The 72,089-nt window shown below is 34.9% G+C and overlaps 1 protein-coding gene across 1 annotated transcript; it reads right to left on the bottom strand.

The window, feature by feature from the left end:
• Positions 1-17,855: 17,855 nt before the first annotated feature.
• Positions 17,856-51,276, bottom strand: LOC145248709 (uncharacterized). The gene is made up of 2 exons (XM_080110362.1): positions 50,821-51,276; positions 17,856-17,894 (listed from the first exon to the last, which is right to left on the bottom strand). Exons 1-2 carry the CDS (start codon positions 51,274-51,276, stop codon positions 17,856-17,858), a joined length of 495 nt encoding a protein of 164 aa, XP_079966488.1.
• Between the last annotated feature and the right edge of the window lie 20,813 nt (positions 51,277-72,089).

Raw genomic sequence — 72,089 nt, 5'->3', positions numbered from 1 at the left:
CATCAGGAGATCTCAATAGTGAAGAGGTGGGATTTTTCTGCTTAATCGAGAGTATGTACGCTGAGGGGGCACAAGTGCTATGAGTTCATCAGAGGACATTCCATTAAAATACTTGTAAAATAGGCACAGGGATGACACATTGTGGTAATGGGACAGAAGTTGGAGTTTGGCCAATAGTGCGGAACCTGACACTCATTTTTAGACCCTGTCTAAGAAGGAGAGACAAGTGGTAGATGCACAAGCCCAGATGTGACACCATACTCCATGCATACTAAAAATTGAAGACTTTTAATGTTCTGGTCAAGGCATTCTTGTACAGAAGTCTTATATATCATAGCTGACTGACTGCATGCAGATTTGCCTTTTGGCAGCAGCTTGGAAGTCTGTGTGCATTTAATGCATTGCAAATATATTTAGAACAGCCGGACTTTGTTTAAAGCAAAAAAAAAAAAAAAAAAAATGATGGGTACATGGTTTTCCTAACACAGAGCCCTCCAGAGAGATAAATATTTAGTCAATACATTACCTCAATATAATTTGCACTAACAGATGCATAATTTAAAAAAAAGAAAAAATTTGTTTTTTTTACATGGGCATCGTCACTTATCAAGGCCCAGATAAGGGTTAAGAGTGTACAGTAGTCAATTGGACAATATAGTAATCGTTAGTAATGGAAATTTGGTAAATTTGTTAACTGAAGTGGAACGGCTCATCAAGAACTTGTTTACATTGGACTTGAAAACCAACAAGATTGTAGTCAGCTAGAAAGCAGGAAAGCGGAAAACAATTCCACAGGCGTGCACTTCTAAGAAAGAAACTTTGTTCATGGAATCTACGTTTAGGTTTAGGCACAGATAAAGAGTGGGGGGTAATTTTTGAAAGTGTTTTCAGCTAGACGAGTGTTTCTTGTGAAAGTTTGGTGAGGGGGGAACATAGATTGAAGCTCAGTCGAGCACTTGCCATGAAAATAACGATAAAGCAGAGACAAACTTGCAACATCTCTTCTTTGAGATAGAGGTTGCAGGGAAGAGAAGAGGACATCCCCTACGAGACTACAAAGTCTATTTTGAACTCTATCAAGGAAGGACAAGTACTTTCTAGCTGCTCCTGTCCAGATGTAGCAGCAGTACTCCATCCTTGGACGTATCTGGCTCTTATATAGATAGAGAATTGCATCAGCAGTGAGATATCTACTGAATCGATAGAAGGATCCCACCATTTTTCCAGCGGCCTTGGCAAAAGATTTGATGTATGTGTTCCATTTCAGATCAAGAGTAAAGGTCAAACCCAGAAGCTTGTCAAAACATGAGACCTCCCCAAGACAAGAGCCATTCATTTCAATTGATGCCAGATGAGGATCAGAACGTTGATCATGTAAAGATAGAAGCTTGGGTTTAGATGCATTAAAAATGACCAGCCACTCTTTTCCCCATTGTACCATGTGCTCAAGATCAGAGGAGAGAGAATCGGAGAGAACTTGGTTGTTTACGCATAGTGCTAGTTTGTTGTCAAAAATATGATCATTCATACAACCACGCTATTCTCTGACTAGATATCACACTTTCGTAGAGTTCGACAGCTATCAATGGGAATTACAGAATTGTTTATTGAGGTTCACTTCTTTAGATCTTGAAAGATGTAACTCTTCACCACGCAAGCAGACTAAAAGTTTTTCTCAAGTTGCTGTTCTTAAACTTAAATCTAATATATAAAAGGCTAATATGTCTGTCCGTCTGTCACTCTGTCTCCATATTTTCAAACTTTATCTCCCCCCCAAAGCTAAAAGTCGAAGAGCGGCGTTAGGAGCCTCAAATGATTGAATATTTTACAGGCCGTTCTTTTAGGGGTCTTTAGCGGACTAAAAGTTTTTTAAGAGGTCAAAAATGGGTCAGAATCGAAAAAGTCATTATACATTTTATGCATTCATCTTAGTTTATTTTTAATTTTTAATTTGTAATCGGTTCATATGTGTGTCATTTTGGTACAGTGGTAACGTCACCAGCTTTGAATGCTACAGTTTCGGTTTCGATTCTAGCTGATAGCATCCAAATGCTTTTTATTTTGAAATCACGACTCTGTAATAATATATATGAAATTTGGTCAAATTAAAATATCATATTTAAGCGTATTTTATGCCCCCCCTCACCACTAGTCTAATGTATAAAAGTCGATATGGCTGTCTGTCTGTCTCCATATTTTCAAAGTCTATTTCTTCGTAAACCAAAAGGTTGCAGAATGGCGCTAGGGGCTTCAAATGATTGGTGTTTTTGTAGACCATTCTTTTATGGGGTTTTAGCTTGTTAAAATAGTTTTTAAGGGGGTCAAAAATTAGAAAAAAAATCGTTATAAATTTTGTACATTCATCTTAGTTTATTTGTAATTTTTAATTAAGCGTGCGTGTCACGTTGGTATAGTGCTAACATCACCAGCTTTGAATGCTACAGTTTTGCTTTCGATTCTAGCTGATGGTACCTAAATACTTTTTTTTTTTTTTAACTTTTGAAATCACGATTCTATCATGATATATACAAAATCTGGACAAATTAAGACTTTATATTTAAGCATACTTTACGATCAGGCAAAGCCTCCCTCCCCCCCACGCTACTATACTTTATTAGCCCTCAGACTAGAATCACAGTGTAACTTCCGTTCTTTCCAAAGTAGTGATGGGACGATACTAATTCTTTTTCCCGATTTCAATACAATGGCTAAAATTCTAAAATCGCTTACAAAGCTAGAATTTATTTGGGAGGGGGTTAAATGTAGGTATAATTTTCTTCTTAATTTCATAAACTTCCGAATGTTTTCCCTTTATGAACTGAATTCGAGATTTTTTATAAAGTCTCTTATGAGATTTTCATCTATATTTTTCAATTGTTCCATTTTTGCCTATTTATTCAATCGTGCCATTTTTATCTGTGCCATTTTTATCTGTGCATTTTTATCTGTGCTATTTTTACCAAGCAACATTTTTATCTGCGCTATTTTTACCAAGCAACATTTTTATCTGTGCTATTTTTACCAAGTAACATTTTTATCTGTGCCATTTTTACCAAGCAACATTTTTATCTGTGCTATTTTTACCAAGCAACATTTTTATCTGTGCCATTTTTACCAAGCAACATTTTTATCTGTGCCATTTTTACCAAGCAACATTTTTATCTGTGCTATTTTTACCAAGCAACATTTTTATCTGTGCCATTTTTACCAAGCAATATTTTTATCTGTGCTATTTTTACCAAGCAACATTTTTATCTGTGCCATTTTTACCAAGCAACATTTTTCTGGTGCTATTGTTTTCTAAATTCGTCATTATGATTTATACATTTTGATTTTACTGGTAGTCAAAAATCAATAAATATTTATTTAATAATTTAATTAATATAGTAATTTTAAATTAATAAATAGTTATCTAAAGTTTAATTTATTTAGTAATTAAAAATGAATAGAGATTTATTTAACAATTTGATTTATTTAGTAATTTTAAATTAATATTTATTAACTAATTTGATTTATTTAAAAAGTTTGAAATTAATAAATAATTGTTATTAATAATGGCAATACTAATTTATATTAAAAAAAATTAAAAGGATCGTTTTTGGAGTCGGAAATTGGCCACAAATTTTTCCGATTCCTATACCAACAAAAGTTCCAATTTTTCCGATTCCTGATATCGATTCAAATTAATCATTCCAACACAATTCCAAAGATGGTAAAATAATATTGTAGGGTCTCTGTTTATTCACAGAATGGAAATATGTCACAAACACCTTGAATAATCAGAATATATTCAGAAACTTTATTTACCAGAGTATTTAGATAAGTATGTTTTAGTTTGAACCAAGATAATAAAATAATATAGTAAAGCCTCCGTTTGTGCCGAATGTCCCTGTATAGGTATTGGGTTGGTGCAAAAATAATGTCGTTTTTTTGACATTCAAATAAAAAAAAAAACGACATTATTCTTGCACCAACCTAATAAAAATGTTATCCATCCCTGTATTGAAATAGTACTCAGGAGTTATCTACCCTTGATACAGGAAGTACTAGAAAGTTATCTATCCTTGTTACAGAAAGTACGAGGAAGTTATCTGCTGTCGTCAGCTCATCTCGATCTCTGTTTTGCTGTCAGCTCTAAAAAGTGTCTATCCGTTGTCCAACACCACTCGCTAACAACTCCCATCCATCGCAAACAGCAGCTCAGTGTCAACTCATCTTCTCGATGTCGCTATCTGAAGTCCCCCCCCAGCTACCCAGAAGCTGCCGTTCCCTCCCTAAGCAATTCATTAATACCCCGTCAGGTGTCTTTTTTTTTTCTTTTTTTTTTTTACATGAAGTTCATCAATTATCAAGGCCCAATGGCCACTCGGGGATAAGGGTTATTGTGTGTACAGTAATCAATGGGATAGTGTAGCAATAGTATTGGAGAATTGATAAGGTGTCATTACTTAGGGGGGGAAGTTCATCAGGAATTTGTTTGTGTTGGACTTGAAGACATTCAGGTTGAAGTCGGGAGGGAAACAGGCAAGCAGAACAGAGTTCCCCAGGCGTGCAGTTCTAAGAAAGAAGCTTTGTTCATGGAATCTACATTTTGATTTAGGCACAGATAAGGAGTGGGGAAAATTATTGACGGTAATTTCAGCTAGTCGGGTGTTTTTTGAAAAAGATTGGCGAGGGGGGACCAGAGAATGGAGCTCAGACGAGCACTTGCCATGGAAATAATGATAGAACAAAGACAGGCTCGCTATGTCTCTTCTGTGGGAAAGAGGTTGCAGGGTAGAGAAAAAAGTCTATTTTGTACTCGGTCAAGGCAGGATAGGCTGTTTTTAGCAGCTCCTGCCCAGATGTGGCAGCAGTACTCCATCTTTGGACGTACTTGGCTCTTATATAGATAGAGAATTGCATCATTAGTGAGATATCTTCTGGAGATGTAGAAGGACCCCACCATTTTTCCAGCGACCTTGGCCACAGACTTGATGTATGTGTTCCTTTTAAGATCAGGAGTAAAGGTCAACCCCAGAAGCTTATCAAAACATGGGGCCTCTCCTAGATGAGAGCCATCCATTTCAATTGATGCCAGATGGGGATCAGATCGTTGATGATGTAGAGATAGGAGCTTGGTCTTAGATGAATTAAAGGTAACCAGCTACCTCGTTGGTTCTCTTTGTTATCAGTTCTGTAGGTTTCTATTGTCATTGTCAAATCTTAAAGGCTCGATCTAAAAATACCTACAGATTCATTGTTTGCTATTTCCCATTTCATTGTACATTGCAAGAGACTTCCTATCTATTGTTCTCTCCCTCTTAGCACTTAGTGACTGAGATCTTTATAATATCACAAAGATACACCAAAAGAAGGTCGAAGGTTACATCGACCAAAATGCTGTGCAAATAACACTGAAGATGGGAACGGCGGTCAGAAGAATCTTGATAATACGGAGATTGATATGTGTGGGAATTTGGTTATGTGCTGTATGACACAACCAGCAGTATAACAAATATAAAATATATATATATAAAAAAAAAAATAAACATTATATCAGTTTACGAATTTCTAATTGATAGCTATCATTTTTTATTTATGTATTTATTATTTTTTTAAGGATGGATTCTTCTCCTCCCACATTTTGGAGTTGCTTTAACATACAATCGTTTTGAAGTAATTGTTTTTGTTTTCGCATGTTCACCTGTAAAAGATATGTGAAATGTAAACCTATTGTTCTTACAAAGTCAAATTATAGACAGGGAAAGTAACCTGTAATTTTCAGGTAGATTCACTTATTATCGATGGCTTTGATATTTAAGGTGTTTCTTTATTTCTATGTCAAGTCATACAAACGATGACGTGTTACTTTTCGATTGCAAAGTAGAGTTTATCATTTCATGCTTGTGACTCCTTCTTCACTTCTAACAAAACTCGTCTAGCTACAACCATTTCCAAATAGTTCTCCTCTCTTTCTTTCTTCCCCCCCCCCTCTCTCTCTCTTTTTCTCTCTCTTTTTCGCTCTCTCTAGCTATCTAAAACTAAACGAATCTTCCACCAGGAAAGCTTTTTTTTTCCTGGAATCACCCGCCCCCGGAACGCAATGTCGTGGGACTGCTTCTTAGCAGACTATAACGTTTTTACAATGTTTCGGTCAATGTAACCTCCGACCTTCTTCAGGTGTATCTTGTCGAACTTGGGAATCTTTCTGCAAAAATCCATGACGCAGTGGCTTGAGTACTTTGAAAAATCGATTGTATAAGTGATATTCTCTTGAGAGTAGAAGGTTTAATTCTCAGTTTGGGCGACTTAGAACCTCTATCTAGTCAAGGCTGACGGGACAAGAGCATGCTACTCCAGTGAAATAAATAAAGGGTTCCGTTCGAAATTCCATCCAAATTCCCGAGTTCGACAGAAACATTTCAAAGTTCGACAAGATACACTTGAAAAATGTTGGAGGTTTCATCGACTGAAACATTGTGAAAAATGACATTCAAGATGAGAACAGTAGTCCAAAGAATCCAAATAATATTGAATAAAAAATCCTCATCTCAAAAATTCAGAAACGTAAAATCCCAACATGAAACAAACAAAAAAAAAAAATATGAAGGTGGATGACAAAGATTATTTATTATACATTTTATACTTACTCTCCTCCTCCATCGAATGAACGTCTGGAGTCTCACTGCCCCTAGGTTCTAAGACTATTTTCTTGTCTATCTTCCTGATGCTCTTGTATGAAGTCGGTGCAAAAGGGCAGGAGAATATGCAGGATGAGACAAGATTTCCCAAACAAATTCTCCTAGGTGATCTTTGGTCAGAAACGCTGTTTGTGCACAAGCATTATCCTGATGGAAGCATTATCCTTTCTGTTGACCAAAGAAGGTAATTTTTTGGTCAACATTGGTGAGAATATTACAGAAAAATATAATGCTTTAATAATCTGAAATAAAAAATTGTAAATTAATCATGACGATATGTTTAAGTATAAAAATATGCATAAAATAAAATCACACTTAAATCCCAGCCGTTGCTCCAAACAAGATGCTACAAAAAGGTTTACTGGGCAGCCATCAGAGAACACATCAGAGATGCTCGACGGACTAATATCTTCTATCTTCCTGCTGAACAGTGTGTCAATGCGACAACTGGATGGTGCAAAGCAGGCATTGAAACACATGTTCCCACACAGAAAAGCACCCCTTATCGTGACCGTGACATCATAAAAAACTTAGACATCTCCAAGGCGTGTGGACCTGATCTCATTCCTGCTATACTAGTGGGGCAGATTATCTCAATATTCCATAAAAATATTTCACTTAGTGATACAAGCACCAAGTGAAAGATTGAAGAAATGCTCGGCTGAGCTAGCCCCCATACTTTCCAAGCTCTAAAATAAATGCCTTGCTGAATATTTCTTCCCTAATGGTTGGAAGATGGCCTATGTGGTACCAGTGTAAAAAAATTCTGGTGAAAGCACAAATCCTCTTAATTATTGCCCTATCAGTCTCCTCTCTCTCTTCACTAAAATCTTTGAGACCTTAATTAATCAAATACTAGTCCACCACCTCGCAAAAGCAAGTCTTCTCTCTGACAAACAGTATGGATTTACGCAATGTCGTTCTACTGCAGATATTTTAACAGTTATCTCTGAACACATAACTGGATAAGGCGGGCAAAGCCAGGGCTGTAGCCCTTGGTATATCTAAGGCCTTTGACAAAGTCTGGCATGAAGGACTGCTAAATAAAATTAAATTGTACAGTATAACTGGACGTATACTAAATATAATAAGATCGTTCTTAGACAATAGGACTATCCTGGTTGTCATTGATGGGCGTACATCCAAGAAGCATAACATTAATGCGGTAGTGCCTCAGGGGCAGATCCTTGGACTACTATTATTCCTGATATTTATAAACGACCTCCCTGATAATATTGTGTCTGAGATGGGTGTATATGCTGATGATACAACACTGTGTATCATGATCAAGGGACAAATGGATGTACATAAATCTAAGACAATGGCAGAATCGTTAGAAAATTACCTCCCGATTGTAGTGGAATGTGGTTGCAAATAGACAGTAACATTTAATGCTAGTAAGACTAAGCTGCTTGCCTTTAACAATTACAAAACGCCTCTCCAACCATCGATATCCATGAAAATAACACCCTACCTGAGAATTCTTCCTTCAACCTCCTCACCTTAACATGCACAGGCAGTATGAACTGGAACAAATACATTGAGGACATTGCAAAGGCTGCTGCAAAGAAAGTGGGTTCCTTCTATCAAGTTAGAAGACTACTAACACCTAAGAGTATCCTGTACCTCTATCAGGCCACCATTCGCCCACGCATGGAGTATTGTTGGCACATCCGGGCTAGTGCATCTACAACTAATTTCTCCCTCTTGGATAAGGTCTAAAAAAGAGTTTTCTATCTAATAGATCCTATTTTGTCGACTAAGCTCCAACCCCTGTCCCATCACCACAATTTTGCCTCTCTGTGCATGTTTTAAAAATATTTTAATAGTATGTGATCTGATGAACTCGTTGCACTTGTGCCCCCTCAACATGCATATCCTCGACAAACCCGCTTAACAAAATCTCACCCCTTTACCGTTGAGGTCTCGAAATGCCAGAAAGCTTTCTACTCTAATAGTTTCTTCTCTCGAACAGCTAGATTTTGGATTCCGTTCCTGGTACCTGCTTCCTTGACTGTACTTATATGCAGAAGTTTAAATGTAACACAAACCAACATCCTGTTAATCCTCCCTAAATATGGTCTCAAATAGAAGCCCCTTACGTCCAAGTTGTGATTTGCCTTGTTCGAAATGAATGTAAAAAAAAAAAGCTATTAATTAACAGATCATTATAACTTTTTCAATACAACTGATAGATGTTAAGTGATTCAAATGAGGCTTATAATTATTTTGATTTAGTTTTATCCCAACAGTGTAAAAATGAGATGGAAGCCATTTTGTAACTCATTTTGAAATTTCAATAAGAAGAATTAAGCATCAATCTATACAATAGTGTGATTGTTGCTTCCTTAGGTAGTCCGTACGTTACGCTTGAAAAGAAAAAAAAAAGGCTAAATACAATTTTTGAAGGCCAAACTACTGAGCTCTCGTTTATATAGCCTCGTTTTGGAATATCATTATAATAATATATGATCATTGTTATAATGGTGTGAGAAAGACATCTGTGCTAATCATAGATTATGACTAATTTTCTTCCTTGATTTTTGTAAAGATATGGGCAACACTTTTGTGTGTAAAATCCTCGAATGGAAACCGTTTTGCTTTTGCAATAAAATTAGGTATAAACACACACACACACACACACACACACACACACACACACACACACACACATATATATATATATGGTTAGAAACTCCTACTGTCGTTTGGGCGATCGTGTTTCGATCCTGGCTTGAGGTAGTTGCTTGTCTAGCCGCACTGATAAGCTGTGAAACAGCGAAACAGTACTATATGTGGATGACTATATATATATATATATATATATATATATATATATATATATAATTATTTTCTATCATAATTATTAAATACCTACAGACACTACTGTTTCATCCTTTCGGGAATCATTAGTGCAGGGTGTCATGATTAACACCAGTCGATAGATTTGAACCTGGTGACAGAAGTCATCCCTGGCTTCATTAGCAAGGACCTAATTCATTCGGCTGCCGTTAACTACAAGAAATGTTGTTGAATTTAAACATTTATTTTTTAAATGCTTTTTAGCGTCTGTCAGAGTGATCTAATCATTATATGATGATTTGGCATAAGAGCTAAATTGACCGACTTTAATTCAACTGAAAGTGCTCAATAATAACAAACGAGTTTCTTAAAGGGGCTGACATAATTATTTACTGTAACAATTATTGAATACCTGCAGGCACTAGTGTTTCATCCTTTCGGGAATAGTGCATATATATATATATATATATATATATATATATATATATATATATATATATATATATATATATATATATACTCCTATAATTTTTTTTGTGTATTAATATTCATATTAAAAATCCTTCTTTCTATTCTTTTAAAAAGAAAGTACATCTTTCTTATATATTGGTCGTTGAATTGCATTCATCTGCAAAAGATCTAGCTAACTTGCATATTTTTTGAAACATTCATTTTAATTAATTCCCTATAAGGTTTATTATTATATTCATGCAGATATTCTACATGATTTATACTTGCGTAATATTTGCATAAAGAGGTTATAGCAAACGCAAACATATTTCTATATATGTTTATGTATGCGTATATATATATATATATATATATATATATATATATATATGTTTAAAAAATTTTGTCTACCAAACTCCTCTGTCAGTTTTTCATCTAGAGACATCAAACTTAATATATAGGGTATTCGAACCTATGCAAAACTTTATATTTGGTTTTTAGTTGAGTAAAATTGGCGCAAAAGTGTGAAAATTAAAGAAATAAAATTTGCCAGGTGAAAGTAAAATGATGGCCTTACGAATATGCATGCATAACGAAATAGCTATTCGTCATGTTGTAATTTTTAGCCTTGCAACAAACATGTCTTCATAGCTCAGGCATTAATGTCAAAGGAAAAAAGTAAATCGTAAGCTAAACGTTTTGGTTTTGATTATCGGTAGTGGCACACAAGTCATTTTTTAAAAAAAACATTTTAAATCATTACTATATATTGGGTCCAATATAATATAAGAATAAATACGAAATCTGCATTAATCAAAATATCATATTGCTAGTGTATATATATATATATATATATATATATATATATATATATACTAGCAGTTCAGCCTTGCTTTACTCGGGCCCTATGTACTGTTCATAACTTCATGTGCATATATATATATATATATATATATATACATAATAAATTCCACAGCAAAACTACGTCGCAGCCCACAAGAGCCATGACAGTCAAAGAACCGGAAGTGAGGTTCTTTGACTGTTTTGGCTCTTGTGAGATGCAACGTTGTTTAGCTGTGGAATTTATTATATACAATCTCTCACATTCTGAAAATCATATATATCTATATTTTTATAAAGTAATAGGGTTCGTGTGTTTCTGTCTGTGTGTACAGCTCTCCACCATCAACGAAATATAAAGGAGGTAAGAGGGTAGATCTCTCCTGGTAGAGAAACATTAGAACCCATTTTAGGATGTTTCTGTTATAGGAGACATAAGAATCTTTGCCTAATTTCTTTATATACTATTCTACAAACCACCCCCATATCGAATGACTTATGCTCATTTGCATATCACATTATATTAAATCTCTTTAACTAATTACCTCGACCTTATTACATATTGGAAATATTCTAATCATTTCAACTGTACTATTTACAAAATCTATTTAACATTTAATCTATCTTCTATCTTCTATCTATCTATATCTATATCTATCTTCTATCTATCTATATATCTATAAAAACAGAGATGTGTGTGTGCCACAGACGATTTCTGATTGGTTAATCCAATAATCACATCTCCTAAAAAACAATCGTTTCTACGCTCTTACCTTTACCATAAAATATTATGGCTTTATTTATTGTCCATCTTGGAAGGGTTTAATTTTTTAATAACTTGTTATTTACAAATTAAAAAAATACGAAACTATTATACGAAACTAAACTACACGAAATACGCGCACACACGCACACACACACGTTCATTACCGTCACGTTGTTATGGCAACCAAACCCGCTGACTTCTTTTTCTCATTTCACTCGTGGTCTTAAATTCATTTCGGGTTTGTATTACTGTACACATAGATTCGAATAAGTTGCCAAAAAACAAATATATAACAAATAAATGTTATCAAAGGCAAATTTTTTGTGTTTTTATTCAATTTAACATGTTTATTCAGCTCGAAAAGCATACAGTGTTTACCGATGTATTGGAAAATTCAAGATGGCGGCCGATTCTCTCTTTAACACGGTAAGTTTGGAAAAAGGTGTAATAAATAAAAAACCGGTTAAAATACTGTTAAAAACTCGCTCAATATATGTTACCGTGACATAGGTTGACATATATTCGGCGGGTTTTTAATAGTATTTTGTATAGTTTTTTATTTATAACACCTTTTCCCAAACTTACGGTGTTAAAGAATGTGTGAGACGCCATCTTGAATTTTCCAACACATCGGTAAACACTGTATTCTTTTCGAGCTGAATAAACATGTTAAATTGAATAAAAACACGAAAAATATATCCAGTTTTTATCGGTTTTTTACCTTCTCTGCAGAAGTACAAAAAAAAACAAACAAAAAAAAACGGAAGGTACTTTTACAGAATATTAAACTAACCCTAACCGATGTTTTATGTTTAGTTTAGGAAAAGTCAGAAGAAATAAAAGTCATTATTGCATGAAATATACGTATTTAGTTGAAGTATTGTTTATGTCAATTCTTTCGAAGAAATTTAGCAAGAATACCTGTAAACCAGGAAATCGGTAAAATGTCATCATGGATGAATACTTGTCTATTATAATTTCTACCCTTGACAAAAACTTAGCCATAACAAAAGAGATTTATTGTTCAGATTGTTTTTGAGATTGATTTCTAAAAAGATATTTTATAAATAAAATCGACTTTAAAATTAAAGACTTAAATTACAATAATTGAATTTAAACATTCTTATTTCAATATTTGGCACATAACACCTGCAAAAATGATCACAATGTCAGGATTTCATTTTATTTCAGAATCGATGGCAAATACTAATATTTAACATTAGTTTATCATTTAAGCCGATAAAAAGCCCTTTTTTTTCCGAGTCATAAAAGGATTTGGAGTTTCCTAATCAACCTTTCGGGTGCAGTTGCACGCTCTCAAAATAACTAAAGTGTTGGCTTTAAAAAAATTGGTTCATTAAAACTAAACAGGTTTAGTTTTAATAAAAAAAAAAATTTAAAAAAAATCGCTTTGGTAATTAGATATGTCGTATGGTTATCCCTAATCGCTGAATAAAACCGCTAACGAGTTGAATGATTACGACATAAAATTAAACTCGGGTTCCTGAAACGGAAACTTCGTTTGTTTTTGTTTTTTTCTTATCAATATATTTACATTGTTATTTTGTTTTCATTTTCAATCATTCGAACAGTTTTCTTTTTCAAGTAATCCAAGTTACAAAATTCCCACTGTTTACTATGCTAAAATCACAATGACTAATGTACCTATTAACCCTTATCCTTGAGTGGCCTCTGGGCCTTGATAAGTGGTGACACCTATGTAAAAAAAAAAAAAAAAATCACTCGAACAGTTTTCTTTTTATAATGTACAGTTTTAAAAGTTTAAAAACTATATAGTTTTTACTTCAGGAAAATTAATGGGTCAGTTTTTACGATGTGCCCTGTTAAAATACTGTTAAAAACTCGCTCAATATATGTTACCGTGACATAGGTTGACATATATTCGGCGGGTTTTTAATAGTATTTTGTATAGTTTTTTATTTATAACACCTTTTCCCAAACTTACGGTGTTAAAGAGGGTATGAGACGCCATCTTGAATTTTCCAACACATCGGTAAACACTGTATGTTTTTCGAGCTGAATAAATATATTACATTGAATAAAAACACAAAAAAGATATCCAGTTAGGTAGAAAAGTAACTTATCTTGCCTTTGATAACATTTATTTATATATTTGTTTTTGACTATTTTTTCGAATCTATGTGTACAGTAATCTTGCCAGGATGCGGAGGAAAATGAATGAAGGGGGAGGGGAATAAAATAAAAACATTTTGGAAACAGAGTAAGTTTGAAAGAATTGCTTTGCACAGAAAGAAATTAATGAAAAAATAAAATTAAATTTCTTTTCTTTCTTGATTTTTTTTTTAGTTTTTTATGAAAACTGAAGTCAAAATTAAGACTATAAAAAACAATTTTTATTAAGAGCGAACCTCAGTCGTCAGGTCTGTAAAAAAAAGACGTGGATTAATAAATGTTTTCTAATACAAATTGTTTTTACTTACGTGTTCATTTGTCTCTTTGAAGTTCGTTTGTTTAATATATCGGTTTGCAATATAATTTTGTCAGTCTGTCAGACTCAAATTTTAAATCTATATATCTATAAAAGTGAAAGTGTGTGTGTGTGTGTGTGTGTGTGTGTCTGTGTACATTTCCCTCCGAAATAACTCTGTCAATTTTTAGTCTACAGACTCGAAATTTGATATACAGGGTACTGAGATTTGGAAAAATCTATGTGATCGGTTTTTAGCCAGAAATTTGGCGATTAAGGGGTCAAAGTTCAATGATTTGAGCTTTGAGAACTCTACCAAACTTCTCCGACAATTTTGGGTCTACACACTTTAAATTTTAGATATAGCTTCCGTAGACATGGATCTAACTTAATAACTTGATTTGAGCCCAAAATAATAAATTTTCAGGGGTCATAATAGGAGTCAAAGTTTAAAAAATTACCCCCTTTCTTTTTGCTCAGCATACACCTCCAAACACCCGGGCAACGCCGGGCACCCATGCTAGTATATATATATATATATATATATATATATATATATATATATATATATATATATATAAAGTTTGACTCATGTCCAGACAACCTACATCTAAAATTTCAAGTGTTCAAACCCAAAATTGTCAGAGGAGTTTGGTAGGGTCTACAAAGGTGAACTCTTTCAACTTTGACCACTTGGCAGCCAAATTTTCGCCCCAAAACGGATTAAAAAGATTGCTGCATATCTGAATACCCTTTATGTAAAATTTCAAATGTTTAGACCCAAAATTGGCTTAATAGTTTGCTAAAGGCCGCAAAGGTAAAATCTTTTTAACTTTGACCCCTTGGTAGCCTAATTTTCGACCAAAAACGGATTAAAATGCTTGCCCTATGTCTGAATACACTTTATGTAACATTTCAAATGTCTAGACTAAAAATTGGCTGAGTAATTTGGTAGAGACCGCAAAGATCAATTTTTTAAAAAATTTTAACCCCAATTTTGACCCCTTAACATTTATTCTTTTGGGCTCAAATCAAATTACAAAGTTTGATCCATGTCCAAGTAACCTACATCTAAAATTTCAATGTTTAGACCCAAAATTGGCGGAGGAGTTTGGTAGTTTTCAAAGGTCAAATCGTTTAACTTTGACCCCTTGAGAACCAAATTTCTGGGCGAAAACCAATTAAAAAAAATTTCCCACGTCTCAATACTCCTAATGTCAAATGTCGAGTCTGTAGACTAAAAATTGACAGAGTAGTTTGGTAGGGAAATGTACACACACACACACAGACAATTTCACTTTTATATATAAATAGATGTGTGTGTATGTGTGTGTGTGTGTGTGTGTGTGTGTGTGTGTGTGTGTGTGTGTGTGTGTGTGTGTGTGTGTGTCTGTGATTATAACTGTTTTTCTTTTTTGATTTTTGTGAAGATATTGAGAATTTAGTACCTTGTTTGCAAAATTCTTGTATGAAAACTGTTTTTGTTTTTGCTTTGGCCTCGTTGGTCTCCGCCATTCCTTTTAGAATTTTATCACTTTGAGCTTCCAATCGATTTTTATTTCTGTAAAATGTCAATCATCTTTATTTTTTTTTCGTAGTAAACGTTAGAATTTCCTAAACACGAAAATAATTCCATTAAGAATGTTATCGCAAAATACTTGTTTTAATTGCGGATGTTTGTGCAGTTCATCAATAGATGATGCGTTCGACTCTCAGAGAAGTCTGTTATGGGGAATTTTGGTTTGTTATTTTCTTTTAGATTTTCATCCGGAATCTAAATGCAAAATATTTACCAAGCTGTGGTACAAAGACGTAAAGAATCAAAAGAGAAATGTTTTAAAACGTAAAAGAAAATATGAATTAATAAAACTATTTTTTCCTTGCTTTTTCTTTGGAAATAGATTTTAATGGATTCTTGCAGACTTTTGTTCTGGTCTATTTTTGTTGTTAATTAATTCATATTTTAAAAAAAGATTTGCCGTAAAAACATCAAAATAGAAAATTCTAAAAAATTGGGGGGAAAAAAGATATGATTATATGTAAGAAAAATATGGTTATTATAAAAAATTAATATTTAGTTATACAAAATCAAAACAGGTTATGCAAATTTTAAATATGGTTATAAAAAGTCAAAATTTGGTTATAAAGAATTGAAATTTAGTTATACAAAATCAAAATGTCGTTATACAGAATTAAAATTTGGTTATATAAAATCAAAATGTCGTTATACAGAATTAAAATTTGGTTATACAAAATCAAACTGTCGTTATACAGAATTAAAATTTGGTTATATAAAATCAAAATGTCGTTATACAGAATTAAAATTTGGTTATATAAAATCAAAATGTCGTTATACAGAATAAAAATTTGGTCATACAAAATCAAAATGTCGTTATACAGAATTAAAATTTGGTTATATAAAATCAAAATGTCGTTATACAGAATTAAAATTTGGTTATACAAAATCAAAATGTCGTTATACAGAATTAAAATTTGGTTATATAAAATCAAAATGTCGTTATACAGAATTAAAATTTGGTTATATAAAATCAAAATGTCGTTATACAGAATTAAAATTTGGTTATATAAAATCAAACTGTCGTTATACAGAATTAAAATTTGGTTATATAAAATCAAAATGTCGGTATACAGAATTAAAATTTGGTTATATAAAATCAAAATGTCGTTATACAGAATTAAAATTTGGTTATATAAAATCAAAATGTCGGAAAACAGAATTAAAATTTGGTTATATAAAATCAAAATGTCGTTATACAGAATTAAAATTTGGTTATATAAAATCAAAATGTCGTTATACAGAATTAAAATTTGGTTATATAAAATCAAAATGTCGTTATACAGAATTAAAATTTGGTTATATAAAATCAAAATGTCGTTATACAGAATTAAAATTTGGTTATATAAAATCAAAATGTCGTTATACAGAATTAAAATTTGGTTATATAAAATAAAAATGTCGGTATACAGAATTAAAATTTGGTTATATAAAATCAAAATGTCGTTATACAGAATTAAAATTTGGTTATATAAAATCAAAATGTCGTTATACAGAATTAAAATTTGGTTATATAAAATCAAAATGTCGTTATACAGAATTAAAATTTGGTTATATAAAATCAAAATGTCGTTATACAGAATTAAAATTTGGTTATATAAAATCAAAATGTCGTTATACAGAATTAAAATTTGGTTATACAAAATCAAAATGTCGTTATACAGAATTAAAATTTGGTTATATAAAATCAAAATGTCGTTATACAGAATTAAAATTTGGTTATATAAAATCAAAATGTCGTTATACAGAATTAAAATTTGGTTATACAAAATCAAAATGTCGAGGGGGAAGTCAGAGAAGAGTACAAAGTCGTAGCTCGCCTTCTGACGACAAGTTTGGGTTTCTTTGGATTTGTGAGCCGGCGCCGAGTCCTGCTGCCACATCCAAGGTCTGCCAGCGGCCACTTGATTGCATCAGGGGATCACCATACTCTTTAGCACATCCAGGTACACTTTGGTGTTGACTTTCAAGCCGACTTCGAAGATATGAGGTGGCATAATGTGGCCCTCACTTGAAATCACACCAAAGACCATAGCCATGGCCGGAAACTTTGTTTTCATCACCCTGATTTGTATTTTGAGGGTGCTGGCAATGGGCCTGTTATCATAACTGATCGGTAGAGAACATGAGTTGTACAGCAACGCATTTCCAATCTCGCTCGTTGAACATTGTGTCACTTTCAGACATGATAAAAAGGCTCCTATCGCTCTTGGGATGTGTACACCACTGGCCAACTCGGTTTTCATCAAACGGAAATGGAATCATGTCGTCTTTTCTAGTGAGACAATGTTATCGTTCCACCATGTAGTGACCAATAAGGTCGTTCATCTGAAAGAGCAACATAAAAAACCAAAACGGAGAAAGGTTTTCAAACATGACACAGAGGAATAACTAAAAGAATGAAACATTAAGAATAGTTAAACAGATGGCGAAGACAAAAATTGTTGAAGAGAAGGGTATTCGAAATGACAGGATAAGAGGCAAGCTTGAAAATGCTATTATGGCAGGTTGGATAAGTATGATGAGATGACCAAAAGAATATAATATTTCTATAGGTAAAAGAATCATCTGCTCCTGATAACAGAAAGTTCTCATGGAGTTATCTCCCTTGATAACAGAAAGTAACTAGGACATTGGACAAAAGGAGAATTATTGGTAAAAGCTAATTGTCAAAAGCTGAGTATGAATATAACCTCTTATAACGGTCACACATTTGGTGGTGGTGGTGGTGGTGGTGGTGGGGGTTATCAGAATCGATATCGTAATGAAAAAAATTGTGCCTATTTTCCGATGTTCAAACGATTCTCTTAATTGGCTGTGTTATGTGATTTTGTTTAAAACGAAAGCTTCCACCGTTGGTAGTAATGCTAAAATAATGAATATTCCTTGATTTTAAACAACCAATGAAACTAAAATCTGTAGGCTTCACCTTCAAAAAAGTGTATTTTTGCATTTGAGAAAATATCCACACATTTAACAAGTGTTTTTATTAGCAATCGAAAAAATAAATAGGGATTTATAAAGTATCATTCATCTGGAGATCTTGGTTTATGAATCTGAAAAAAGCTGGAAAGGAAACAAACGGCTAAAAGTCTCTCAGACAGCTCTTCTTCCAAACTACCGAAAAAATGGCATAAATAACCCTGTTTAAATGTTAAAACTTTTTTAAAAAATCGGAAAAACAAAACAGAAAGAACAAAAAACAGCGAACGTGATGGAAAAATAAAAAAAGGGAAAATAAAGAATAAGCGAACGAAAAAACATAACCCTTTTTAAATGTAAAAGCTTCTTAAAAGAATTGGAAAAACAAAAAACCAAAAAAAAAAAGAGTAAACATGATGTAAAAATAAAAAGAAGGGAAAGAATAAGCGAACGAAAAAAAAATGGCATAAATAACTCTGTTTAAATATTAAAACTTTAAAAATTGAAAAAAAAAATTCTGTTATGCCGGCGTGAATGTGCAACTTAAAGATAACGATGCTGCCACGATAACCACTGGTCTACGATCGCGTCAGCAAAGTAACATGTTTTTTTTTTCTATTTAAACCAATTCAAGAAAGAATATTTTTGCGCATGCGTGTTTGGCTAAATTTTCATGAAGGAACAATATTTTGCTACCTCCCCTCATTGTAAACGTCTATTTCTATAAGACATAATTGACCGTTTTTTCTAATTTTCACATATTATTCAACCAAGACATAACCCTTTTAGACGGTACTGGTTTTGACTTGGTCCCATGCCGCTGAGAAAAGTTTTATGTAGACATAAACATACATACAGACAGACAGACAGACAGACAGACAGACAGACAAGTGAGATTTATATAATAGATGTTTTCCTGCTGGAAGATTGCAATTTCCCTGCGCCCAATAGCTTCCACAGCTGAACGATTCCCAACCAGCCGAGAACGTGCCTGTTCCGTCCTTGTCTAACTCTGTCTCTCTGTTTGTATATATTCAAACTAATCCTTGCTATAACGTAATTCAACTCACATTATTTCACATGTGACTTTTGAATCACGTTTTTCTACCTGTTATTTTAAACCTATTTTGTTTATCGACTGCATTCTTTCCTTGATTATTTCTAAGTTAACCTAAATACTTTATTAAACATTATTTTCTTTCTGAAACATTTTCTCTGCATATCTTTTTCTGTGTAACAGTTAACAAAATAATAATAAAGTTCTTTATCAAAAATTTTAACTTTTTAATAATAATAGTCGATTCTCTGAATCGACTATCAGAAAATCGCTATTGCATAATCTAGCAGGAATTGGAACCTGTAATGGAATCGGAATCGGAAACTGTTAATTTGGTTTGTAAGGTAGAAATGGTCGCAGTTTAACGTCGTGTCCGGGACAATTTACAATTTTTTTTTTGGTGTGATTTTGACTGTTCATGCTTCTTCTTTTGTATTTCTGAAAAGAGATTTATTCATAATTAGATTCCAAAAAGTTCGGTTATAAAATGTCTTAATTTTATTCTTTTTATAGGTCTAGTGAAAATGTCGGCTATATTATTTTCAGACGTCACATAAGTAAGAGTAATATATTTTTTCCTTATTTCATCCCTTATAAAATGATATCTGATATCAATATGCTTCGACCTTTGATGAATCATAGAATTATTTGCTAATAAGATACTGCTCTGATTATCACAATGAATTATTATAGTTTTTTTTTTTTTACTTAGATCTGGTTTTAAAATAGATTTTAGAAGGGTGTTCAGAAAAATTGCCTCCTGCGCGGAATGAGTAAGAGCCACATATTTTGCTTCACAAGTCGAAAGGGCAACAATTTGTTGCTTTTTAGTTTTCCAAGAGATCATAGGTCCAGTCTTTGACAGTCTAAAACAATACCCCGCTATACTCTTTCTATCATCAGAGTTAGCCCAATCTGAATCTGAAAATCCTTCTAAATTTAGAGGAGGTGTAGACTTTTTAAATCTTAAAGATTGTTCCTTGGTTCCTTTTAGGTAACGGAGGATTTGTTTTGCACGATTAGGGTCTTTAATTGTCGGTTTCGATAAATTTGGAGATAGCTTTGTTACAATGTAACATATGTCAGGCCTTGTTGCAGTCATCAAGTAGATGAGGCTCCTTACAATTTCCCTGTATATTCGATTATCTATGAATTTTGTTTCGGTCCCTATATTTATGTCCATTCCGAACTTGAGCAGAATTTTTTCAATGTATCGTGATTGGTTCATAGTTATAGTTTCATTTTCACAGGTAAATTTTATACCGAGGAACCATGACAGTCGTCCAAGATCGGCCATTTTAATTTTTTTATTTAATTCATTTTTAACATCTTTTAAAGTGTTGTCACAGTTTGAGGCGAGTAATATATCGTCAACCCAAAAAAACAAAATCAACAATTTATTACCTACATTTTTGGTATACATGCACGCGTCTACGGGACATTGTTTGAATTCCTGTTCTATTAAATAATTATGGGGTGTTAAATTCCAATTGTGTGCACTTTGTTTTAGTCCATATAACGATTTATTTAATTTCCACACCCAATTTTCATTTTTCATTTTAAATCCCTCGGGAGGGTAAATGTAGATTTCAGTCAATCGGAGCATTTAAATAAGCAATTTTTTTACATCCATTTGATGTATTTTTAAATTGTACTGAGCGGCAAGTTGCAATAAAATTCTAATTGTTGTTAAATTTGTCGTTGGTGAAAATGTTGCAAAATATTTCACTCCAGAAATTTGTGAAAAACCTTTTGCCACAAATCTTGCTTTAAAAGTTTCACTGCCAGAAGCTGTGTGTTTTGGAAAAAACCCCAGTGTGATGAAATTATATTTTTATCTGTTGGTTTTGCCACTATGTTGTATGTGTTAATCAACTAATACCTAACATAATGTTTCCAGTTTTTTTGTTAAAAAAAATGTAAATTGTCCCGGGCACGACGTTAAACTGCGACCATTTCTACCTAACCAAATTAACAGGTTATGCGTCCAGCCACCGCCTTTTCTTTGACGGATCGGAATCTAAATTCGAATTGTGGCAGGTAAAATTTCTGGGATATCTAAGGATGTGAAAGCTACACAAAGTCAAACAATCTCCAACAGAGAATCCAAACAACCCCGAATTTCTCGAAAAGAATGCAACTGTTTTTGCAGAACTGATTCAATGTTTAGATGATAGAAGTCTGTCTCTGATTATAAGAGACGCATTGGATGACGGACGGAAAGCATTGAACATATTACGAGAACATTATTTATCAAAAGGGAAACCGAAAATTATATCGCTATATACAGAACTAACATCTCTGAAACGTAACGAGGATGAAACGATTACCGACTACGTTATAAGGACAGAAACAACCGCCAATGCCTTAAAACTCTCAGGTGAAATAATAAGCGATAGCTTGTTGATATCAAGGACCCTCAAGGGACTTTCAGCCGATTTTAAACCATTCACAACTGTTATAACGCAGAAAGACAAACCCATGAATTTCAGCGAATTTAAAGTAGCATTGCGCAGTTATGAAGAGACTAATCGTATGCTCGTGGACAATAATAACTCTAGCAATATTATGAAGTTCAAAAATGCTTCTCGAAAGCAGACACCACCAAATTACGCACTTCATCGCAACGTCTCCAAAAGTAATTTTCCCAAGAAAAAGAATAAAATTATCTGCTATAATTGTGGACGACCCAATCACAAAAGTTTCCAATGTCGATATAAACGCTCTAAAATGGCCTCCGTAAAAAACGTTGAGAACTTTGAGGAAGAACATATATTTCTATTCACATGTAACTTTGACAATACCACAAACGGTAAAAATCTCCTTGTAGACTGTGGTGCTACAGCACACGTTATCACCAAGGAATCTGATTTTATTAATTTTGATTCAAGCTTTAATCCTCAAAGTCATTTTGTCGAACTTGCCGACGGTAGTCAAATAAATGATATAGTCTTGAAAAGAGGCGATGCTAAAATATCCCTAAAAATAATAAAGGCAAAATCTGTGACTGTATTCTAAAAAATGCTCTGTTCATACCTACATTTAAGCAAGACATATTTTTCGTGCAGGCTGCAATTAAACAAGGCGCGAATATACAATTTGGCCAACATACATCAAAATTAATATACCCCAATGGAACTGTATTTGACATTAAAGAAAATGGCCGACTATATTATTTAAAAAGTATGGTTCCCTTAAAAACCGCCTGTCACGACTTGGAAACCTAGCATAAAATTCTAGGACACTGCAATACAGCTGATATTAAAAAATTACCAAATGTAGTCGAAGGCATGAAAATAATACCTTCAGACGATCTCCCAAATTGTGATGTGTGTGCACAGGGGAAAATGACAAAAGATATAAGCCGAACGCCAGACAAAAAAGCTACGAAAATTCTCTCACTTGTGCATTGTGACTTAGCAGGTCCGATCAGCCCGATGGGGAGAAATAATCTAAGGTCCGTTTTGAACTTTATTGATGATTTTCCGGTTTAATTATGGTTTATTTTCTAAAAAAAAAAAAAAATCCGACACTATCCTCGCCACTAAGAAATATTTAGCTGATGTTGCCCCGTAAGGTTCAGTAAAATGTATTCGCACAGACAATGAGACTGAATTTACTAGTAAAGACTTTGAACTTCTATTAATTAACCACCGTATTAAACACGAGAAATCAGCGCTGTGTTCCCCCTTCCAAAATGGCACAGCTGAAAGGGCGTGGCGAACCCTTTTTGAGATGACAAGATGCTTACTTATCGAATTGAAATTAGCGCATAGTTTATGGACATACGCTTTAATGGCAGCAGCATATATCAGAAATAGATCGTTCAATAAGAGGCTAGGAAAAATGCTGTATGAAGCGTTTTGCGGTGTAAAACCTAAAATGAACAGAATGCATCTATTTGGTTCTGATTGTTTTGCATTTATAGAAAACACCAGTAAACTAAATACTAAAAGCGAAAAAGGTACTTTTGTAGGTTACGATAAAAATAGTCCGGCATACTTAATCTACTTCCCAACTCAAAATGCCATAAAAAGGGTTAGATGTGTAAAATTCAATGATACATTAAATTAAAAAAATGGCGATCAGTGGATGAAAAACGTGAAATATTACCTAGCATCTTAATCGATCACAATGAAAATATTAATAACGACGACAATTACAGTAGAACGTCTGACGAAAATATTAACCAGACGCGTCGATACCCAATAAGGGAACGAAAAAGGCCAGACTTCTTACAAATTGAAAAGATACAAGATTACGCCGTGGATTACTGTTATTCGTTGAACAGCGCACCGGAAAGTTATAAAAATGATTGGCGAATCCATTCGTCTCATACCCCATTAGGAGTCAAAAAGATTTTACAGAAATATATTGAATCGTCCCATCACTAATATCTATATTTCTTCATCTCTCCCCCCCTTCTCTATTTCTCCTTCTTTATTGAATCATTTCTCTTTCTCTCGATTGTTGTTTTCGCTCTTTTATTTATATTCTTTCTCCATTTTTTTTTCGCCTCATTCTGTTTCTGTTCGCTCCCCTCTCTCTTACATACGCGCACACTATAACTTTCTCTCTTCTGTTTCTCGTTAATTCATTTATAATCAGTTTTCCCCCTTTTTATTTAATGTATTCCTCGTTTGCTTGTAGACTTTTCGTACTTAATAGAATGTTGCTTTGCTTTCTTTCAGCCTTTTTTTCTATTTTATTTTTATTTTTTTTATCTTTGCTTTCCCCAGTAATTACTTCCCCTTTGTACCGTCTCTGCCCACCAGGTGGCATGAGTGCAGTCTCTTTCTTGTGCAGCTCAAAGAAGCCCAGCATGAATTGTTTCACTGTGTCTACAAGGAATTGGAAGAAGATTAAAGTTTGTCTTGTGTCCGCTACGCCCTCCTATCCACTGATGATGATGATGATGATGATGATGATGATGATGATGATGATGATGATGATGATGATGATAAAATGAGTTTAATTCTTATAATAATGATTTCCTTCCTGTGACGAGGATGCTCATAATGATGATGATGATGATGATGATGATGATGACGAGGATGATGATGATGATGGTGAGGATGAGGAGGATGAGGATGAGGAGGATGAGGAGGAAGATGATGCAATCCTACGAGTCTTTGGCATTAAAACAAGAAGCATAATCAACATAGTTCTGTGCTGGGATCAAAATGTAGAATCTGTTCAGTCCTCGGCCACAGCGATTAGAGATCCTTCTCAACGGAGGCAAATTTTACTTTTATCTTATTTACAGCGCCACTTTTTGGTAGAGCTTGACCACCCTCCCCCCTCCAAATTAAACCCCAACTTTTGTCTAATTAAATTTCAGAATCCAATTAGTGATGTTGTCTCATAATTATCTGAATTATCTTCCCTTGGACTGATATCCGAATTATTTCCCTTAAATTATTCTGGCCTACCTTAGGCGAATGCGTTCACTTATATGGGAGTTAAAGAAACTCATCAATGCACGTGTGTGAGTTAGAAGGAGGTGTCATTCTCTTTCTACTTGCGCTTTCAGTTTTGTTTTTGCGAGTGTTAACGCTTGTTAAAGAAATTTCAATAACTCTGACACACTCCTATATAATTTTCACGTTTTGTAATTTTTCTTAGGTTATCTCAACAGGACGAGGAAACTTTCTATTCTCCAGCGGTATTTGTATAGTACAGTCTACACACACACACACACACACACACACACACACACACACACACACACACACACACACATATATATATATATTGTTTATAATATAATTATCCACTGACACATGTTTCATCTACAACTCATCAGAGTGGCTGAATCTAGCGAGATTCGAAATTGGGACTCCATGGAAAGAAGCCTAAACTTCTACCATTGGGCTATCTCGCGCGACTGCTGGACATTTCGCGATTTACGTAGATGTTATTTATTTGTTTTTGTTTTTGCGATACTTATTGACTGAATTCAATTATTTATACGAAAGTGCATTTTTACCTAAATGCGAGTTGGGAATAATTTTCCCTTTTACCAATTTGCTACCCTCAAATGAAAAGAAGCCTAAACTTATACCTTATACCACTGGGTTATCTTGCACGACTGCTGGATATATCGAGATTTCCGTAAATATTATTTATTTGTTTTTATTTTGCGATACCTTTTGAATATATATATATATATATATATATATATATATATATATATATATATATATATATATATATATATGTATGTATGTGTGTGTGTATATATATATATAATATATATATATATATATATATATATATATATATATGTATGTATGTGTGTGTGTATATATATAATATATATATATATATATATATATATATATATATATATATATATATACGAGTAAACAGGTAATAAAACATGTTAAAAAACACTTTGAAATGAGTTAAAAACATATTTATATCCATTCATGTGTAGTCACCTTTTTCTTCACCATATTCGCTCTGCTTCACATTTTGTTTTCGAGTAAGATCTTCGACTTACTTGTTGTTTCATCAAATACTTTTGCATGCAAAATCCGATCCCACATTTTGCTAATACCTACCCTCTGATAAGAAGGAAAGTATTTCTTCAAAACTCCGCGGATTAAGGACTATCCACTTATCTAGTGTTTCCTTTTCAGATTAAATATCTTTTTAACTCATTTCAAAGTGTTTTTAAAAATGTTTTATTAACCGTTTGCTCGTATTATAAGCTCTATCTCCTATTTGGTTTTATCGAGCTTTTACACTTGGCTGAGATAATTTTATAAATATTAATTCTTTAATATTTATAATATACTTTAATTTTACCATCTTGGATCATTTTGGTAAATTTAATTGTAATTTTTATTATATATATATATATATATATATATATATATATATATATATATATATATATATATATATATATATAAATATATATATATACATCTATATATACATATATATATACATATATATATATACATATATGCATATATATGTACATATATACATATATATATGTATATATGTACATATATATATACATATATACATATATATATGTATATATATATGTATATATAGATGTATATATATATATATATATATATATATATATATATTAATACGAAACTTAAGACTATTTTTTAATTTAGCGTAAAATCAAAACGCTCCATTTCAAGTTTTTGATAATAATATGTTTATATTTGTTATATTTGTCAGTTGTTTTTTCTTCAATAATAATAATATTCTTGAAATTTTTAATATGAAAATAATTCTTTGTTTATTTATCTTATTCTCTATATATAGAGTAATCTTGAGTTTTCCTCTGTCTCTACAGTTCTTTCACGTTAATCATTTACAGCATTTCTAAAACGTGTTTCACACAACTATTCCATTTTTTTTTCAGACATTTTTTTACTTAAGTCATTCTTTTATATTTAGCTAGACAACGCCGACATACGACCCCTACTTGTTAAAAATTATTTCGTATTTGTTTTTAAATGTTTTTTTTTTTTAATGTTGGCTTGATTTCCAACAAGTTGGGATCTATTTCTAAATTGCAAATGAAAAAAAACAAAATCGATTTCTTTCTTTCTTTTCCTGTCCTTACGATCACATTTAAAGGATAAAAAAAGTTATACTGAAATTAACAAAATGTTAACGTTTATCTATCTATATGAATAAATGAGAAAGATTTTGTTTCACAATAAATTTATAAATAAAATGTCTATTATTTTAAATTAGTATTCCAAGTAGCGAGCTTTGCGAAGCTATAGTACGCCGGCAAGATACACACACACACACACACACACACACACACACACACACACACACACACACACACACACACACACACACATATATATATATATGTATAGTACTTGTATATTTGATATTTTGTCTTAAATCAGAAACATATGATTAACATTCTTAATCAAGGGCTATTTTCCTGGGCAGATGATGCTGATAATGATGATGCAGAAGACGATGACGGCGACGACGACGACGACGATGATGATGTTGATGATGATGACAGCAACAATGTTAACGACGATGAAGATGATGATGACGACACTAATGATGATGATGATTATGATGATGATGAAGACGAAGGTGATGAAGATAAAGACAACCACAAGGATGACTACGATGACGAAGACGACAACGATGACATGAAGATGACTATGATGAAAATAACGACGATGATGGAGATGGCAATAAATATCACAACGATGACAACAACGACAATGATGGTGAAGACGAGGATGAAGATGACAATGATGAAGATGATGACAAAGTTGACGACGATGATGATGGTAACATCAACGACAACGACAACGATGATGATGATGATGATGATGATGATGATGATGATGATGAAAACAATGACGACGATAATAATGAAGATGGCGACGAAAATGATGATGAAGACAATGAAGGCAATGGTAATGAAGATGACAACGACAATGATGAAGAAGACGGCGATGATGATGATGATGATGATGATGATGATGATGATGATGATGATGATGATGATGATGGTGGTGCTGGTGGTATCATCATCCCTGAATTCTCCTCAGTAATATATCAGAACGCGATTCATTACACCATTTAGTTCAGTGTAGAAATTTGTAAAAAAAAAAAAAAATTCCAAATTCAAATCACGTTATTTCTTATTAAGCGACTTGAAAACTAATAAAAAGAAGAGAGAACGATATCACTACTATACATATCGACATAAAATCCTGTTTCGTTGTATCACAACTCGTTAGTGCCGCTAGACTAGTACCTCTCCCAAGCCTAGCATTGAATCTAGAACCATCGTGTTGACAGTCGGCAGTTCTCCCACTCGACTACGGAAGCGATGCCCGCAAGTAATCTGTCCGAATGTCTATTTAAACAAACATCCGTCCACCACTTATACAGTGCTCAAACCGCCTGTTTGTAAACAAACAAAAAGCGAGCTTCGCATTTTTCAGCCAATTAAGTAGCGGATGAGATTATTTTCGACAGTGCTCTACCCAAAGAGGGGGGGGGGCTTAATATATATATATATATATATATATATATATATATATATATATATATATATATATATATATATATATATATTGATTGTTGGAGAGCTATTGGCTACACATTAGCAAACGTGTTTCAAGGACCCCCTAGCAGGGAAAATCACCTCATCAGGCCAAAAACCATCCTTTTGGCCTGATGAGGTGATTTTCCCTGCTAGGGGGTCATTGAAACACTCATGTGTAGCCAATAGCTTTCCAACAATCAATATATTGCTCTCTTTCATGCATTGAGCACTCTTTGGAATGACATATTGTGTTGTTGTTATGAGTTACTGAAAAATTCTACCAACAGTATAATAATATATATATATATATATATATATATATATATATATATATATATATATATATATATATATATATATATATATATTATTGTTATTATTATTATTATTATTATTATTATTATTTTAACTGCAAACGAAGATAAATATTCCCGGGCAACGCCGGGTCGGGATAGCTAGTCTATTAAATTGAACTAAAGTATACCTGTCTCTCCATGCATCTTGTATAAATTCAAGACCTTAACACTATAACGAACCGACACACCTGGCTAGTATATAACAAGTGCAGAATAATGTGGATAAAATGTGAGAATAGTTTCTTATAATAGACTGATAAATAGTCTGAACAGAATGGCGATCGTCAAACACGAAGCATTAATTACAGTAATCCTGATTTCTTTTCTCCTTTATTCCCCCGCAATAAAATTAGGCTTTGGCCATTATTATAATCTTATTTATGTAAGTAATTTCTATTGCACAATCTCTCTTGGCTGTGAAGGACAAAGGAGGAAAAATGATGGAGATGAAAAGGATGAAACTATGGATTCTGTGATGAAGATAAAGATAAACTAATGAAACGGACGAGGCAATGTGATTATTAGGGATTGTAATAATAATTGATCTAAAATTGTGAATCGTATCAGAAAAATAAATAAAAATAACAATTAATTCTCTCTCTCACTCTCTTCCTCCTCCGTCTTTCATACTTTCCCGTATCCCCCCCCCTTTAATTTATTCCCCTCCTTTTCTATTTCCCTTTCTTCTGCTCTCTCTCTCTCTCTCTCTATCTCTTTTTCTTCATCGCTCTATCTTCCATTCTGTTTTTTACCTCTTTCTCTTGCGCCCTCTTTTCTCTCTCCTCTGTTACCAACTTAACGAGGTCTGAAGACATGCGTTGCATGGAGAGAAATTATATGAAAATTATACGATGGATGTGTAATGAGAATCTTAAAAGCAGGCTTATGACCTCCGAGAACATTAAATTAGGACTGTATAGGGAGGTGTGTGCAGAACAGGAAACCCTAACCCTACCCTGAGTAAAAGAATGGGAGTTTTTGGGTTAGTAGATGTAGAACAGTTGAGATTGTTGTTGTTGTTGTTGTTGTTGTTCATTGACTTTGTAAAAGTAAATATTATTGGCATTTTTTTTCTTTCATATCTTTCTAGAAAGACATTGGGTACTTACAGAAGACATCCGGAGAGACCAAATGTTCTGTAGGATTTTGCTATTGTCGTTGTTGCTGTTGTCTTTTTTTTTTTTTTTTACAAGGTGGTCACCACTTATCAAGGCCCGGAAGCCACTCAGGGATAAGGGTTATTGTAAGTACAGTACGTTAGTTGTGGATATTTAAAGTGTCTACTTAATGGGGCAGTTCATCAGGAATTTGTTTACGTTTGACTTGAAGACATCCAAGTTGTAGTAAGTGGGGAAGCAGGCAGACGGAACAGAGTTCCACAGGCGTGTAGTTCTAAGAAAGAGGCTTTGTTCATGGAATCTACGTTTTGATTTAGGCATAGATAAAGAGTGGGGAAAGTTTTTGACAGTGGATTCAGCTAGATGGGTGTTTTTCGTGAAAGATTGGCGAGGGGGGACCAGAGATTGAAGTTCAGACGACCACCTGCCATGGAAATAACGATAAAACAAAAATAAGGTTGCAACGTCTCTTCTGTGGGAGAGAGGTTTCATCCCCCACTAAGCCACGAAGTCTATTTTGTACTCTGTCAAGGCAGGATAGGCTGTTTTTAGCAGCTCCTGCCGAGATATGGCAGCAGTATTCAATCCTTGGACATACTTGGCTTTTATATAGATAGAGAATTGTATCAGTGCTGAGATATCTTCTGGAGCAGTAGAAGGATCCCACCATCTTTCCAGCGACCTTGGCAACAGACTTGATGTACGTGTTCCATTTCATATCAGGAGTGAAGGTCAAGCCCAGAAGCTTGTCAAAACATGAGGCTTCTCCTATACGAAAGCCATCCATTTCAATTGATGTCAAATGGGGATCAGAGCGTTGATGATGTAAATATAGGAGTTTGGTTTTAGATGCATTAAAGGTGACCAGCCATGTCTTTCCCTACTGAACCACTCGTTCAAGATCAGAGAAGGGTCATTTTTCTTAACCAGTTCGATATCCGAAAACACCCCTTCAGCGGCCTGCTGCCTTGTCCACAAGTTGGTCTTGCAGGCCTCTGGAGTTCTGACAAAAGTTATTAGGAGTGGGGCGTCTGGGAAATTTGAGGGGATATTTACATCTTTCCCCTCTATCTGTTTGTAATCGAGCAGAGGTTTTAAGTTTTTCCTCTGCCGATGGGAAATGTCTGTGGCCACAGATAGAGGTCTACATAACATAGTTCCTCGGGGGCAAGGGCTTTTAATTTGGTTGGTCTGTGAGAGGCAGAGGAGTCTCTCCCTTCCCTCGGTTCATTCTTTCCCTTTTCTTTTTGGGGTGGTGGCTCAGTTTGCATTGGTGTGGGGACGGGTGTTTGTGTGGTGCCTGGTGTTGCTACTGGTGTAGTGTCTGGTGTTGGTGTGGTGTCTGATGTTGGTGCCATGTTTGTTGTTGGTGCAGTGTCTGGTGTTGGTGCAGTGTCTGGTTTGGGGGTGGAAGTGGATTTTGTTATTAGGAGTGGTGTATGTTCACAGGGAGTGGGAGAGCCATCTTTTCTTCCCCTTTTCTTCCTTTGTTTTTCATTTTTATTCTTTCAAATGAACCGGGGAAAGGTGAGGTTGAGTTCTTCTCCCTCTCACTTGCGGATTCATTCTCAGAGGAGCAGTCTTTTCTCCGCTTGATCCCCGTCTCGATAGGCGTGGGGACTGTTGGTTGTGTCTGCTCCTCTAGTTGCTGCTGCAGCTGTTTTTTTGTTGCTGCTGCTCTCGCTGGTGTCATTGCTGCTGCTGCTTCTGCTGCACTTGCTGCTTTTGCTGCTGCGGTAGTTGTTGCTGCTGCAGCTGTTTCTGCGGCCTCAGCTGTGGTGGCTGTTGTTGTTGCTGCATTTGCAGAGGCTGCTGCCTCGATTTTTGGGCTAGTGGTTGGACGGTGGCGGAAGGGATTATGGGCTTCCATTTTTGTCTTACTACCATGCTCCATTCCTCCCCCTCGGCTTCCTGGGTGGTTTGGGTTTTCCTTGGAGCTGGGGTTGGTGCCGCAATTGCAGGGGTTGTTGCCACCTGTTTTGGCGCGGGCACTGTCTCAGGGGTTGTGACCACCTTTTGGGTCATTTGATTAGGGGTTACCCTTTTGAGGCAGCTCCTAGCCATGTGGCCTTGCTTTAGGCAGAACCAGCAGTGCAGACGACACACCTCCCCCACTACCGTCATGCTGGTGTCCTTGTATGTCAGCAGTGCTGGTATCGCCCGAACACCCTCCCTCTTCAGCCTCATTGCTATTGTGTAGCAGCCCAGGTGAGTCCCAGTTTTTGACCGTACTGGCTGAAGAGGCATCCTAACAATTCCGCAGGTATTTGGGTTGGCACATTAAATACCTGCACCCGAGTACTTCTCTTGCCTTAGTATTCGGGTACTTTGATCTTGGCCTTGTGGCCAAGGAAAGCGTAAAAAGCTAAGAACAGCACCTATTAACAACAGACCTTTGATCTTAACCAAAAAGGCCAAGCACAAAAGTGTTACGGACAGACCGACAGACCGACCCACCGACCGACAGACCGACCGACCGAATGACGTAGTGACTTATAGAGTCGCTTGCACACGACTAATAAAGGGACACAAATACGGATGGTAATATAGTTTTCCCTCATAATGTTTCCAATAAATGATGCATGATACACCGGGTGGGGTTAAAAAAATTAAAGTTGAACTTATATTTTTCAGACTTTTATTCTCATCTTGAGCATTAACCACACAACGTTTTGGCCGATGTGACCTTCAACCGTCTTCAGGTGTATCCTATCGACCTCAGTGATCTTTTTTACTGTTACCATTTATCAAGGCTAAGAGCCACTTGAGGATAAGGGTTATTAATTGTTACCATTTATCAAGGCTAAGTCAAGTCCAACGTAAACAAGTTCTTGATGAGCCGTTCCCCTCAAGTTAACAAATTTACCGAATTTCCATTACTAAAGATTACTATATTGTCCAATTGAATACTGTACACTCCTTAACTCTTATCCACGAGTGGCCTCTGGGCCTTGATAAGTGGTCATGCCTATGTAAAAAAAAAAAACATAACGGGGGACGACATATAACATCTTAAATGTGCAGATATTTTTTCAGACGTAAAAACACTCTTGTGACGGGATGATCTAGAGATTTTAGTGTTAATGGAAGTTTAAATCAATAAATATTTATTATTTTATTATTACTTCAAGCAGTGGAGGATGTTTCTTAAACCAAAATCAAATAAAAATGATAATTAAAGGAATCGGTTTTGGTATCGGAAAATAGGCGCAAATTTTTCCGATTCCGATAGCGATTCTGATACCCTCCAAAATTCTGATTTTTCCAATTCCCGATTCCGATTCCTTCTTTTTGATATTAAGCATGCAAATGGAAAAAAAAAAGAAAGTTCTTTGCAATGGTGGTAGTAAGATGAATTGTCGTTGTGAAAGTTTTATAAAGAGAAACCAGATATTGGAATTCAGTCGTGCATGTTCTATGAAAATAATAATCTGCGAAAAACTAAAGGCGTACTAAAAATCTATACGTGAATACTGTAGTACCTTTAACGTACGTACGTATTTCATGGTTTCCAGATTATAAATTATTTGATCGGGAGATCCTATTTATTAAAAAAAAGGATAGAAGATGATAACACACGACGAACAATAAATTTGTATATAGATATAATACGGTTCAAAAGAGAGTCGTAAACCTGATAGGCCCTGAACTGGCATCTAAGCTTCAGCCTCTGTCCCAACGACGAAATGTTGCATCCTTCTGCCTGTTCTACAAGTATTTTAGTGGTGAATGCTTTGATGAACTGCAAGCACTTGTGCCCCCATGACGTGAGCACCCTCGACAAACCCGACAGGCTGCTAAATCCCACCCCCACACTGTAGAGATCCCTAGATGTAAAACATCTTTCTACTTCAATAGTTTCTTCCCCAGAACCGCCAGACTTTGGAATTCCATTCCGGGTCCCTGCTTCCCCAACAGTACTGACGTGCAGAAGTTCAAGTGTAACGTGAACCGAGATCTTGCTGCCCAAATCCCAGTAGTTGTTGCCCCTGATAGTAGCCCCCTACACCAAAGTTGCAATTTGCCTTGTTTGGGGTGAAAATGTAATAAAAAAAAAAAAATAATAATTTAATGTTTGTAGTATCCGCCTTTTTAATACATAGGATCTCTCGATCATCGAAGAAGCAATGTAAAAAAAATTATAATAAAAAAAAAATTATGACGCTTTTGGGCCATATGTGAAACTAAAATATACTTTCTTAGCCTCCTGGCTAGGATCCAAGGGTAGTATCTGTTCTGTCTAAAGCTGGTATAATGATATTATGGGGTTTCCGTTCATGCCGGGCGTCCATACGATGAAAAAATGTGACATACTCCTATAAGGACATTGGAGATAAACCGTAATAACCAGATATATTCTGACACTAAATTAACCAGATTACTTAGATAAATATTTTCCAGTTTTAACAAAAGGGCTACAATAATATCGTGGGGTCCCCACTCACGTTGAACGTCCACGGAATGCCCAGCAGCAATATATTACAAATAAAATATACCGATGGGGAATTTTCATAGGTTCTGCTAATTTAAAAAAAAAAGAACAATGTTTCAGTCGTTTTTTTTTACGGAACAAATGATGATCATCATTACTGGTTAAATTTGGAAGAAACATAGGAACTGGACCCTAGGTTTACTTTTATCATCCTCGTAAATCTCATTTCCCTTATTATTTCCTTTAGTCCTCACATTCCATGAACGATGTTTCTTACAATGGGGGAGGAATTGCTGTTTCCTGTATTGGAATCTATTCATCTAATACTTTTTGTTGGCTAGCTTTTGGCCGTGAATTGCTATATATATATATATATATATATATATATATATATATATATATATATATATATATATATATATATATATATATAAGAATTGTATAAGTCAACTAAATTAAAGGAATAAATTATAAGATGGTCAACATCATGAATTTTGGAATATAACTTTTTGTCATTTATTCTTTATATTGCTTTGTGGTTACATTGAGCTTCTTAAATAAGGATTGATATATATTATAAGAAAATATATTTCTAAAGAAATTTCTAAAGAAGCATATATATATATATATATATATATATATATATATATATTTATATATATATTTTTACACGGTGATCACCACTTATCAAGGCCCGGAAGCCACTCAGGGATAAGGGTTATTGCAAGTACATTACGTTAGTGTGGAGATTTGATGAAGTGTTTACTTAAGGGGGCGGTTCATTAGGAATTTGTTAACGTTGGACTTGAAGACATCCAAGTTGTAGTCAGGTGGGAAGCAGGCAGACGGAACAGAGTTCCACAGGCGTGCAGTTCTAAGAAAGAAGCTTTGTTCATGGAATCCACATTTTGATTTAGGCACAAATAAAGAGTGGGGGAAATTTTTCACAGTGGATTCAGCTAGACGGGTGTTTTTCATGAAAGATTGGCGAGGGGGACCAGAGATTGGAGTTCAGACGACCATCTGGCATGGAAATAACGATAAAACAAGGATAGGCTGGCAACGTCTCTTCTGTGGGAAAGAGGTTGCAGGGTAGAGAAAAGGGTATCCCCCACTAAGCCACGAAGTCTATTTTGTACTCTGTCAAGGCAGGATAGGCTGTTTTTAGCAGCTCCTGCCCAGATATGGCAGCAGTATTCCATCCTTTCTATAAGGTGTCTGTCTGTCTGTTGTCTCTGTATCTGTGTATCTGTGTGTCTGTGTGTGTACATTTCCCTATGCAATTACTCTGTCAATTTTAAGTCTACAGACTCAAAATTTGATATGCAGGGTACTGAGATTTAAGAAAATCGATGTGATCCGTTTTCGGCCAGAAATTTGGCGATTAAGGGGTCAAAGTTCAACGATTTGACCTTTGAGAACTCTACCAAACTCCTCTTACAATTTTGGGTCTAAACACTTGAAGTTTTAGATATAGGTTCCTTGGACTTAATAACTTGATTTGAGCCCCACACAATAAATTTTAAAGAGTCATAATAGGGGTCAAAGTTAAAAAAATTGACCACTTTTTTTTTCCCTCAACATACATCTCCAAATACCCGGGCAACGCCGGGCACCCATGCTAGTATATATATATATATATATATATATATATATATATATATATATATATATGTTTATTTTTTTAATTCCTTTCATCAATTGTCACTATGTCTTGTCTGGGACGATTTCCTTTTACAAAAATCTCATGTTAGTATGTGTTCCTCATAAAATTTGTGTTCTGGCTAGGATCCAAGGGTAGTATCTGTTTTATCTAAAGATGTTATAGCGATATCGAGTTTTTAATCTTTTCCACATCTTTAAGAAATTGACTTCAAAACTAGCATATCTCTTGCCAGGTCTTTATTTGTCCTTCTTTCTCTCAAATCCTTCCTGATCACTCCCCCCCCCACATGCTTTCTGTGGCTTTCCCCTATGAACTGAACTTGCTAATTCCACTGTTCTTCATCTGGTAACGTAAGAATTGGTTGGTTGCTAACATAAGAATTCTTACTCATTTTTTCAACGTGACCATACAATCAAAGCCTCCTGCTCTGCATACATCTGTCTATGCTCACACCATCACACTGTGGACGCACACCAAATAGACTTATTACATGGTCAGCAGTGGTTACGTTCTGCTGACCAAGTTCCCCAAACATACGCCATTCACTCCTAACTCTTGCAATCACACGAGTACCTGCATCTCCTTGTGCTCCAATGGTATAACCAAGGTAAGAAAACTTTTGAACAAGCTCAATAATTTCACCATCCAAATATACTTTCTCTACATCGACTTTTATAATATTCTTCTGAAGTGATCAGATCTAAGCCTGCCTCACATTACACATCCATCATATCATTCTAATATCATTTCCCTCCATGCAATGCATATCCTCAACCCTTACTGGTCAGCTTTTACTTCCATACATTCCGATGAGTAGTAATAACAGAGGTGTATTGAACTTGCTACAATGTGAAACAATAAAATTTTCGTCCTAGAAAAGACAACATGATCCATTTCCGTTTGATGAATAACGATTTTCTTTTTTTGTTGCAGACCATCTACTAGTTGGCCAGTTCTGTACAAATCCTAACAACAATAAGAGCCTTTTATCACATCTTAAAGTGACACAATGTTCAACTAGCAAGATCAGAGATGCGCCACTGTACAACTCACGCTCTCTACCAATCCAGGTTATTACAAGAGGACCATGGCCAGTACACTCAAAATGCAAATGCTTGAGGGACATGCCCAGGGTTATGAAAACAAAGTTTTCGACCATGGTTATGGTCTTTGGTGTGGTTTCAAGTTAGGGTCACATCATGCCACCTCACACTTCGAAGTCGGCTTGAAAGTCAATACCAAAGTCTACCCGGATGTGCTGAAGAATGTGGTGGTACCCTGGTGCAATCAGGTGGCAGATGGCAGACTCTGACTATGGCAACAGGACTCAGTGCCGGTCCACAAGTTTAAGGAGACCCAGGCTTGACTTCAGAAGGAGTGCTACGACTTTGTAACTTTCTCTCACTGCTCTCCTCCTCCCCTGATCTGAGCCCACTGGACTACTTCGTTTACTCATACGTCGAGAACATCACAAACATGACCTCCCACAATACCAAAACCAGCCTGATCGCCACCATCTGCTGAGTATTCACTGAGCTCCTGCTGGCGCTTGTGAAAAAGGAATGCTCCCAGTTCCGGACCCGTATCGAGATGGTGATTGAGGCTGAAGGCGGTTACATTAAATAGATGTAAGCTCTACTACATAATCAAGTTACCTAAATTGATTTTTTTCAACAAAAGTTTGAAAATAAATCTCGTGTTGTTTTCTTTAGGGCGACAACTTAATCGTTCCACCCTGTATATCGATTCCTATATCTTGTTATTTTACCAGCAGCTGCTCCATCCTGTCCTCCACTGGTATCACCATGGTAACAAAACTTCGCGACAACCTTAATAGTTTTGCCCTCTTAAAAATAATTCTCTATTACAATGTTAAGAGTTATAAAAAGAAGAAGAAAAAAAACAGCCGAAATGCATAGCATGTCAAACACCCTATAAATGTGAAACACGTTCTAATAAAATGCAGAAATTTTGCTCTTATGAGATAAGTTTTTTAGAGCACAAATAAAAATACGATATATTTGAAAATGTCATTGTGGATGATATTTTGGGCTTCAGCAAAATAAATAAAATAATACCAAAAACTATAATGAAGAATTTGAACTTTAGCATATAAATCTGTCTTGCGAAACAATTTGCTGAACATTTAACACACACTGCACCCCCCACACCCACACAAAAAACGTAAGTAAATACAAAGTAAAAAAAAAAAAAAAGAAAAAGAAAAATTAAATATAATGTGACCATCCTACACAATTTATGTTTTCGTATAAAATATCCATAGATCAATTGACACTGTAAAAAAAAAACAAAAAAAAAACAATCAATCAATCTGTTTTGTGGATTAAATAAGGAAAAAGCAGCACAATAATGTTGTTGTGTGAGAGGTGAATAGAGTAGGAGTAGGTTTGTTAATGAATATCTAAGAAAGGCTTTCAACAAGAGACCGGTTTATCATATGTATATATATGGCACATATATACATACATAGTATAGGGCATAATCGCGTTGACACACCGGTTCTCGTCACCGCAGTTAAGCAACGTTGAACCTAATTAGTACCAGATGGGTGACCATTTGGGAATTTTAACCACTGTATGTGCTCTCCGCTTATCTCGACATTTGTTTCCAGTCATCCTGTACATACACTTCACTTGTCACTGGTATTTAACAATTGTCGACTCAGGAGAGGTGTGGTTGGAGATTGCGCACTTCCTGCCACAAAAAAAAAAAAGAAAAAAAAAGAAAATATTCACACGCAGGCACCCCTTCGTGGGTATGGATAAAGGGTTCCTTCAATCTTTAACAGACTATGGATACCCACAAAGGGGTGCCTGCGCGTGAATATATATTGTTTTTTTTTTTATTTGTGGCAGGAAGTGCACGATCTCCAACAACACCTCTCCTGAGTCGACATTGTTAAATACCAATGGCAAGTGAAGTGTATATATATACATACTAGTGATGGGACGATTCCAATATTTTTCCCGATTCTCATACAAATACCGATTCCAATTCCGATTATATATATCTCTAACTATTTAACAATAAGATTGTTATTTCCCTCGATTTTCGTAAAAACACATGTTAAATATGCAGATATTTTCCTAAACGTCAAAATACACTTGTGGAGAATGATCTATCGATTTTAGTTTTACTGGTATTTTAAAATCAATAAATATTTATTATTTTATCATTATTACCAGCAATAAAAGATTTTTGGTTTAAACAAAATCAAATAAAAAAGACGATTAAAAGAATCGGTTTGGCATCGGAAAATAGGCATCAATTTTTCCGATACCCCCAAGTCTTCTGATTTTTCAGATTCCTGATTCCGATTAATCGTCCCAACACTAATATATATATATATATATATATATATATACATATATATATATATATATATATATATATATATATATATACATATATATATATATATACATATATATATATATATATATATATATATATATATTAATTGGAATTCATTATATATATATGAAATAAAATATATTTTAGTCATCGACATACAGATCTGTTTCGTTGTTTCACAACTCATCAGTGTCGCTAGACTAACACCTATCCCAAGCCGAGGATCGAACCTAGAACCGTCGTGATGACAGTCGGCAGTTCTACCCCCTGACTACGGAAGCGGTGGCCGCAAATTAATCTGTCCGAATGTCTATTTAAATAAACATCCGTCCGCCGCTCGTAGAGGGCTCAAACGTTTATTTGTAAACAAACCGTGAGCTTCGCATTTTTTCAGCTAAATTAAGTGGCGAGTGAGATTATTTACGATAGTGCTCAACCCAAGAGGGGGGCTTTATAAAATATATATATATATATATATATATTATTTTAATTGGAATTCATTATTGAGATGAGTATTATTTATATTAATTTTTATTTATTGCGGACGATTATTCTGATCTTTATTAGTTGTTGTTTTCACGACGTTTCGGCCAACTATTCCTCTGGCCTTCGTCAGGTGATAACCGCGACGGATAGGAACTTCAAATCTTCTAACTGCATTCTCAGCAATCACTGCCATCCGTAGTTGTTGTCGTCTCACCACATTTTGGCCAAGTAAACCTCTGGCTGGCTTTGGGTAGGATTGAAACCGCTATCTTCAGACAATGCTCATCTGGAACAGTAGAGATTCAACGTCTCAACTGCGGCACTGATAGTCATGAAGCTTAATAATTGAGTCAATTTATTTAGGCTTGAATTTTTTATTGGTAAATGAGCATTACCGAATTTGAATATATTTTTATATATGAAAGTTTTTTGGTTAAGAAATATTAGAAACATACACATATATACAGTGTAAGCCACGGGAAACGGGTGTTTCTAAGGAAAACAAAACTCTGCGAACATTTCAACAAAAATTTTATAATGTGCATAAAAAACATTTATTAAACTATGCCATTATGGAATATTTAGAAATGAAAAATTTTGTCTAACAAATGATGGCCATTTTAACAAGCACAAATTTGAAGCCGCTTTCTAAAGTTAGGCTCTATTTTCACTTTCACCGTTTCCCGTGGCTCACCCTATATATATATATATATATATATATATATATATATATATATATATATATATATAAATGTGAAAGTGTCTGTCTGTATATCTGTGTATCTGTGTGTGTGTGTGTGTGTACATTTCCCTACGCAATAACTCTGTCAATTTTTAGTCTACAGACTCGAAACTTGATATAAAGGATACTGAGATTTGGGAAAATATATTTGATCGGTTTTCGGCCAGAAATTTGGCTGTTAATGGGTCAAAGTTCAAGGATTTGACCTTTGAGAACTCTACCGAACTCCTCCGACAATTTTGGGTCTAAACACTTGAAGTTTTAGATATAGGTTCATTGGACATGGATCTTACTTAATAACTTGATTTTAGCCCAAAACAATAAATGTTAAGGGGCCATAATAGGGGTCAAAGTTTAAAAAATTGACCACTTTTTTTAATTTTTGCTCAGCATACACCTCCAAAAACCCGGGCAACGCCGGGCACGCATGCTAGTATATATATATATATATATATATATATATATGTGTGTGTGTGTGTGTGTGATCTTGTCAGTCTATCTGTCTGTGTTAGAAACGATCTTTACCAAACTCCTCTGCCAATTTTTGTGTCTACAAACTTGATACTGTATAATATGCACGGGATTTAGACCTTAGAACACATTATATTTGCTTTTAGCTCGTAAAAATAGCTGCTAAGAGATCAACATTGAAAAAATTGAAACTTAGCAGGTGTAAGTCGACTAAATGTGTTTTGTGCATGTGTAAATACACATTTGTAGGTTTAACAGCGTTATTTTCCAACTGTTTATATTCATATGGATGTGGTTAAGATAATTAAGAATGAGGTTCGATCGATAAATGTTTTGGTTTCGATTCTAGCTGATGACACCTTTATATCTTCATATAATTTATTCATGGTGTTTAGTTTGGTTGTTTTGTTTTACGGCATATCAACCCTTTATATCGTCACATATTTATTGATTTTGTTTCAGCTTTGTTTTCTCACACATGTTACTTCTATATATGACTAGCCTGGGTGGCCGTCGTTGTCCAGGTGTTTGGAGGTGCGTCTTGAGCAAAAGAAAAAAAAAATAGTGGTAGTAGGCAGAAAACTAATGTGAAAACAAAAACGGGACGTCTTTGCCATTGCTTCCACCATCAAACCGGAAGTGGCGAAGGTTTAAATTAAGGCTACTCAATCAAAAAGAGGGAATGACTTTTGAAAATATCGGCGAAAAAAACGACCCCTCCTTGTAAAAAAGTACCCGGTTGAGAGTGAAGGAATTAATGTTTTTTGCTAGTTTTTCGATATTTGTTGTCCGAAAGGTCGAGCTTCAAAACGATACTGATCGCGTGAAATCTGTCGCCTTTGTTGAAAGTTTTAAGCAGACATACATACGTGCATACATACATACATACATGATGATTGCAACGTCTTGTCAGGCGAGTGCCACTCCCTCAGACATTTAAAATTCATGAGCCCAAATACCTGAGGGAGTATCTATACAAAGATGATGTTACAGAGTCTTAGCTTTGTACGACAGCTAAGTCTCTCTCTCGGTTCAAAATGTTGAGATCCAGCAACAAGCAAGAGCAAAATAGCCAGCAACAAATTAAACTGCAGACCAGCTTAATGCGGGTACTGGTCTTCCGCTTTATGGTTTTTTAAATCAGAGATTTGCTTCTCCTAGAAAGGTTGCCTTCACCACGGCTTACGGGAACCCCCTCCACCCCAAAATATATATACATACATACATACATACATAGATACATACATTTAAACAGACAGGCGAGATTTATATTATAGATTTCTAAATTAATTCATTGATATATAAATGGTGTTATTCGTTTACCGTTTGGCTTCAAATATTTTATATCTTCAAATATTTATTTATAGTGTTTAGTTTGGTTGTTTTGTTTTACGTCATATCAACACTTTTCAGGGTATTTAATGCCCAATTCTTTCATTTTGATAAAACGTTTTCATCTTTCAAGTTCTTTATATCTTCAAATATTTATTCATGGTGTTTGACGTGGTTAGATTTGGTTGTTTTGTAAAGGAAAATCGTTTTTGTTTTGGGCTTTGCAGAACATGATTGAGTTTTGTAAAAGAAAAGCAAAAAAAAAGAAAAACACGACAAAAAATAAAACAAAACATGTTAGGTATCATCAGACAGCCTTATCTGGAATCTTAAGGAGATATCAATCATATCAACCACAGAGCTTATGAAGAAGAACCTGAAGTCCTACCTAACTAATATTCCTGGTGAACCAAGTGCAAAAGAGATCCAGACAATTGCACTTAAGGGAATGGCGAGGATACTAAAAAGAGCTCCCGGTTGGTTGGCAACAATAAAAAGCGGGGCAATGTTGGCAGCTGGTTTGGCTGCCCCATATCCAGCGTTACAATCTTCAAAGGAAGAAAATTTAAAAAAAAAAAAAAAGGTAGCACTAGGAACAATATGTCATGTAACAAATATCGTGAAATACTATCTCATTGAATCCAGTGGTGAGGCCCCAGCTTGTGGGCTTTGGGGAGTGTGGAGCCACCCTTTAATTACCATTGCTCCCAGGTCCACTCTGACCCGGAGTGGTAGTACCTGTTAGGGTCCCAACTATGGGTTAAATAGAAACCGACGTGAAAACAACAAATATATTCTATTAAAAATATTTTCTTCAAAATCTTTGGATTCGGCATTAAATAACCCGAAAAGGGTTGATATGCCGTAAAACAAAAACAACCAACCAACCAACTATCTCATTGATGAACCATGGAATTTCCATGTCTCGTGCGAGTGACGATGTAATTAGTTGCAAATGTTCTTATGATTTCCAATTGCTGCTGCTGATGATATAACCAGAAAAAAAAAAGAAAAAAAAAAACAAACAAGCTTATGCTTTGTGCCAAGTGGGTCAAGTAGATGCTCCTTTTAACAAGAGACTCTTTCCAACATCTTAAGTCCTTTTCAGGTATTTTTTTTTCTCTTTGTGAGATCTCTTATATTCATATTGTTGTTTTTCTACTCATTCAGAATGGTACCATTGTTGTCTCTTCTGACTAGCAAAGACAATAGCATAAAAATATCGAGCGAGAAACGTTACTATTATTTTTTAAGGACAGACTAGCATTTTTTTTTTAAGAGGTTAAAACAGTTTGTCTTGCAGCATTGTTTGATGTGTATATAAAAGAAAGTTAAGTTTATAGAAGGCAAAACAATGCAAAGATGTAATGAATTGACTTAAACTAAATAAAATTAAGACATAATGCAGGAATAAGCGCGACACCCTTTCACTTTATTGGTTTAATACATGCGTGTGTATATGCATAATGTATATATATATATATATATATATATATATATATATATATATATATATATATATATATATATATATACTAGCAGTTCAGCCGGCTTTGCTCGGGCTCTATGTACTTTTCATAACTTTATGTGCATAATTTAAAGTGTTTAGACCCAAAATTGGCGGAGCAGTTTGGTAGAGTTTTCAAAATCGTTGAACTTTGACATCTTCACAGCCAAATTTCTGGCTGAAAATCGATTAAAAAGATTTTCCCCATCTCAATACCCCTTATGTGCAAATCTGGAATGTGTAGACTGAAAATTGACAGAGTAGTTTGGTAGGGAAATGTACATACACAGACACACATAGACAGACAATTTCACTTTTATAGATATATTGTTTAATTTTATGGATATAGCGGTTCAGTTCAGCTTTGCTCGGGCCTTATGTAGTGTTCATAACTTTATGTGCATATATATATATATATATATATATATATATATATATATATATATATATATATATATAAATGTGAACATGTCTGTGTATCTGTGTGTCTGTCTATGTGTCTGTCTGTGCATGTACATTTCCCTACGCAATAACTCTGTCAAGTTTTAGTCTACAGACTCGAAATTTGATATACAGTGTAGTAAGATTGGGGAAAATCTATCTAATTGGTTTTCGGACAGAAATTTGGCGATTAAGGGGTCAAACTTCAACGATTTGACCATTGAGAACTCTACCAAACTCCTCCGACAATTTCGGGTCTAAACACTTGAAAATTTAGATATAGGTTCCTTGGACATGGATCTTTTTTTTTCTTTTTTTTTTTTATTGCATTTTAACCCCAAACAAGGCTCATTGCCACTTTGGTGTAGGGGCTACTATCAGGGGCAGCAACTACTGGGGCACTATGTTGGGATTTAGGCAGCAAGATGTCGGTTCACGTTGCACTTGAACTTCTGCATGTCAGTACAGTTAGGGAAGCAGGAACCTGGAATGGAATTCCAGAGTCTAGCGATTCTGGGGAAGAAACTACTGGAGTAGAAAGATCTTTTACATCTAGGGATCTCTACTGTGTGGGGGTGGGATTTAGCTGCCTGTCGTGTTTGTCGAGGGTGTCTACGTCGTGGGGGCACAAGTGTCTGCAGTTCGTCAGAGCATTCACCATTAAAATACTTGTAGAACAAGCAGAGGGATGCAACGTTTCGTCGTTGGGACAGGGGCTGAAGCTTAGATGCCAGTTCAGAGCCTATAAGATTGGCGACTCTTTTTTTAACCTTGTCTAGGAGCGAGAGACTAGTAGCTGATCTAACTTAATAACTTGATTTCAGCCCAAAACAATAAATGTAAGGGGTCATAATAGGGGTCAAAATGAAACATTTTTTTACCTCTGCGGTCTCTACCAAATTACTCAGACAATTTCTGGTCTAAACATTTGAAATTTTACATAAAGGGTATTCAGAGATAGGCCAACTTTTTCATTGGTTTGGGTCGAAAATTTTTAGTTACCAATATATAAATGTATGTATGTATGTATGTTTGCATGTCTTCTCAACAATTTCGACAGAGGCGACAGGTTTTCTCAAGATCAGTATCGTTTTGAAGTTCTACCTTTCAGACGACAAATATCGAAAAATTGGCTAAAAACATTAATATCTTCACCTTAAACTGGGTACTTTTCTACGGGGGAGGGGGGGATTTTTCGCTGATATTTTTTAAAGTAATCCTCTTCTTTCGATTGTCTAGCCTTAATTTTAAAAAATGTCACTTCCAGTTTGGCAGTGGTCGTAACAGCATAGACGTCAGGCTTTCTTCCTGTTCTTTTTCTCTTTGCGGTACCGGTTTGAGCCTGCCTTCCCACTACCACTTTTTTTTTTTTTGCTCAACATACACATCCAAACACCCGGGCAACGCCGGGATGGAATACTAGTATATATATATATTAAAAAGTTTGACTCATGTCCAGGCAGCCTATATCTAACATTTCAAGTATTTAAGACTCCAAATTCGCGGAGGAGTTTGGTAGAGTCTGCAAAAGTCAACTCTTTCAACTTTGAGCTCTTGGCAGCCAAGTTTTCGCCTAAAAACTGATTAAAAAGCTTGCTGTATGTCTGAATACCCTTTATGTAAAATTTCAAATGTTTAAACCAAAAATTTGCTGAATAGTTTGCTAAAGATCGCAAAAGTCAAATCTTTTTAACTTCGACCTCTTGGCAGCCAAATTTTCGACTAAAAACAGATTAAAAACCTTACCCTATATCTGAATACACTTTATGTAAAATTTCAAATATTTAGACAAAAAATTGGCTGAGTAATTTGTTAGAGATCGCAGAACTCAATTTTTGAAAACTTTGATGCCAATTTTGACACCTTAACATTTATTGTTTTGGGCTCAAATATAATTAAAAAGTTTGATCCATGTCCAAGCGACCTACATATAAGATTTCAAGTGTTTAGACCCAAAATTGGCGAACCCAAAATTGGCGGACCCAAAATTGGCGAACCCAGAATTGGCGGACCCAGAATTGGCGGACCCAAAATTGGCGAACCCAAAATTGGCAAACCTAAAATTGGCAAACCCAAAATTGGCAAACCCAAAATTGGCGAACCCAAAATTAGCGAACCCAAAATTGGCGAACCCAAAATTGGCGAACCCAAAATTGGCGGACCCAAAATTGGCAAACCCAAAATTGGCAAACCCAAAATTGGCAAACCCAAAATTGGGGAACCAAAAATTGGCGGACCCAAAATTGGCGGACCCAAAATTGGCGGAGGAGTTTGGTAGCGTTTTTAAAGATCAAATCATTGAATTTTGCTCCCTTGACAGCCAAATTTCTGGCCAGAAACAGATTAAAAAGATTTTCCTTAATCTCAATACTCTTCATGTCAAATCTTGAGTCTGTAGACTGAAAATTGACAGAGTAGTTTGGTAGGGAAATGCACATACACACACACACACACACAACACATACACACACAGACAATTTCATTTTCATACATACATACATACATATATATATATATATATATATATATATATATATATATATATATATACATACAATATGGCACAATCACCTTGACACACCAGTTTTTGCCAGATCACCAAAGTTAAGCAACAATGAGCCTGACCAGTATCAGATGGATGACCATTTGGGAAGGCTAGGTGCTGTATGTACCGTGCAGAGTCGTAGAAATTTCCAGGTTGATATCTGGGAGCGCATTAACTCACTGGGAGAGATGCATCCCCAGTCTTCATTGCATCTAGGAGAAGTAACTCTTATGTAAAAACCTGCATTCTACTGTATGCTTTGTCTTGTGGCAGTCGTCTGCACCGATAAGGTTTAGCAGTAATACCAAAAAGTGTGGTTGGTTCTACACAAAGCCTTCACCACTGTAAACAAATCATTTGTGTGGATTTCCGAGCAACTTAACAGTTGTGGTGGAAGTTCATACACCGGAAAGTCCATCATATATATATATATATATATATATATACACACACACACATACACACATATATATACACACACACACACACACACATATATATATATATATATACACACACGCACATATATATATATATATATATATATATATATATATATATATATATATATTTAGCCAGTAGAGTTTAGTTTCCTAGAAGTACATCCAATGAAACAACATGTGTCTACCAAAGAGTGCTCAATGAGTAAATAGTGCAGGTATATGAAATTTATTTATACAAACATTGATGGCTACATATGTGAAATTTATTTATATTTAACGCGGGTGATTACAGAAATATGTATGCACATATGTAGCCATCAATGTTTGTATAAATAAATTTCATATATATATATATATATATATATATATATATACCAGGGGAAAGACATAAAAGGAAAACCGCCCAGTATATGTCCAACTCGATCCTGCAGAAAATTATATATATATATATATATATAATTTTCAAAATGTGAGGGATGATATAATTAGTTCCACACTCAAGAGCCATGATAGTCAACAAACCGGAAGTCCAAGACTCGAGTTTCACCCTAATTTGGGCTCATCAGTTGAACACATCTGAATTCAAAACCCGAGTCTCTTGCATGCGAGGCGAGTACTCTGCCATTTGAACAACCGTGCTGCATACAAAAAGTCTATTAATTAATACAGATCAAATAAACCGCTAGGAAATCTGACTATGCATTGAGCTTACTTCATCTTGAACAATGAGAACCCAAGCCAAGTAGGAATTTTATACACCGAGTATATTTGCGACATAGTTTCTGAAATTCCTCTACATGTTTCACATAAGACAGTATTCTGTCGCCTTTTTCTGGTTTTCTCTGGTTGATCCAGCATCATTGGGGCACGAACTTCTACTAAGGTTGCTTCTTTCTCTTTCTTGTTCCATTTCACTATGTCAGGTTTAATTGCTCCATTTTCAAGGTACGTGGCTGTAGGAATTGCCGTAAGCTTCTATCTTTACACTGCCAACACTCTGGTCCTCACTTACGAGGGGCGGGCAATAAGTAATGCCCCTGACCCACTTCCCATAGCAGTAGAGCAACGAAACTTGGCCCAGTTATTAGTCTTTCTCTACATAGGAACAACCCAGAGTTATGTATTTCTCCCATCGTTTGATAAATGATAGTTTCCACAGACCCTGTACTAATCTTGACATCTTAGGCTATTTGGCGAATAGTAATGCGCCGATCTTCCAAAATGGCAGCCTCAACTTGACGGACAGATACCTCACCAATGGCAGAAGAGGGGGGGGGGCGACCAGGTCTGGGAGCTGTTTCCACAGACTTCCGGCCATGTTTGAATTCACGATGCTAGCGTTTTACAAGGTCATATGATGGGACATTATCGCCATAAGTTTCTTTCATTCCATCAAAAGTCTCCTGTTGTGTGCGTCCTTTCAAATACAAAAACCGGATCACTGCTCGACATTCAACAGGCTCTATTTCACACCTGACTCAGTTCAAACACCTGTAAAATAGAAACCGAGCTGTAATTTGCCACATAACCCGTAAAGATATAAATCATTGCACATGCAAAATTTCAGCTAGATCAGACAACTGGAAGTGGGTCAGGGGCATTACTTATTGCACCCCCTCGTAGTTCTAATTAAAATGAATGGCTCTCGTCTCGAGAAAGCACCTTGCTTTGATAAACTTCTGGGACTGAACATCACTCCTCATCTGTAATAGAGGATTTACATCAAATCTGTTGCCATTCTGTTTGGATCATTCTACTGCTCCAGAAAGTATCTCATTCTCGACGTAATCCTCTACCTGTATAAGAGCCAAAAACATCCTCAAATGAAGTACTGCTGTCACATCTGAAGAGGAGCACACTTTCCTGCCTTGTCAAAGTTCAAAATTGACTTTGAAACCTCGTAAGTGATATCCTTTTCTCTCTCTTGCAACCTCACAGAAGAGATATTACAAGTTTAGCTCTGTTCTATCATTATTTCCATGACAAGTGCTCGACAGAGCTTCAATCTACGATCCCACCTGCTAAATATTCACAATACACTTGTTTAGCTTCAACAGCTCTAAATCTAAACACAAATTGCATGAATAAAGTAGAACTACCCGCCTATGGAACTCTATACCATGGGCTTGCTTTCCCGCTGACTACAACATGGTCGTTTTCAATTATAATGTGGGCAAGTCCTTGTTGAGCCGCCCCCTTAAATAATTTCAACTACTATCGATCATTATCGATCATTATGATGTTTTTGTACTGACGACCTTACATGCTTTAATCCTTATCTTCTGGTGGCCTTCTGTAATATTTTAAAATGAATTGGGTAAACTATTCACATATGTCTTTTCCAACAAATGCGTAGGGTGTACATGTGTGGTTTTGCTTGTGAGTGATCAAGAAACGATATATATATACATACTTGAAATGCATGCATGCATGCGTACATACATACATACATACATACATACATACATACATGCATACGTACATACATGCATACATACATGCATACATACATACATGCATACATGCATACATTCCTTCTGAATTCGTCTGTGGATTTCAGTGTTGAGAGAGCTATCACTCGACAGAGAACTACCAAGGAAGAAAAACCAATCGACTACTCCTAGCCTAGCATTACAGACCATGATGTATTACTGACCCGGTTTAGGAGTGAACATCACCTTTGTTTCAGACAGACTCATTTTCAAGCTAAAAGTTGTTCCGGAGTCAGCAAGGCGATCCATTATATGCTACATATCATCGTCAGTGTGCGACAAAAACAGCATCATCTGCATACTGTAGCTCCTTAACTAAGAAATAATGCAGCTTGGCTCTGGCATGAAACCTTTTAAGATTAAAAAAGCGATCTGTCGTTCGAAATCTTAACATGACACCCTTAAGGCAATCCCGAAATGCATGAGCAAGTAGGACAGCAAAAAATATAGAGAACAGAGTAGGGGCAGGAATATCACCTTGTTTGACACCATTATAAACTAGGATTGCATCAGACAATTTTCTGTTAAAGGAGACTCGAGCTTTCGTGTCCTTGTGCAGGCTCTTGAATATTTTAACAAAGGTTGGAATACAACCTACTTTCTCTAAGATCAATCAGAGAGCATCCTTGTTGACGGTGTCAAATGCTTTGATTAGATCCAAAAACACTTGATACAGAGGTATCTGTTGCTCAATGCATTTCTCCTGGATTTGCCGGGCTGAAAAAATCATATCCATAGTCCCTCTGCCAGAGCTAAAACGACTTTGTGGCTCTGGAATAGCATTAGGACAAACATCTCCTAATAACCTGTTTAATAAAAGTCGTGCGAGAACTTTCCCAGCAGCTTCCAATAGTGTGATCACACGGAAGTTATCCCAAACATTCTTCTGTCCCTTTCCTTTAAATAGGGTCACCAAGATACCATCAATCCAATCCTGTGGAACGGGAGATCCTGCCCAGATCTCCTCAACAAAACCAAGGATAGCATCAGTAATATTCACACCTCCAACCTTAAGAAGTTCCATTGGAACACCATTCAAACCAGGTGCCTTGCCACCGCTGACCTGGCTGACCCGTGCAATAGCCAACTGCACTTCATCCAGACTAGGCAAACGATCCATTCTGAATATGACATCACATTTTGGTAAACTATAAATTGCATCAGCATCCACTGCTAAGGGATTGTGCTCCTGCCATCTTTTCAAACTATATTCTGGATCGTTAATGACAACAGAACCATCTTTCAACATCAGGGGTAATACATACATACATACATACATACATACATACATACATACATACATACATACATACATACTAGTTAACATAATGTCTATTTACTGGCGTAGGGTCCCAACATATAACAATCCAAGCCTTGATAAGTGGTGACGCTCTTAAAAAAGTCAGTATATGTTCCTAGGATTTTATATTATACTAGAAAGCCACCCAGCGTTGCCCAATCATTAAATACAGTTAAATATGATATTTTAATTAATGCAGATTTAGTATTTATTATTATTATAAAGCAAATGCCCTATTAATTATTATATTGTACTCAATAAGTAGTAGTAATTTCAAAAGTTTAAGAAAAAAAATGACTCCAGCAGCATTCGCCACAATATATCCTAAAGATATATAGATATCAAAACTTTAAAAATTAACAGAGTTAATAGTATAAATATATATTTGTGCATGTGCAGAGGATATATATTAAGCCTGTCCAGTTCCATGTTTTTAATTTTATATCTTTTAGCAGCTATTTTCCCAGCTGAAAACCAAATCGAATTTGTTCCGCAGGTTTGAATACACTATATATTACATTTTAAGTCTATAGACCAAAAATTGAGACCATCAACACACACGCACGCGCGCGCACACACACACACACACACACACACACACACACACACACACATACACACGATCAGTTTAATATATATACCAGCGGGACCTGTGGAAATTCCATAGCGGACTCTTTCATGTGTAATATATTGATGTTGGCATGTTCAGTGTAAATGGAGACGACCTGACATTATTATAGCTCTTCTGTTAAAACTGTAAAAGTATTTACCTAAGTTAGCAAGGACGCCTGGCGTAGCCTGGTCGTAAAGTACGCTTAAATATGATATTTTAATTTCTGCAGATTTCGTATATATTATTATAGAGTCAATTATATATCGATTCTTATATATTATAAAGTTGTGATTTCAAAAATAAAAAATATATATATCCATATGACTTGGATTAGCTTGAATCGAAATCGAAACCAAAACTTATGAAGAAAAAAAATATATATATACATATATATATAACTTAGGTTCCTTCAGTTATAATCAAAACCGAAACCAAAACTTATGAAGAATTCTTGGTAAAATTATTTATTACAAGAAATGGAAGGTCACAGCAATTAAACGACAGTCAATTGGAAGAAAAATGGTGTAAGCGTGATATACAAAATAACACACACGCTATTGTATCATAATCTGTTTAAATGTATGTATGTATGTATGTATGTATGCCTAAAACTTTCGACAGAGGCAACGGATTTTCACGAGATCTGTATCGTTTTGACGACGATCCTTCGGAAGACAAATATCGAAAAATTGGCCAAAAGCATTAATTCCTTCACCTTTAACTGGGCACTTTTCTACAGGGAGGGGTCGCTTTTGTCTTTGATATTTTCGCAAGTCATTCCTCTTTTCGATTAAGTAGCCTTAATTAAAACACTTCCGGTTTGGTGATGGGCGCAACAGCAAAGACGTCATGTTCTTTTTTGTCACGTTCTTTTCCTCCTTCGCGGTACGGATTCGAGCCTGCCTACCTACTACCACGTTTTTTTTTTTGCTCAACACACACCTCCAAACACCCGACCAACACCGGACACCCAGGCTAGTATGTATATGTGTGTGTGTGTGTGTATGTGTGTATATGTGTGTGTGTGTGTCTGTGTATATATGCATCTATATAGATTTATTATATATTAATTAAAAACAAATTGATAATGAACATCTGTTTTAGAAGAGCTTTTCATCTCAGGTTTACTTGATGACCTGCTTCGAGATACAAATCTCTTTATTCTCCGTTGTGTCAAGATACAAATCTTGTGTCATGTGACGCTTCAAGATACAAATCTGTTTATTTCTGTTAAGTGTCGTCAGAAGCTTCCATAAAACTCGATTCCTAATACTCTCTGACAAGGTTGCTTATTTAAAAACTGGAGAAATAAGAAACCAAAAATCAATTATTCATTTAGAGAAAGGTTGAGACGTACAAACGTCGCTTCGTTACATAAGAACGGAAGTTGATCACGTTGTGCGTTCGTATCAATTAGATAATGGACGCATTAAATGTCTATTATACAAAGTTAAGTAGATTTCTTTTTCTTTTCTTTTTTTTTTAAATTTTTATTACTATTTTTCACCCCAAACAAAGCATATTGCCACTTGGGCGGTATGAGCTACTAATTGGCATCATGTCTAAATCGAACTATGTGGGGAGGTGAGCAGCAAGATGTCTGTTCGCATTACATATTATTTTTTATTAGAATCCTTTGAGATGAATAATTTGTGTATTTATTTGTTTGCAGACTGTTATCCTAATCTTCATAGTTATTGTTATTTCACCACGTTTCGGCCGACTCATCCTCTGGTCTTTTTCAGGTGATTAACCGTGACGGCATAGGAATGCTGAGTCTCCTAACTGTATGCTCAGTAACTACTGCCTTCCACAATTGTTGTTGTCTTGCCACGTTTTTGGCCGACTAATGCTCTAGCCTGCTTTGGGTAGGATTGAAACCGCTATCTTCAGACAATGTTCACTTGGAACCATAAAGATTCAACACCTCTATCCACTGCGCCACGGGTGCCAAAGGGTGATCAATGTTGGATTTTTTTTTTTTGTCTTATAACTCCAAGTTTTTCGTTCTTATTTGATTTTCCATTTTCAGGTCCATACCAAATTTAATTGGATCCTTTGAGATAAGTAATTTGTGTATCTATTTATTTATTTATTTGCGAACTGTTATCATCATCTTTATTGTTGTTTTTGTTTTACCACGTTTTTGGCCAACTAATACTCTAGCCTGCTTTGGGTAGGATTGACACCGCTATCTTCAGATAATACTCGCCTGGAACCAGGTTAGAGATTTACTTGGCCAAAATCAAAAAAAAAAAAAAAACTGTTGCACAACAACTATGGAAAGCAGTAATTACTAGGGATACAATTACAAAACTCAGTATTCCTATCTCGTCATGGTTAATCATCTGAGGAAGGACAGAGGATTCGTTGGTTGAAACGTGGTGAAACAACAATAAATATGAAGATGAGGATAACAGTTTTCAAATAAATAAATACACAAATTACTCATCTCAAAAGATCACTATAAAAAATAACTCCTACTCAAAAAAAAAAAAAAAAAAAAAAATTGAAAATATAAGCGAGATACAAACATTTAACAGAAAAACAAATCAAATTTAGAGTTATACGGTTGTTGATTCTCCAGAATTATGTAATGCTGTCAAAAGAAAATAATCCTCTAGTGGTTTCTACGTACAATGCCTCTCTGCCGGACAGAGTTAGACATCAGGGTCGTTTTTTTTTAAGCGGAGAAAAGGAATGAAAATTAAAAATTGTCTCGGTCATGAATGATTTTCTCCTCCACTGAGAGAGAACAAGAAATTGAAGTGCAACATCTGAAGAACAGATGATACACTTTGATCTTGGCCTGATGCTGTGTCCATAAACACTTGGTTCCTATCCTGGTCAGGCACCAACGCGACATACGTAACATTTCAAATGAAATGATTTCATATATCGGTGCTTTTGTTACATCTACCTTTTTATGGGATCACAAATATTTATTATAAACTTTTAAGGTCTCGTAAAAAAAAGAAGTGACAAAAATACTCACGTATAAATAGATTTTATTTGAAACGACTTAAGTTATGGGTGTAGAACATTTATATATTGTAAGACTTGTATAAAAATAAATCCTGGAGCACAAAGGGTCGTTCGTTTTAATAATACCATCGCCGTCTTCGTAGTTCTTTAACTTTTGAATTAAAAAATAGACTTTATTTTTGGAATGATCCTTGTATATTTATACCCATCTTGAAATGCGTACTCCACAAGTTAATTAATGAAATTATTGATAAAGTCGACTTAATCAAATATATAAAAGACTATATGTCTGTCTGTCTGTCTGTCTCTACATTTTCAAAGTCTATCTCTCCCTAATCTAAAAGTCACAGGGGCCTCAAATGATTGGATTTTTTATGGGCGGTTGTTTTATGGGTCTTTAGCCGGGGGAAAAAGTAAAGAAAAAAGGGGTAAAAATAAGAAAAATTATTGTACGTTTTATACATCCATATTAGTTTATTTTTAATTTGAAATTTTTAATAAGTTCATGTTCGTGTCACGTTGGTACAGTGGTAACGTCACCAGCTTTAAATGCTAAAGTTTTGCTTTTGGTTTCGATTCTAACTGATTGTACCGCAATTTTTTTTTTTTTTTTAAACTTTTGAAATCACGATTCTATAATAATATATACGAAATCTGGACGAATTAAAATATCATATTTAAGCGTATTTTACGACCGGGCAAAACCGGGCAAACCGGGCGCCCCCCCCCCCCACCCGCCTAGTTTTTATATTTTAATATTTGTAATATTTGTACTATTTTTCAGATTGATATATTGTCTTTCTTTTGTTTGCACCTGAACGAGTCTAACACATGGTCAACTGCTTTAGGCATTCTAACCGGTACATTTATTTTCCTTAACAAATCGATGACCCTGTTAAACGATTTGACCACACACTAGCCAATCAGCTTGCAGGGTGCATTGATTTCATTTGTTCCCAAAGAAGCTTACTTAGCCTCGGTCAGAAGAGAGAACCCATGAAACTTTGACGACAGACATCCCTTTTCTCTGTCTGTCTGTCTGTCTCTCTCCCTCTCTTTCTCTCTAGCCCTCATCTACTGGACGCTCCGTTATTGACAATATTCGCTAAAAATAACTGTGGTCGGCCTGTGACAGCCTAAAGAACCTTCAACTCTTTATTTTTCTCACTCAGCCACCATCCAACTTTCTTCCACTTTCGTTGTTGTTTTTGTATTTCCTTCCGGGCAACGCTAGGCAGAAAGTATCTATCTATCTATCTATCTATCTATCTGTCTGTCTGTCTGTCTGTCTATTTATCTATCTATCTGTCTGTCTGTCTATCTGTCTATCTATCTATCTATCTATCTGTCTGTCTGTCCGTCTATCTAACTATCTATCTATCTGTCTGTCTGTCTGTTTGTCTATCTATCTATCTATCTGTATGTCTGTCTGTCTGTCTATCTGTCTGTCTGTCTGTCTATTAATCTGTCTGTCTATCTATCTATCTATCTATCTATCTATCTATCTATCTATCTATCTGTCTGTCTATCTATCTATCTATCTGTCTGTCTATCTGTCTATCTATCTATCTGTCTGTCCGTCTATCTATCTGTCTGTCTGTCTATCTATTTATCTGCCTGTCTATCTATCCATCTATCTATCTATCTATCCATCTGTCTGTTTGTGTGTCTATCTGTCTATCTGTTTGTCTGTCTGCCTATCTATCTATCTGCCTATCTGTCTGTCTGCCTATTTATCTATCTGTCTATCTATCTATCTATCTATCTATCTATCTATCTAATTATCTATCTATCTAGCGGAGTAAACAAAAGATTGAATCATGGGAAACAATAAGTGATCATGCAGGTGTAGAAAGAGTCAAAGGGTCATGTTGTGATATGTATCAAACTTGGTTGACCGGTAATTGCACCGGAAGATGAAAGTAGGACATGACGTGTCACGTGTTCCGGTTTTAGTAAGTTTAGTTGAGTTGGATCCTGCACACCGAACAAGCAAGATGGGTTAAGAAGGTCTCCTCATGTGGGAGGTGACGGTCTCAAATAGAGAACTTTCTAGTCAAAGACCGTCGGTCATCTCCATTTCTGTTGACGGGATCCTTGGAAGTGAATAAACCATAATAAAACCACACATCGTCTTGGGTTCATGTCTTGACGCATCTTTGTTACAGCAGGTTCCGGCTTCCCCAAGGATGGTTGGCAAATCCCCCCAAAATGGCCAGCAGCAGACAGGTACGTCATCATGTGTATTATATACTTGACACACACACGCACCCACAACCACGAATCACGAGTTGTTAAGTAAATAGACACTAACCTTGCCAGACCAAGTTATTGATATACCGGTAATTTCTGAAAATGCTATATACCGAGTTACCGCTAAACTAGGTGTGTCAGAAATTTCGTGAACAATATTGAATAATTCCACTCCGTCTTTCCAAGCTTATAACTCCTCGAAAAATCTAATTCAAGCCCGAATTTTTTTTCAATTAAAGGAGCAAGGACCAAGGTTTCATTAAAAAAACAAGCACAAACAAATAACGTGTTTTTTTTTTTAAACTTCGGACTTTATAGGTAAATTTCTAAAAAACACTACTTTTTTTGTTTTAAATTTGAATATATTATTTATTGATCTTTTATCTTCAATTTGTGATATATAAAACTTTAGTGAGTAAATTAATTATTTGCTTTTTAATAGACACTTTAAAATGAGGGGGGGGCGTGAATTACAAAATAACGTTTGTCTAAAATATTATATTCGGTTTATTAGAAAGAGCATAAAATTTCACATTGACCCTGAAATATCGTAAAAATTGAATTAATAGAAAAATTTTGATAGATTTTTAAAGTTTAAAAATTGAAAAATACTGAGCTCGCGAAATTCAATCAATTTCATTACTGTTTTTTAAAAAATAAAAAAAATATTTCTATTACTTTTAAAACAACTTTAATAGTTTATTTTGGAAGTATAATCCATAAAGAAAATAAACAACCCACTTTTAAAAGAGAAATTACGAGTTTTTTATATTTTATTCGCAGTTTCGTGTTAGGGGTGTCAAAAATTCCTACAAAAATTCTGATACACCTACCGCTAAACCAGTATTTTTCCGACCGCGTTTTTGTGTTGTCAGGGAGGTAAAAATAGCTACCCAATCGCTGCTTAGCGCAAGCCTAACGTCCTGCAAATGGCTTCCTTTATTTTGGCAGAGTTGTGAGTTGTTTTGTAGACTAAAATAGGCAAGAAGCGAGTTAGTGACGAACCAAGCACTTTGACAGGTAAAAGAGTGAAACCAAAGAGTTTCACAGTGCAACAAATGTTGGATAAAGTTGGATGAAGGCGGATTTGATCAGGAGTATGTTTCTGAATCGAGTGATGCTAGTGATGATGAATATTTCAATGAAGGAGAAAGTGGTGAAAATTCTGATGATGCAAGTGGGCCTAGATTAAAATCGAGTGTATAAAGTAGGAGCCGTATCACTTAACCAGGTGATAGGGGAGATTCTGATGTGGTTGATGATGGATGGAGTTGCAATTTTGTAGTTCCAGATTTGGATTTCGATGAAGATGGGACGGAGCCCGTGAACACTCCAGGTCACATCACCGAAGAAAGCAAGTGCATTGATTTTCTTTCGTTGTTTATCGAGGATAACCTTAACCCTAACCCTAACCCTAACCCGACTTCGGTCAGAAGCTGACACAGAAGAGTCATTTACGTGCCACTCAAATTTGTGCAGAAAGGCCCAACTATTACTGCAAGAATTTCAAGGATGTTTCGGTTGAGGAAATTAAAGCCTTTATTGGGCTGAGGATCTACAACGCCTGAAGCTAGGCAACCACTTCCCCAAAATTCCCCCTGGCACCTCATCTGAGCATATCTCTGCTGTGACCATGGAGAAACACCTGAGATACAAAAAACATCACCCTGGAGTGTCTTACAAAAACAACCCCGAAAAGAAGGTGAAGACAAGGTTCCACTGCAGAAAATACCTAGGCTCCATCTGTTGGGTCGACTGCCACATGAAGGCTGAATACTGGCGGTAGATGAAAGGCAAAAAATTACTAATGTGTTTAAATTTTTGTTTTCGCAATTTTACCCCGGAGCCCAGGCACAGGGGCAAATTAAGTTCAGTAGCTCAGGTCTGATAGGTAACACATAGTCTGTTCGATAACACATAGTTAGATAGGAACGAGAACAAAATATGCAACATGTCTTCTTGCTTTAAACATATTTCTATTAAATTGTCTTTTTATAACATCATGAACGTAAAAAAACAAAACATATTCCTATTAAATTGTGTCTTTTTATAACATCATGAATGTAAAAAACAAAACATATTCCTATTAAATTGTGTCTTTTTATAACATCATGAACGTAAAAAACAAACATATTCCTATTAAATTGTGTCTTTTTATAACATCATGAACGTAAAAAAACAAAACATATTCCTATTAAATTGTGTCTTTTTATAACATCATGAACGTAAAAAACAAAACATATTCCTATTAAATTGTGTCTTTTTATAACATCATGAACGTAAAAAAACAAAACATATTCCTATTAAATTGTGTCTTTTTATAACATCATGAACGTAAAAAAACAAAACATATTCCTATTAAATTGTGTCTTTTTATAACATCATGAACGTAAAAAAAACAAAACATATTCCTATTAAATTGTGTCTTTTTATAACATCATGAACGTAAAAAAACAAAACATATTCCTATTAAATTGTGTCTTTTTATAACATCATGAACGTAAAAAAACAAAACATATTCCTATTAAATTGTGTCTTTTTATAACATCATGAACGTAAAAAAACAAAACATATTCCTATTAAATTGTGTCTTTTTATAACATCATGAACGTAAAAAACAAAACATATTCCTATTAAATTGTGTCTTTTTATAACATCATGAACGTAAAAAACAAACATATTCCTATTAAATTGTGTCTTTTTATAACATCATGAACGTAAAAAACAAAACATATTCCTATTAAATTGTGTCTTTTTATAACATCATGAACGTAAAAAAACAAAACATATTCCTATTAAATTGTGTCTTTTTATAACATCATGAACGTAAAAAAACAAAACATATTCCTATTAAATTGTGTCTTTTTATAACATCATGAACGTAAAAAAACAAAACATATTCCTATTAAATTGTGTCTTTTTATAACATCATGAACGTAAAAAAACAAAACATATTCCTATTAAATTGTGTCTTTTTATAACATCATGAACGTAAAAAAACAAAACATATTCTTAAGGAGATAATGATTTTAGAAGGAAAACTAATTATATAAAACAGATGGCCTGTAATGCATCATCGGAATTCTTCATCAAATACTACATTTATATATATACTAGCAGTTCAGCCCAGCTTTGCTCGGGCCCTATGCACTTTTCATAACTTTATGTTATATTAAAAAGTTTTACTCATGTCCAAGTAACCTGCATCTAAAGTTTCAAGTGTTTAGACCCCAAATTGGCGGAGGAGTTTGGTAGAGTTTTCAAAGGTCAAATCATTGAACTTTGACCCCTAGAGAGCCAAATTTCTAGCCAAAAACCGATTAAAAACTTTTCTAAATCTCAATACCCGTTATGTCAAATCTCGAGTCTGTAGACCGAAAATTGACAGAGTAATTTGATAGGGAAATGTACACACACAGACAGACACACAGAGACAATTTCACTTTTATAGATTTATAGATAGATATAGATTTTTAGCATGCATGCCGCCGAGTCACTGTTTACTATGACCCTTATTCCTCAAGCAAAAACCTTCTTGTCCCATATTTCATAATTAATTTAGTCCTGGGTATGACGTAAAACTACATCCAGCAATGAGGCTCTGGTGCGGGAGCTCCAGGGTTTAGGGGAGAATGTCACTACCCTTTAGTCGTTGCAGTGCTGGGTCACCCTTGGGCAAGGTGTAGTACCCACTAGCTCCACCCCCTCTATTTAGGGTCACAAAAATCCAAGCCTGGTCAACAATGCTTTTGGCAGATGAGGAAGGAATCCCAACGGCTTGTCCAGCGGATGAACCAGCACCGCAGTGCCGATGCGGTCAACAAGGGTGATATGCCTCAGCCATTGGATGTGGCTGATTGCATGTGTGCAGACTGTCTTGACCCGTCCTTGCCTCTGTACTTTTGCTTTCAGCGGAGAGGGTGCTAGCAGTACTGGGCAAGCTGCTTATTCCTACTTTGCCTAGGCTGGGAGAGAGGCGAAAGTCCTGTGGAGATAGAGTGAGGGCGTACCGGCAGGTTTGATGCGCAATTACGGGCGCCACTACCCAGATTTCCTGCCATCAGGTGTCACATTTGCGGCCGGGGTTTCAGAGCTCCGATCGGACTCACATTGCACCTTCGACATGAACACTAACCGACCTCCGCATCATCGTTGAAATCGACGGACTGCCCGAGAGAGAAAGAGAGAGAGAGAGATAGGAGAGGGAGAGAGAGAGAGAGAGAGAGAGAGAGAGAGAGAGAGAGAGAGAGAGCGTATTCCTTAACCAAAAATCTTCTTGTCCCATATTTCATAATTATGGATCTGGTAAATATTCTTCAACGGAATGTCACTTTTTGGAATGCATTTATTTAAACTTGCACTTTTTTTTAATCGACCGAACAACACAATTTAATTTTGGAACAATTCATTTTAAAATAGGTAAAGTTAGAATTGTTTATCTAATCGACAATTAATCACCAACCACTATCTTTTCTTAGGTGAACGAACAATCTTTTTTTTTTTTTAAATATATGTCAAAGATAACGAATGTTACTGTGTTGAAACAACGAGGACCATCTCATCATCCAGAGCGATGATGGATGACATTGTGAAACAAGTGCTGTGCAATCTGTAATCGCTCCTCTCTTGAGCCGACATTGCTTAATTCCAGTGGCAAGGAGTATCAAGTACGACTGAGAACAATGTTGAGATAAGAGAAGAACTCATACATTGTATTCCTCATTTTTTTTTACAGAAGAGTTACCACCTATCAAAACTCAAAAGTCACTCGAGGATAAGGATTAATACGTGTACAATGATGGAAATTGGATAGAAACTGGCTATTTAAGAGGACGGCTCAACAAGAATTTGTTTATACTTGACTTGAAGACGATATGTTGTAGACAGCCGGAAAGCAGGCTAACAGAACAGAATTACATAGCTGGGCAGTTCTAGGAAAAAAGATTGGTTCATGGAACCTGCATTTAGATTTAGGCATAGATATAGAGTGGTTACCTATTTTAGTACTGACCAGACACAACGATGTGACAAGTGAGAATGTACGTACGAACTTAGCTTATTATTGTTATATAGATAATTAGCAGAGAGACCCAACGTTGCCCGGGATTGAATGATGATCAACAAATGTTTCACACTACTATTGAAATCGATCAGTTTTCAACCAAATCAATCGATTACCTGTTCCAGTTGGAGACCCACCATGGTGCACCAGGGGGAAGCTTCATATGCCTCCCCACAGTGACTTAGTCCACAATACTTTGCAGTTTAAGAGAACCTACTTTCGCTTTGATAAAATATTTTTTATATATAATGGCTTGAATTGAAGTTAAAAATTCAAAAGTCAAGTATCATGGTTCATTTGTGCTCTAAACAGAAACATTTATTTCGATCGCGCCCCTGTCATATAAAAAAACTTGGTGTTTATTTTATATGTCTGTTTGTGCGGCGATAATGACTTGAATTTAAGTTTAAAATGAAAATGTCAAGTATCATGGTGCAGTTGTTCTTTAAACAGCAACATTCATTTCGAACGCGCACCTGTCATATTAAAAAAAACTACTGCTGATTTTATATATCGAGCCTTTCGGCTTCTCAAAGGCCCTTGTGATGTTAGGCTGTGTAAGGTTTTAACTTTAATACAAAATCGCCTGCTCCCTTTTTTCATCAGATTATTTCGATTATCGATTATTGATATTTATCAATGACATTTCGATACAAAACTTATGTAAGAACACTGCCAGGTAGATAATGTAGCTTCGTGTAAAATTTCATAAAAATCGGCCGAACCGTTTTCGAGTTCATAGGAAACGAACTCACACACACAGTTCCTTTAATATGATAGAGATAAAACGAGAAAAAGGCTATCTAAATATGAGCCTCTCCAATAACAGATATTGTATTTATTGATGGGAATCAAACTATATACCTAATAGCATCCTGCACAGTTACCAAACAATGGCGCCACACTCCTCTGTTTCTGCAGCCATCTTGTTTTTTTTGTTGTTTTTGCAACCTCTCAGATTTCTTTCCAAACACTTTGAATGATTAAAATGTTCTTACGTAGATATCTGATCATTTTTCCCAATAAACATCTCATGTATTTTTTTTTTCTTATTCTCAACCCCTTTCTCTCTATCAGGCGCAGAATCTTGCAACATATTTTGTTCTTCCTTTTTTTTATTTTTGGACTGTCTTATATTTGCTGCCATCATAAGTTATAGGAGTATCAAAGAACGCGTTGTTTGTTGTTCACACGGCATATGCGCATGCGGATATCTATACATACATACACATACATACACATACATACATACATGCATACATACATACTCACATACACACATACATACACATACATACATACATACATACATATATTTATACTTATATTTGCTGCCATCATAAGTTATACATACATACACACACATACATACACACACATACATACACACACATACATACATACACACATACATACATACATACATACATAAATACACACACACATACATACATACATACATACATATATGCAACGGATACACGAAGCATTCACACAAGCAAATACAAGTACGTTTACAGATGCTGAATTTACGCACTCACGCACGTAAGAAGGAGACATAAACACATAACAACTATATGTTCAGGTGTAAATATCTCCATTAATGCATCTGTAAACAAAAAAAACAAGTTGAATATCGAACGCAGCAGCAAGCCCTGTGAACATGTCCAAAAAACAAATAAAAAAAAAACAGTTGAAAACAAGTTATGCACCATCCACTACGATTATGCAATCCCCACATCTACGTATCTTGAAAACGGAGCTATTAAACCTGACATAGCGATACGGAACAAGAAAGAGAAAGAAGCAACCTTAGTAGAAGTCAGTGGTCCCAATGACGCTGGATTAAACAGAGCTGAGAGGGAAAAGATAACCAAAATACCAAGGTCCTATGTATCACACGAAAAAAGAAAAAAAAATAGAAACTGGAATCTAAGGAAGATCTCCATCATTCCAGTAATTACAAGAGCAACCGGTGATAGGAATTATTTTATGTTAAAATGAGAATTGTATCCAACATGTTCGATGCTCCCTGTTGAAAGCAAGAAACGAGACAATCACAAAACAGCAAACTCTACCTGTAAAATTCAAGACAAACTTTATTGGTACACAGGATATTATTGCAAAATAGTGCGCCCATCTTGTGTCCAACTGGGAGCTGGTAGTTTGCTTACATGAAGCGATAGTTAGAGTCCTTTTGCATTCTGCGATGTTGTCGTAGTCTGTTGCAGGGAAGGATGAAATTAGCCGTGTTCCATAGGACCTCATGACCCTAAAAAATTGGTAGCAACGCAAACAGGCTGCATACCGAAGATGAAAAGTTCATAATAATAAGAAAAGTCCGTAATGCGGTTGAAGACATTCTATCTTATAAGTAAGCTTAATTCGTAGGCTTTTACAAATGTTCCATACTTCATTCACGGATGAGATCTGAAATAAAGAAGGCACCAATGTTAGCGCCGAAATCTCCTTTTTAAAAGACATAATATAAATGAGTCCTTCTTCCTTAGCTAGTCTGGAAAGAACTGAAAAATCTGAAAAGGAAATAGAAATTGGCAGTTAGGGCTTGTATTATGACCAGTCACATGAAAAAGAATTTCCAAAACTACCTGGCACATCTACGCAATGAACCATGTTCAAGAGAGAGACAATCAATTATACTTAAAGGGACGGCTAGACTCTATAAAAGATCTCTCGGTTGGAATGTATTAGATAGTGGGAGAATGTTTGGCATCCGGTAGGATAAACCATCTCTGGCTAGAACAAAATAATAATAAAAAAAAGCAGATATTCATCTGTTGCATATTTTGTACATAAATTACACATCAAACGTGTAGAGAAGATGTGCATCATCAAATCCTTGATTGTACACCTGGAGACGTCAAGTATAAGTCCTAGTATCAAGAACAAATATTTGTTCAGACAGAAGCATTCACTTACAAAAACAAGACCATTTTAAGCTGCTACTGTTTTGCATCCATTCTATGCAATATTTCTCTCAGTCTGTCTGTTTGTCTGTCCATTCAACTTTTTCTTGGAAACTACTTGTTCGATCTGGCAGAAATTTTTCATGGACCTTTGTTATTATAAGTTTCATCATACTAAGTATTATGGAATCTGTTTGAGACACCATTAGGAATTAAGGTCGCTGGAAAAGTGATAGGATCCTTCTACCGCTCCAATAGATATTTCACTCCTGATGCAATTCTTTACCTATATAAAAGCCAGGTTCGGCCAACGATGGAGTACTGTTGCCACATCTGGGTAGGAGCTGCTAGAAGCATCTTATCCTACCTTGACAGATTCAAAACAGACTTTGTAGCTTAGTGGGGGATGCCCTTTTCTCTTCCCTGCAACCTCTTTGCTACAGAAGAGCCGTTGCAAGTCTGTCTCTGTTTTATGGTTATTTTCATGGCAAGTGCTCGTCTGAGCTTCAATCTATGGTCTCCCTTCACCAAACTTTCACGAAAAACACTCGTCTAGCCAAAACCACTATCAATAATTTCCCACACTCTTTATCTGTGCCTAAACCTAAACGTAGATTCCATGAACAAAGCTTCTTTCTTAGAACTGCACGCCTGTGGAACTCTCTTCCGTTTTCCTGCTTTCCAGCTGACTACAATTTGATTGTTTTCAAGTCCAACATAAACAAGTTCTTGATGAACCGTCCCCTAAGTAATCCAATTTACAAAATTTCCACTACTTATGTTTACTACGCTATAATCACATTGACTAATGTATACCCATTAACTCTTATGCTTGAGTGGCCTCCGGCCTTGATAAATGAAAAAAAAGAATTATTATGAATTAGCCACTGCAATAACACATTTACTCTAGACGTTTTCTCGGAAACTACTGAGCCGATCTGTCTGAAGTTTTGTTTGAAAATTTGTTTTGATAAGGTGCAGCGAACTTAGTATTATAGTCTCCGTTTGATTAACACTCAGGAATCAATAGGGATTAAAAGGGATTAGTATTTAATTTAAAAAATGGGTACAAATTTAACCATATTCAACCAACAATTTTGCATAAAGTATTCGAGGTGGGTGTAGTTTGCTTGAAGCATTGTATAGTATGTAGTTAAATAGAATTGTAGAAGGTGGTACAATGCAGAAGTAACGGAAAGACACAAGCTGAAGCAGGTGAGGAATTTATTAATACAACTTATAAATACATGTGTACATATTCATATTTCATATACGCAGTATATTTATATTTGCACAGTGGTTACCTGGGAAAGTCGGTCTGGTGGTATGTCCGTGTAATATAATATTTCGAGAAAGATCTCTTTGTCAGATATTTACTTGACTTTGACAAACGTGCTGTTGTAAGCAATAAAGTATTCATTCTAAGTCAACAGCCCATAACTTTTGCCGTTTTTAAAGGGATAAAAAGTCTAGTTTTGTACTCTTTTCTCCCCCTTACTAGATCTTTCTGGAGAGAGGTGATGGTGTTCAAGTGGCTAACGACACGGACTGACGACCTGGATGTGCCAAGTTCGAATCCAGTTTGTTCCACAAAATTATTTTGACTTTTTTGCCACCTTCTCATGATCTGTCCTGTAAATACTTAAAGACTTTCTAGGAAGAATTCTAACTAGTAAATTATCGGGGAAACCAATGCCAACAATAGAATCTTTTGAATCATACGATATTATGATGATTGTTTGTTTGTTTGTTGAGCATTATTCATGATGATGATTTTTTGTTGGCATTCGTTTCCTGATATCTTTCTATTAAGAAATTTGTTTCTAGAATGGTTCTTTGGTATGACAATGGCGCGTTCGAAATTAATGTTTCTGTTTAGAGCACAACCATGATACTTGACTTTTGCATTTTAAACTTAAATTCAAACCATTATAGTAGAGTAATTTTATAAAATCAATAATAGGTTCTCTACAGTGCAATGTAGTCTACAATGTATTGCGGATAAAGTTACTGCAGAGAAGCATGTGAAGTTTTCTTGCAGTACACCACAGTGTGTTCGCCGACAAGAGCAGGCAATCAATTGGTTTGATTGAAAAATAGACTATTGCATCGATTTCGATAGCAATAAAAGTATTAGATGTTTGGAATATTCATTGATCCTCATTCAATCTCAAACAACGTCGAGTCTTCCTCATATATATATATATATATATATATATATATATATATATATATATACACACACACACACACACACACACCCACACATACACACACTAACCGCACAGCAGCCGCATATCATAATGGTGAGAAACCTCTACTGTCGTTTGGACGGTCGGGTTTCGATCCTAGCTTGAGGTAGTTGCCTGTCAATCTGCACTGATGAGCTGTGAAACAGTGGATGAAATGTGGATGACTATATATATATGTATATATTTATATATAAATATATGTATATATATATATATAAATATATATATATATATATATATATATATTTATATATATATAATTATAAGACACAAATGACCTTGTAACGAGTGAGTGATGTAACCCACTTTCCAGTTTACGACATCCGGTTGCTCATGCGCGCATAAACATTAACCCATAACAACGTAAACAAATAAACACAAATCGCTTCTTTTGCAGATTTTGACTTGCGCACTGAAATATTAACGTTATTATTTCGAAATTGTTATTTAACATAGGAAGAGTGGGGGTGTTTTTCAACTATTCTTTATTACAATTATACTGCCGCTATTTTCTTACAACTAAACAACTTTAACCCGTTGACAAACAGAAGAATAATTGTAGTAAAGCCAAGACTACTACTACTACTACTACTACTACTACTACTACTACTACTACTACTACCCTCTATCCGTCTCTTTTCCTTCTTTCCTTCCTTCTTTTTTTATTTTTTGTTTACATTTCTAGATACAAAATAGTTGTGTGAGAACGGTGAATTTGTTGACACAAATTCAATATTAATTTTATTTTATTTTATTTATTTAGGTTTTATTTTTTTGCTTCAGGTTTTATTTATTATTTTTTTAGATTTTAAGTTTCTATAACTTGGTTGAAGGATTCCAATATGGGGTTTTCATTCTTATATTTCTCATCGGTAGGTTCATGTGCGTTTTTGCTGCTAAATGACTTCGTCGGCGTTCGATTCGTAAGAAAATCATGTTTAATTTTCGATTTTTGAGCGATTATTCGGAAAAATAGGTAACTTTACACGAATAAGGTGTTTTTTTTTCCTGTTTGAGCGATCCGTCCGTGATTTTTCATTTTAATATACTTTCATAGAAATGTTTCTGTTATGTCAAAAAAAAAATTTTCTTTACGTCACAAGTGTCACGCTCATACATGAATTCCAGAGCTAATATAACATACTGACCAAACGGGTCACACACACACACACACACACACATATATATATATATATATATATATATATATATATATATATATATAGTTATATTTATTTAGAAAAAAAGGGTTCCAGCAGAGTGCTTTATTATGAGAAAAAAATTTTGAAAATAAGAGCGTATTATTTATATTTTTTATTTACAGAAAGTTTAAATGAGATAAGTCATCAATACCGTCGGTTTCAAACCTGATAATAGGAGACCTTTTTAGATACTCATATCGAGCTCTTTTCAGCCGATACTTATATATTTTTTTATGAGTATCGGCTGCTGAAGAGAGCTTGATATGGGTATTATCAGGTTTGAACCCGACGGTACTGATGACTTATCTCATCTAAACTTTCTGTAAATAAAAAAACATATATATATATATATATATATATATATATATATATATATATATATATATATATATATATATATATATAAAACATCATTTATTTCTTTCTGACAAGGTTAAGCGAGTTGTCAATATGACTTTATTGAATCCCATGATGCCTCATTGTGCGAATATTGAACCATAAATGAAATTAAGCTGGATGTTTCTCGTCTTCGAATTCTCAAAGAGGGATGCAGCATCATTGGCATCGTGTCTCTCCCTCTTTCTTTTCCAAAGCAGTCGAGTTTATTATGAATTCTACAGGAGATTTTGGTGGAAGAATTTTAAGTAGGAGGACGCATCACTTGCATCTGCCATGTTTGGAATGCTGTGGTGTGCAATTTGCATAATTCGTTCTTGAAATGTCAGAATTGTATTACCTCCGCCAAAAGAATACAAAAGATTGAATTAACAGTTCAAACTTATTTAATTCTTTAATTTTTTTTTGTCCAATATCTTATGACCAAAGGGTAAAGTAATTGGCCACCCGTGAGAAGCCAACAACCGGTCTTAGTAATAAAAATAAGAAATGGTCAATTATAATTAACAATTTAGGTATTAGCTAAATGATAAAACGCGCCAATTTGTATAAAACTCACAGCATACTTGAAAATTATTCGTCCGGTTTTAATAATAGCAAACTATAAAAGAATAGGAATGAAAAAATACATATACAATAAATAAACGTTACCAACGGCAAGATAAATTACTCTTCTACCTACCTGGGTAAGTTTTTGAGTTTTAACGTATTTTAAAGTGTTTTTTTTTTACTTGGAAACAAAATCAGTTAAAAGTCTGTTAAGTTAGAAGGAAAAAATGGCGTTTTTTTTTACAGCCATGTTTAGCCTCAATAATTGCTCAAAAATAGAAAAATCAAACAAAATTACCGATTGAAACACATCTAATGAATGTTACCAATCGTGCATAATGTAATGTTATATACTTTGTTAAATTTTCGATTTTTGAGCGATTACCGAGACTCGACACGTCTGTAAGTAGACAGACAATTTTTTTGTTCAAACACGGAAAAACTCGATGATTGGAATGCAATTCGGATAATGTAGTCTCACATCAGGGAAAGCGGTTGATATGCTAAAAAAGATGTTTAGAGGAAGGCCTCAATGCAGTGCATATTCTCTCCTGATGCCCCAACATTATGTGGAGGTTAAGTTAACATGGTTAAGCTGTTTTTTTGCCAAGAGCAAAGTGTAGTATTTGCTTTGATGCTACACCTAATCTATTGAGTCTTCTCCCAGTAAAAAGAAGTCCTTCTTGACTGAGGCAGTTTCCAATTTTTGTTTCAATCTGATTACAGCGATGATTGATCTCTCTTTTTCGCCCCACTGCATTCTTCAGTGAATTGGAACAAAGATCAAATCAAATAGACCTCTTCTGTCTTCCACTTTTCGAAAGTTTAGATACGGAGCTTTGATTTCAGGAGGCAAATCCTCAGTTTGGAAGGATCATACAAAAACAAGCAATGTTTTTATAATAATGGCGTCAATTTTCCACGTGTATGACACAAAGCTGAAATGCAACAGTTCCAAATTTGAAGAGAGTGCCGAAAAGGAAGATTCTATTTAGTGTAGCTTTGATTACAAGTTTCTTGATGGTAAAAATTTAATTTTTAAAAATGATAAATTCTCCGAATGTTCTAAAACCGCTAAAATATCTTTAATAAATTAATAATAATAATCGTTAAAAAATGAATAATATCTGCATATCTTTAATAAATTAATAATAATAATCGTTAATAAATGAATAATATCTCCATATCGTTAATAATTAATAATAATAATCGTTAATAAATCAATAATATCTGCATATCTTTAATAAATTAATAATAATAATCGTTAATAAATCAATAATATCTGCATATCTTTAATAAATTAATAATAATAATCGTTAATAAATCAATAATATCTGCATATCGTTAATAAATTAATAATAATAATCGTTAATAAATGAATAATATCTGCATATCTTTAATAAATTAATAATAATAATCGTTAATAAATCAATAATATCTGCATATCTTTAATAAATTAATAATAATAATCGTTAATAAATCAATAATATCTGCATATCTTTTATAATTAATAATAATAATCGTTAATAAATCAATAATAATAATCGTTCAGACCACCATAATGATACAGATACTACGCTGTGATCACAGCTGAAAGGCCCTATATAACACTAGGTCACATGGTTCAGAGAGTCTATCATTCTAATCAGCGTTTTTGCAAAAATAAACAAAAACGTCACACAAGGCACCAGAATTCCTGAGAAAGACATTGTTGCCGGCATTCGAATGCGAATAGAGCGCTGAAAAGAAAGACTCTATTTAATGTAGCTTTGATTAATGGGTTAACGTGAAACCTACAACATTCTGTGCACATTTGCATAATTCATTCTTGAAATGCCAGAATTGCGCTGCCTTGCCCAGAAGACAAAATTAACAATGTAAACTTATTTTTAATTCTTCTATATATTATGTCCGGAGGCTAAAGTAATTGGCAACCCGCTAGCAGCTAAAAACTGGTTTCAGTAATAAAATAAGAAACGGTCAATGAAGCATCTCTACTTACCAATTAGGAGTCATTGAAAAGACCAAACATACCAATTATGGACTAATGACTATCAAACTGACCACATACATGGGAATTACCGTTTCTGTATCTTCGATCAATAGCGGCGTATCCGTAGGTACTTTAGAACTCCTGTAACCGCTATTTATTTCCACCAATATGTTTATGTATAATTTATTATGGCCAGATCATTTTGAAACACTTATATGAGTTTGAGCAGTGGAGTAAAGCAAGGCTGAGCTTGGTTATTATTTTGATGGGTGACCACTTAGGAATCGTAGAATGTCATAATTAAACAGTTTACCCATTTATTTTTAGATCAATTCGATTTCTTATTAGACGATTACAGATTTCATTGTGCTCTGATGCTTAAGTTTGTAAGTGACTTATTTGTTTCATTGTGCTCTAATGCTTAAGTTAGTGAGTAACTTATTTGTTTTAAAAGTAAAATAGATTTGCATAGCACGGATAACCAAACACAAATGCCACCATATTGTCTATATTGTCATATATGATGACGT

Source organism: Euprymna scolopes, chromosome 27 (genome assembly GCF_053919585.1).
Source record: "Euprymna scolopes isolate OS-2025 chromosome 27, ASM5391958v1, whole genome shotgun sequence".
Lineage (NCBI taxonomy): Eukaryota > Metazoa > Mollusca > Cephalopoda > Sepiida > Sepiolidae > Euprymna > Euprymna scolopes.
The sequence above is the reverse complement of the archived record's forward strand: the minus strand, read 5'-3'. Positions and strand labels throughout refer to the sequence as shown.

What these genes read in the sequence shown, in the direction of transcription:
- LOC145248709 (XM_080110362.1), bottom strand. Translation starts at nt 51,276, where the DNA reads ATGTTGAAAGATGGTTCTGTTGTCATTAACGATCCAGAATATAGTTTG. An exon ending in TAAACAGGTTATTAGGAGAT is followed by an intron (nt 17,895 to 50,820) that starts GTTTGTCCTAAT and finishes TTGCTCTTTCAG; the next exon opens with ATGAACGACCTTATTGGTCA.